Raw genomic sequence first — 72,089 nt, forward strand, 5'->3', positions numbered from 1 at the left:
AATCCTGTCTGTAAATCAATCAGCTATAATTTTCAGCCTCAATAGCGGTACAATGTGATAGATAAAATACGTTGCCAATACAATTTCTTGATCACAGCTGACTGTCTTGGACAATGCTGTGAGGCATAAGAAAACAAAGCATTCCTATTCCATAGTAATGCCATGGTTCTTTAATGACAGTGAAGATTGTTGCTGAGAATCCTCTTTATAACACTGACTTCATACAGCTCTATCTTAGGATATTTTTTTCAAGTGATAATTATCTAATCATGCATTCATTCAACATGAACTTTGTCTTCACACGAAGAGATACAACATCATACAGTTTAAAATAAAACATTGAACTGCAACCATGTATTTTACTTTTGCTTGCAATGGCAGAATATACAGTCATGCTAGCTTTTCAGAGGAAGCACAAATTAAAAATGCATATTATGAAATACATTTCATGTGAACAAATGAAATGTTTCATCACTTGACTAGGCTAAAGAATTAATTTAATGTATTAAAATGAAACTACATAAATTACAACAGAGAAAATATTGGCAGAGTACCAAATTCAGATTATTATTACCTGCTGTCCTACAGAGATTGTCTAAAAATGAAGGATTCTATATTCTTGTTTTCCTACTTCAACTCACCACCCACCCCACTCATGGTTAGAAATCACCTTTAGTTTAAGAAGGATATACTGGGGTGGCAGATAGAGTTCACACAAACCTACGGGTGAGCTGTAATGCAGAGTTTTTAAATCTGAGGAGCAACACTGCGCATTACAACCTCTGCATCACACAGCCCAGCGCCAAGACTGCAGGGATGCTGCAGGGTGAGAGCACACCAAAGGTACAGCCCTGTTTAAAAGCCCTTCCCAGTACTTCACTTATACAAATTACAGTCAGGAAGAAAAGAAAAAGATAACACAGATTACCCTGTGCCACATTAACAAAATTTCCTACAGCTGTGGTTTTCTTAAAAGGGTAAGCAGAATCTGAAATCTGTCGTGCTTTTAAAAGATGAGAAAGGGCTAAGGTATCTGCACACATTCAGCAGGTAGCTAATTTCAGTCCTTTTCTCTATATATATTTGGGAAAAACTAACATGAATATTAATAGCAGAATCCCCATTTTGGAAGCTTTTTCCACCAGAAGGCAGTGTGTAATAACACTACCTCATGGACACTAAATGCACATACGACGTGAAGAAGCAAGAGAAAATAGTAATTGGAAAGCACATCGAGTTTAGCAGTTGTTTTCCTGACCCTGGATCCCACTCAATCCACTAAGTAAGGGCATAAATAGTTAAATAATAGCACCTTCTGAAGCCTCAGGTGCTCAGGTTGCTCAGGGGTGACCCAGAACGAGCTATCTAGCCAATGGCCATTTACGCCTTCCTCCTGACCTGCTTACTGAAATGTTTTTCCCCACTGATAAAGGCAGTTAAGCACGATTTTCCATGCACCTGCTTTGGGGACTAGCACAGCTCTGTAACCAGCTCAGCTACACAGGGGGAAGGCTATAAGAAACTTGGGTTTCACTGTTTACATTTTTTAAGCATTCATTGGGGTCAGGTGAGATCAGATCTCACACTAGGAGAGAATAAGGCTGAACAATGGCAAGACTGAACAAGATATGAGTATTTAGGAAGAATAGACTTTGTCCTTACAAAGACAAAATGATAGAGACAGAAACTGCTTTCTGCTGGAAAAAAAAATGCACTGCATATGTAAAGCTGGAAGATGCCTAGGGGAAAAGACAAAGTTGATATCAGTGTGAGTGGCATCTTGGGGAAAACCCCAGCTGACAGAAGGAGGCTACATAGAGGGAAGAGTGCTGGGATCTACTAGACGACTGACTGGCACATATGTGCTTTCTGGTGATTAAAATAAGCCATTTAAAAACAGACCTGCCTGAAAAGCAAAAAAGTAAATTACATTATACTGGATGGAACAGCTACCAGATGGTCCAGTTACCAGCAGCTACTAGATTTTGGTTTTGTTTTTTTAAATACACACACACTCACACGAGCAAACGCTCATGGGCCAAACTGGACTGTAAAAGCCATCTGGCACTGCCTGTGTAAGTTTACAACACTGTGAAACCTCATTCTCTCTGACATTATTTGTGGTTAGAAGACTAATTCCAGTTTCAGCCAGGCAACTAGGCTGCAATCTGGAGCATGAGAATCAGAGGGCAACAGAAACAAAGAGGGAGCCATAGGGAGGATTTTCAGCTGTGAAGAAGCAACTTCCAGAAGGAAAATGAACTTCATTTTCTCAGTTCCTAAAATGAGTCATGGATGGTAAAGAGAAAATTTCCTCCATTCTTTGCTATAAATCAAATACTGTAAAACACACATGCACCCTTTTACACGTGGCAGAACTCCACAATCCTTTTCTAAATAGGATTTGTATTTTTTACAGTCACCTGCTGCTTTCTTCTGTCTTCTCCAACTCCTGTCCATTAGGACATCACAGTATTAGATGACTTTCTATTCTCTATTCACTCACCTATACTTCCAGTTCAATACCACCTCCCTGCTCTGGCACATTAAGGAGTCTGTGATCAACTCCAGGTGTATCCTAAAACTAAAGAAGTATCTGCCACCATCCACAAATGACATTTGATATGTCATCACAAAGCACTTATAAAGTATGCTTGTAGCACTCGTCATATTAACATCTCCTGTGCACCTTTTTCCTAACTTTTAAGGAAGGTGTTTAACAATGAGTATTCCTAAAGAATTTCATTCTGGTAGTAACTAGGAATTATTTTAAATAACAATTAAGGCAATAAAAAAAAGTTAAACACCTATCTATCATTGCACTAAAGACAATGTCCTTGCCCTGAGATCTAACCTGGCGAATAACTCAATACAGTCAGAATTCAGCTTAGTTTCATTAAATATTCTCCTTGGCTATAATCATTTTTTGTTGTAAAGAAGGAAAAAGAAATAAAATGCAAAGAACAAATTTCAGATCTACAAATATGCACCAACAATCAGTATGGAGCTAGGTTTCTACCATACTAAAACCTACATCTGCATCATATGTGTTAGAGGTACCTGTTCCTTCCCAGGTGAAGAGGAATACCAGTGCTTCAGTACTGGTGCTAGACCAACGTCCAGAGCCCAAACTGAGGTTTAACACATGGTACAAACACAGCCCAAAGTAAATGCTTGGCCCGTGTTTACCTTCCAGTCCCCAAAATTCACTCACAAAACTTTGAATCGTGTGAATATGAACCATCTCTGATCTTCAGAACATCCTGACAAAGCTTAAAGCACTGCAACCAATGGCCAAGCTACTAACATTGCCATACGGCCCACCTGTGAGGGCAGAGAGGCTCAGGTTTATTGAATTCATCTATATAGATCTGCCCTTGCTCTACTTCACAAAGAAAATTCAAGTAGCTTAAGTTGTGGCTGAGCACATTTACACAGGCACTGGATGTAGTTCAGTTTGTTTTCGATATTCTGAGATGGCAGTTTAGAACTCTGAATTAGGAAGTTATAAAATTTATGAGTCTTTAATCTAACAAGAAAAAAGCTTGTGAAGGAAATAGTGGAAGCTTCAGGCTCCCCCCGTAAGGCTACTAACTCTTTGCAACCAATTCAACCCAAATTGTTCCTAGGAGAATAGCAAGTCAGATAAAATGTTATAAAAGGCCAATTATCACTATATAACTAATTCTTAAATTAATTCAAGTTACAGATCATGCTCTGATCACAAAAGATGACACCTGCAATGCTTCTTAGCCATTTTCTCCACAGAAACACTCTAGAAAAGTAAAGCAAATAACTAATGTGAAAGCTAGGATAGCTCACTGGGATTTCCATAATCCCCTTTCCTCTCCTTCCCATCTTAAAACCATTGTTTTCATGCTTGAAAACATCAGCTGAGGAGGCTGATCCACAGAGCTTCAACCCAATTATCTCCAGAGGTCAAGGTGGGTTCAGTCCCACCTCTGATTATTGTCTCTATTTTAGAATCGAGATATCAGCTATATATTTTAGACTAACTTTAAAAAGCAGAAATATAAATATTTTTAATATAGTAATTTGATTATAATCAGGCTGTAGGTATTTCATTTTACAGTAGTGGAAATACTAAGCTTTCATTATGATAATTCTGGGGTATATAGAGAGAAAGATCCATTCCCCAAGGACCTGTGTATTTCTTCACCAAGTGTTAGAGCTGGCCTCTGAACTCTCAAACTTGAAACACACAAAGTCTTCACGTGTACTTATGATGCCTTTAATGGAATTTCACTGGTGGAGGATAGCTCTTCAACACTTCTTATTATAGGACCAGAAGATGACAAATGTATTTCTTTGCTTGAACTCCTGAGAAGCTGTATACAAAAATGTTCATGAGTCAGTCTGGAATTTCTCAGCCTTTCCCAGACCCACCACAAACAAAAAAATGGGCTGGAGGTCTCACTTCTTCAATTTGTAATAACCTTTCTAGTTGAAAATAGTTGCATTTAAAAAATACAATTTGCAGCAGATTTGGTGTATTTTAAGGATTTCTGATTTGTTTATGCTCATTTTCTGATCATACAAACCAAGGGATTCCTTTGGATTTTTAAGTTTTTGACAAAACTAATCCTTGGGGTGTACTGATAGATACTTATAACTGGTAAGCCCTACCAAAAAATGAAACCTGGGCACCTTTTCCCAAGGAGGACATAATCAGATGTGCCATAGCACAGAATGCTCTGTTCCTATGGTCCTGTAATCCCTGGTGACTCAATATGCGACCTCCTATTTACAAGCAAGTGCTCCCACTAAAAGAAAAAATATATATACATCCACAGTTACCCTACCCTTCTGCAGGCACCTGACTTGTTTTTTCTACTTGGAGTTACAGGCATTATCTGGAGGGAGAAGAAAGGGTTAAAAGAAAAATAGCCTAATCTCCACTCACACATTTGTCAACTTCCCCAAAATAGCTGCAGAATTTAAGCATAGTATGCCATTTTCCTCCCTGACAGGTTAATCCATTTATTATTCATCCATTTAATGAAAATACCATGTCTCCATGCTAAGAACAAAATAAAACCTCCAACAACACTGGTTCTCTTTAAATCATATTAATAATCTTGCACAATTTGATTTGTCTTTGAATTCAGCTTCATTTTTAACTCCAAGTTAGGAGCAGGAAACCTATTTCTTCAGATTTCATATTGATGCCTCTAGCCACATTTATGGAATGTTTTCTGCAAAATTATCAGCATTTCATTACCTGCTTCTGCAACAGCCATGTATCTACTGTGAAAAGGTCACCCAAAAGTTAATGAACCTCATGCTTAGCCAAGCTGCTCTTCTCCGGTGGGACAGAAATTTTCATGAAACTCTGCAGGGCTCATCTTGCAAAGTTTCCTGAATATGCTCTAAAAAAAGAATAGTTAGTAAGTCACGGAGCAAATCTGTCTCCTTTCCACAGGCAACTGTCTCCATTAAGCTTTCTGCAAAAACTTGGGTCTTGAGTTCTCAATGGCATTACTTTTAAAGGGAAACTACAGGAGCGTTTTGAACCAGTCATAGAACTATTTATGACCATGTAGCTATACAGAACAGCCATATTCCTTTTCAGGATTTAATTTTTCTGGAGGATTCCCTGTCTTCCCTGGAAGCACCTCTTTTAATACACAACATGTGGTTTCTTTACAGATTAATCATCTTAGAAAACTGGATTCATGATCTATTTAGGTAGTATGCCTAGATCTTTCTCTCCCTCAAGCATTTCCTCATGACAACTACTTCAGGTACAGTAGAATTGAACAGTATTTTATTTTGAGCTAATGAATGTCATCTCTTTTACTCCAGTCCTCATTTCCATCCTATATCCCAGCCTCTTCCTGTGTGAACAGTGTTGCCCAACCAGTATGGTTCCCTATGTTTCAAAGAAAGTATTAATGAAGGAAATAAATAGGAATGGCCCCATGAACAATATTTAATTTGATCTCTCTGGTACTTCTTTCTCCAGCACTGATGACTGTTACCATGATGTCTGCCTTCCAGTTCCTTCAGGTAGTCTCTACTCCAGCAGCTTTCACTTCAACACCATACCAAAAGTTTGCTTTTATCAAGGGGTGACATGCGAGAAGTCCAGCACAATCTATTCTTTGTGAGCCTCTTTTATTACACCTCACTGGTCTTACTTAGGTCCCAATACCAGAGAAAAACCTTTGGCCATTTTATTGCACATTTAGTTGGAGCTCACAACACTCTGAAACATCTCTGTGGCGCCTGACACTCTCAAAAGGGAAACACTGCTGTGACTTAAGATTTTGAATCTGATCTACTGCTTAGACAGAATTTGTGCCTGAACATGATGATAAGGATATGATGATGATGATAACTATTATTATTTTATTTAATTTTTTCAAGAAAATTTCTTGTACCAAGATGACATTTGAAAGGAAAATACAAAATAAAGGGAAAAAAAAGTGTAAAAGTCAAGAGCAGTTGTTTTAGGGTAGTTCTGCTTTGCATTACAGGCAAATTGTTCCAATAAGAGGGATGTTTTGTCTTTTTACCCTCAGAGGAAATGATTACAGCATAAAATGTCTGTAAGCAACTACAAAGAGAACAAGACTGAGTTTAACGATTGTTGATTCAACTGAATGCAAATTCTGCTAGACTCCGTGGAGTCTGGATTTCATTCACTGATAACCAGAGTTCCCAGCTCGAGTGAACTGTGATTTCCACCTGCATCAGCCACTCAGTTCAAACAATGTCATTTGCAAAAGAGACTATGTTGTCTAATGCTTCGGCTCATGATTAGGAGCTGGTGTTTCCCAACTAGATGAGGTTATGGAATTGAACAAAAGGTATGTTCTGATAAAAAGCCAGGTTAGCAACAACAGAAAAATGTAATAGGACTACACAGATAGATAGATAATTTTTTTTTTAAGCATGGAGGAGGGAGAAAGCCAAATAAATTTGTAAAAGATGTAAAAGCTTCTGGTAACCACTATAAAAAGACTAGGCAAACCCAGAATATCTGATGGTCAAAAATTCCATGGTGTGTCTCATTGGCCCAGAGATGGTAACCTTGTCTCATATATGTCCTGTCAGCGCACCTCCCAGTTATTGGTTATTCTTGGATCTGATTTAAAAAAAAAAAAGCCTTTCTTTATCTTTTCTTTGAAATGTCCAGATTTCAGCCTGGTACAAAGCAGGAAAGGAATTTGGACTGGAAAAATGGTTCCTTCTCCAGCTGCATTTCCAAATCTTGATCTCAGCCTTCATGGAGGCCTCCCTGGGGCTTCAGCCAGGGTCACCTATTTCATGGTTTCCCCAACAGTAATACGAGATAACAGCTCACAGAACGACTGAAGGTTAAGTGCTGTCTGAAGTACAACTTGGAAATGACTAGCACTTGCAGACGTCTTAGGGCCAGCACTTGTAGAGGCACAGCAAGGCTTGGCTGAGTTCAAGGCCGGAGGCACTGCAGAGGTCTATGTGCATGACCACAGCAACTCAGGCTGGAAGGGACCTCCAGCAGGCTCCAGGCCAAGCTCCTTATCAAAGCTGGGTCAGCTGTGAGATCAGACCAGGTTGCTTAGGAATTTAGCTACTTGGGCCTTGAAAACCTCTGAGGACGGAGACTGTAGAACCTCTCTAGCCAAAAATGTGTATTTAAAACATCTGTTGTTCAAGTGCTGCCTCAGAACAGCAGTTATGCCAGGGCTGAATATCCCACTGGTTTTAAGTCAGCAACCCTTCCTACTTATCTGTCTTGACAGGAGTCGTCACCATGGCATCCAAGCACCTGAAACAACTACCTAAGGAACAATATGGAAATTGCAAGGCAGCTCCCAGCACAGCTATGAGAACTCAAGGACAACACAATACCTGGTGCATTTTCAGGCTGCCAAGGGCTAACAGGATGCTCTTATTTCTCTCTAAACATGGGTGACCCTGCTCCTGCATGACACCTCCAGCTGCCTGCCTGCGGTGAAAGCCAGCAGCGCTTCCCAGGCTGCCAGTAGATGCTCGGTCATTGTCACAAGCAGCACAGAGATACACCCAAGTGTTGGTGGAGCACTGAGGCAGGTCATAAACAAAGCAGGTGAGGTTCTTATAAAAGCAACTCTCTTTGAGAAGTTACACTAGAAAATGTAATGACCTGCACTTTTTTCTTTATCTGCTGCTGTAACTACAAACTCCATAAAGCTCTCATCATAAGTCTTTAACTGAACAAAAATAAGGTTTCATACTCTGCTTCTGATCACCAGACAGAACAAATCTGTTCAGGTTCATTTGTTCGGGTGGACTGCCTGCATGCCCTCAGTATAATTTTTTAACTTAACTGTAACTTAATTTCCTAATAATCCTCATCAAATTTTCTCAAGCTGCCAGACTGTATTTAAATGGGAAATTCTAGGTATTAATAGTCCAGAGCAAATGGCAGTTAAACAATGAAAACCCTATTTTTTCTTGACACTGCCAGTAGACAAGCAATCATGGTATTCTAGCTTGCTTGTGTATCTCAGACAGAAAGGCTAAGATCAAAATAGCTGTTGTGAAAAGACTTATACATATGTCTCTCCCAATTTCAAAGAGAAATTCAAATATCCCACAAAGATTAGGCAAAAAAAAAAAAACCAAAAAAAAAACAGCATTCATTCATTTTCATACGAAACTATGACTTGCTGTACATTTTGGTATGCAAAGGAGGTCTCAGAATGGGGCAGGGAGAGGGAATGTCAGTAATGAAAGAACCTTAGATCTGCTTTGCAACACTCCACTTACACAGCAGAGAGCTCAAGGACTTGCTGACCTTGGGTACAGTTACTGGCCAATTGTTCCACAAGGAAAGGACATTAGATTGCTTGGACCTAATAAGTGAGGCAAACACTTAACAACAGACATGGAAAATACCTGGGTTTTTTTGTCATTCCATTACCTGTTTACAAGATTAATTTAAAATATTGATAAGTAACATTAAGTCTGGGTGTTTGAACATGAAGTTTATGAGGTCTGAGACCTGGCATATTAATTAATGTCTGCGGTTCACAGTAAAAGATATGATACACACAACTCGATTTATATGGCTGAGTTTTGAGTTGTGGGAGTTTCTGTCTGTAATTGAGAGCTGGGAATGGGAAAGGAACAACTATGACTTATAAAGCAATAGGCTTTCTAAGTTCTGCGTTTAGAAATACTTTGATGACTAAGTAAGCATTCAAATGTTAAGAGAGATTTGGAATGAGATCTCGACACGCTGCCAGTCAGAATACGCGACGCAGAGCAGACGCAGCTCTTTGAACACAGAATTGGTGCTGTGGGGGCACAACTTTCCCAAAGTTCGGACAGAAAGTAGAGATTGCCACCTCCTGGCCGAACCCAGGGCAGCGCCGAGGACTCGCAGAGACATCCAGGCTCGGTCGAAGTTATGCATGGGGACCTTATAAATGCCTCAACCACAGAAGCAGGCTTCAAACAAGAGCTCTTAAATACCAAAAATAATCACTGCTGGATAATCTGGAGGAAATCAAACTACATCAGAGCAGGGCCTCATGCTTTACCCGGGAGACCAGGCATCATTGTTTTATGCTGCTAATTCCTTTCCATACTGGCAAGAGAGAATAAATACTCAAGGAAATACTTGCTTTGCTTTCTTTCTGAAACACAACAGTCTATTCCAACAAGGCATGCATTGTACACACTACTAGAAACATGTGAAAATATAAAACCTGAAATATAAATTTTGGTATTCTCTTTTCTTTTTTACTTCCCCCCGCCCTCGATTTTGGATTTTTTCATTCAGAGTTAAATTGAAAGCAAAATGTCACATTTTTCCAGCCTGGAAACGCAGCGTGATGTGCTCAGCGGCAATTGCAAGAGGCCACTGGACACTAGAGCTGGGCCATATCAGTCTGCCTGGCTCCAAGAACACAGTCAAACCACACAAAGAAAGTTAGAGCACATCTAGAGAGAGATTACTTACGTATGGCCCCAAAAGACCTTGTGTGGACGATTACCATGTCATCAGCACCCAAGCTCTGCATTAAACCACGCTGTAGGAACTATGAGGAACTCCCAGCCCTCCTAAGGAATCCCTCCCTTTCTCCCACAACTCAGGAGCAGCTGGAGAGCAGCCCTGCAGGAAGGGTCAGGGGGTGCTGGCCAACAGCATCTCAATGTGAGCCAGCAGTGGCCATGGCAGCACCAAGGACAAACCCTGTCCTGGGGTGCACCAAACACAGCACAAGCAGCTGGTCAAAACAGGCGACTGTCCTGCTGTGCTCAGTGCTGGGGTGGCCTCACCTGGAGTGCTGCGTGCTGTGCTGGGCACCACTGCTCAAGAGGGGTGTTCGGGTCTCTGAATGCATCCAGAGGAGGGTAACAAAGCTGGTGAAAGGGCTGGAAGGAATGTCCTGGGAGGAGTGGCTGAGGACTCTGGGCTTGTCTAGTTTGGAGAAAAGGAGGCTGAGGGGCGACCTCGTTGCTCTCTGCTGCTTTCTGAGTATGATACCTTGAAGTGGCTACCTGAAAACAGAGGCTAGACAAGATTAAGAGAATAAAAGTAGGTATTTATTTGAAGGGCCTTCAAAGGTACAGCTCGGGAGCCAAAAGCCTCCACCCAAGACGGACCCTGGGTCACAGGATTTTCACACTTCTATAAGTTTGGTCCATTTGCATATCAGGGTTAATTCTCCAGTTATAATTTCAGTTAATGATGTAATTACCCCAAGCCTGCCCCTCCTCTCAAAAGCTTCAGTTTACATATATTGGGGCCTGGGACAACAAGGTGTCCTTGAAGTGCAAACCTAGAGAGGGTTTGTTATGTCTAACTAGCATGAGAGAACAGTAGCTAACAGGCCATATGAAATTTCAGAGTTACATGCTAGGCAGTACAGGATTTGAAAAATATAAAAGTTAAAACCTAAAGCATCAAGGAGGGGAGGTGGAGAGGGAGATGTTGATCTCTTTTCCCAGGTATCCAGTGACAGGACACATGGGAATGGCTCAAAGCTGTGCCAGGGGAGGTTCAGACCAGACATCAGCAAGCATTTCTTTACCAAGAGGGTGGCCAAACACTGGAACAGTCTTCCCAGAGTGGTGGTCAATGCCAGAAGCCTGTCAGGGTTTAAATGGCCTTTGGACAGTGCCCTAAACAACATACCTTAACTTTTGTTCAACCCTGAGCTAGTAAGAGAGAGGGTTTTTTGTTGGTCCCTTCCAACAGTGATATTTTATTCTATTCTATTCTATTCAAAGCTGTATGTTAAGCAAAACCAGGAGTTTGCAAATTATCAGAAAGTAATTTATTACTGTGAAAAAATTGTTGCTGCAATAATGCTTAAAGTGAAAAGAACTTTTCTGTGCTGCAGGCACAAGCATATATACTGAACCTGCTGGTCTCTCACTGCTAACTTGTATTCTTGACTTTTAAGCAAGTAACTTATTTTGTACAGGTACCTATTGGCCATTCACCCATCTACTCTCTTGTTTCCTCCTGCCCTCCCTCCTAGCCAACAGATTTATCACCCACTAAAGAAGCTGTTGATGTTTGTCTCAGAGCTGCCATTTTGCAGGAAGTCACACAAAAATCCCAAATTGGCTATTTTATGTGTTGTTGACAAGGGCCTAAGAATTCTGCCTGCTTCAGACTCTTGCCAAAATGTGTAAGTCACACACCACCGCACAGAGTGATTTGTTGTGAAGGTGAATTTGGGACTGAGGAAGGTTGGATGAGCTCAGTGGATTACTGCCTATATCTTCTTACACAGAATGTGGGAACACTTCCCTCAACAACAAATTGAAGTTTTCTGGATATTGGAGGGAAAGTGCCCCTTTGTATAAACACTGGAGAGCTTCTTTCACTAAAGACAAGGTTCAAATATACGTAGCTATTGAGTTCCAGAGGTGTCCTCAATGGAAGACTTCGATACAGCATCTTGAAGAAGACACAAGGAGAAAAACCATAAGAGAACTGTCATCCTGGGAAAAAATGTAGAAACCATTGTTAAGGACTGGAAGAAATGAAATTAAATGGTCCTTGTTTGGGAAATTAAGACACTAGATTGAAAAAAAAAAATCAACAGAACTAAGCCTATACATCAGCAGAAGAAATAAATATTGGGAATAAACAGACCTGCAAATACTTTTGGTACTGACAGTAGTATGCCTGAACTGTTTAAAGTTTGTTATTTTATGTCAAACTGCAGGAACAGTGAAAAGAGGGTTAAATGAGAAAGCACAAGGAAATAAACAATTGGAAAGTTTTAATGAGTTTTGCAGTCCTTTAAGAAACATGAAAGACCGCTGGAGATTTACAAACGAACAAAGGCAAGATAGAAAAGGAAATCAGGTGCATGGCAGCAGAGATAAGAGCAGCATGCAGCCAAATAGCAAATACTTAACAAAAATTTTCACCTCATTATGGTTAAACCTCGAAGAGAAACTTCGCTCTTTTACACAATCACAATATGAAGGCTAAAAGTAAAATTGTGCTTTGAGAATTTTAACAGATCATGATTCCCTGGCAATTTTAATTAGCATGCTTCTGTTTATACAAATGTGTCTTTGGGGAGCTGGTATGAAAAACAGAATAAGCCTAGATGAATATATGGAAGAATTTTGGTATCCATAACTTCAGTTTCCTTTGTCTGCCTGAGAGCAAAAGGACACAAAATTGCGTAAAATTAATATTTTTAAATTACCAAAATCCCTGTTCATTTAATACACTATTTGAATTTTCCTAGCTTGCTCATATGCTAGTGCAAATAGCCATCTTAGATAGCGTCACAAGTACACAGAGCAGTATCTCAACAGAATGTAATTGTGAGAAGCAAATTCTAACTGCAGTTAAACTTGAGTTTAAAAAGATATGGAGAGGGGGGAGAGAGAGAAAAAGGAGATGAGTGAGGGAGAAGGAAGGAAGGAAGGAAGGAAGGAAGGAAGGAAGGAAGGAAGGAAGGAAGGAAGGAAGGAAGGAAGGAAGGAAGGAAGGAAGGAAGGAAGGAAGGAAGGAAGGAAGGAAGGAAGGAAGGAAGGAAGGAAGGAAGGAAGGAAGGAAGGAAGGAAGGAAGGAAGGAAGGAAGGAAGGAAGGAAGGAAGGAAGGAAGGAAGGAAGGAAGGAAGGAAGGAAGGAAGGAAGGAAGGTTGGTTCATTGAAATTCTTAGCAGGTTCTCTTTGCTATTTTGTGACAGGATGAGAATCTGAGAATAGCTTTATACAGAAAAGAGACATTAGAGGCCCCCCCTTCCCTATTCACTCTGCCTGGCTTAAAAGCAGAGGAGTAATCTATAATATACAATCCTAGGAGAATCTAGAAATACTTTCACCTGTCCCACAGTTTTGGATTATTTGTCTAATAAGTTATTTTAATCCTTCCCTCAGGCAAAGAGAGAAATTTGGCATATGGTAACTCTGTCCTTCCCTCCTCTGCTATATAAGGGTAAAATCCCAGTCTGATTTACATGCAGTACTCTACCACCACAAGCAATGGAACTGTGTTAGGAAAAGACAAGGCATTATCTAGTGCTATAGATGTTTTTCAGGAATGGCAGACTTCACAAACTTTCACTATTACCAGTCTTATTGAGTTCTGAAAGTTCATGTATCTTTCTCCTGACTTCCTTTCTCTCTCAAGATACTTTATTGCAGGCTTGTAAAGAAAGTTCTGTTATGCTGCATAGGATTTTAGTTTATGGGCAGTGTGTGTACATCATATTTTTTATAAGCTTGTCTCTTCAGACTCTTTTCAACAAGCAGTAAATCACAAATTTGGCTGAAACAAGCAAGCACAGAAGGACATTTTAAATAGAAAAAAAAATAAAAATAAAAAAAATCCAAATCTTGCCAGGGAGACCTTTGTATTAGTTCTTTAATAAAACTGATATTAACAATCACTCAGAAATAAAAGTTGAAAAAAATACCTTCCAAGCTCAAGGAGAGGCACAAACCCAGGATATGGAGTTGTTCTACTCATATGAATAGGTAAACTGTGGGACAATCTAACAGACTGATTTGGAGGTAGCAGTCCTGAGAAGCTCCTTTCCTCTTTAGCATTCTCAGTAGCTACACAGCTTCATTTTCTCACTCCTTTTTACTTTAGAAGTCAAGAAAGGAAGACTAAAGTGTCCTTGTCTAATGTGGGCAATTGCTCATTCTGTCTCAGTGGAGGAAGAGTTGGAAGCTAGTGCTTTTTTCCTTAACGGACAGAAGTAAATACAATCAAAACTCTGGAAAATTTCAGACTCTGTTTTCTCACAAGAGAAATCAAACAGTCCTGGGAAAGGAATTCAGACTTATGGAGAGTCAAAGAAACAAATTTTCATCTTTTCTCAACATCCAGAATGAGAAAACTGTCACCACTTTACATCATTTCCTTTGATGCCAGCAGCCTTGGCAGGACTAGAGTATTTTGTTATCAGTGATAAACATTGCAGAACATCCCACTGTGTGTATCACCTGAGGGTAGCAGAGCAGTCTGAGGTCCAAGAAGAATTGTTCTCATTTCTCAGGTTAGACACCTCAGCTACTAACCTCCGAACCTGACACACATTTTCAGCAAGCCAAAAACCACCTTGTCCCCCTGCAGCATGCAGAAGCATTCCCTTCCCTCTACCAAAGCATCTGCATTTCTAACTACAGAATAAATCCACTGAAGTGCAATGCTGCTCTCTTAAGAATTTCTTTTATTAAACAAGCTGCATGACATTAACAAAGCCAGTCAGGTGATGATCACTAACACACAGCAACAAAGACGAAGAGATAAAATATAAAAAAAACCACATTTGTGATACCTGAGGTGCAGAAGAGGCTGCACACAGTGCAGTCCTGCACTCTCCTCTTAGAAGGGGCTGCACCCAAGCCGGCTGGATCCAGCAGCTCTGCACAGCAGTGCTGCTTCAGCCACCCATCCTCCTTCCAGCCAGCATACCCTTAAAACAGGAAAAAAAGGCTCTTCCAAAGTTGTCTTCCTCCTTTACAGCCTCACTAGCTCCTTTTTACTGAGCACAAATGTGTTTTTACTAATCCCATTGCTGATGCAAACATGACACTTCTCCATTTCAGGAAGGTTTCAAACTTTGCTAAAAGCAAATGAAAGCTAAAAACCCCAAGACATTCATGAGAATAAATTTTTAAAATCCTCTCTTCCTACTGTATGATCAAAATTGGGATGCTTGGATGTTGGGGCTTAGCACTGGTAATACTGTTAATTGTGGTGGTGCAAGTGGCTGCAGCCACCCTGACCCCAGATGAAACATCGGAAGCCAATCTTTGGTGGTCATGCACCAATGTCTAAGGACTGTCCTGTGGTTAGGGTGAGATCCCATCACCCCTTGGTGCAGTTATTTACATGTTCTATGTTGGTTGGTTCTTGTTCTCCCCGCCCTATTTTATGTATAAGTTTGTAAATATTCATTTCCTTAGTTAAATATGTATTAGTTCTAGAAGTTCCTGTCCTACTCGACACCCCATTGGCTACCCTCTGTAATCCCTCCTCTGAGTTATTCCCATTGGTCACCTCATTGTAAATCCTGCTTCCTTCACCTTATCCCATTGGCTGGATCCCTTATCCCTGTCTTTCCTGCCCGGAGTATAAAATCCCTGGACCCTCTTCAAAAATTGGCTCTTTGTTCCTAGTTCCTTCACCTGCAAATAAACCTGCTTGTGGAACCTATATGGAGCGTCCCTTCCTTCGTTCTTTGCCTCTGCCAGCACACACCAACAGCCTAGCCCAGGACAAGCTCCTTCTGGTGAGGAGCTCACGCTCTTCCTTGGAGCTGCGGACACAGAGGGTGCAGCCAGACCTCCGGGCTTCTTGTTACCTGGCTAGTGCGCCCTCAGTTAATACATCTCCTTGCCTTTCCATTCTCTTCTGGTTAAACAAATAAAATAGAAAACCTTGCACTTCTCACACTCCCCAGCATGAGTCTGGGATTGTTTCCCCTTGTGTGATTCCTACATCAGTTCCTATTCAGAAAGCAGCTGGTCTCTGAATAGCTTCAGAGCTGGTTATCTCCACCTACAATATATCATGGTCGATCCAGGCTTCAATTATTTTTTTTCCCCAGAAAACAATTATTTCACTATTTGTCAGCCCTTCTCCAACCCCTGCCCCATAACTTTTGAAACGGTTGGCCAATTTTAATGAAATCTGGCAAAAAGCACAAATCTTAAAGACATTAAATTCATATCATCTTTGTGCAAATCAATAGGTGAGGGGGAAAGATTTTGAGCAAGCATTATTATTTCTCCTGTTTCGCTGAAGATTTTTTTCCCTCACATTTTCCACATTCTTCAGAACAAGTTCCAAGGGCAGCCCTTGAAGTGCAATAGTCTGGGGGTACTCCTCTGGCTAGGCAGTAAATCTCAACTCCCATTCAGACACTCCATCTGAACTTACAGTGGGGCCAGCCTCCTGTGGGCAACACTCTCCTCTCTGCCCCCTCGACGGAAAGACAGGCGAGGATGCCAGGTATGCTGCTGGGGTGTCCAGTGGGATCTGCAGTAGACTGGGAATGGGTGCACCCTTGATTGCACCTGAGCTACTGCCTCAATTTGCAGCCAGACCCAGCAGGGCGGTGTTTCACCTACACCACCTTCACACCAGCTCCTTCCACACACCCCTACCTTACCATTGACTTTGGACAGCGTTCTCTTAATTGCACAGCAGTACCAGGAACCAAGCACAGAAGGTAGGTCAACGGCAACAAAATGACCCATCTCCTTTCCTCCCTCCACCCCACCTCTCCTAAATGAATGCTGTTGAAATGTGACTCAGCATTCCTATTCCTCCAGACCTTTCGCACCCCCAACACAAGAGAACAACACAAAAGCCCACATTATTTTTTTTTATTTTTGTTATTTTCCTAAATAACACCTTAAAAATTTTCCACAGAAAATACTATATTTGCGCTATATACAATAACTCTATTTTTTACTTGAGGATTACAACCAAGGTTGCAGAAATGATGGCATGAGCAATTTTGAGCACCCTATTATTTAGCAGCAAAGTCCTGCTTTGATCCATCTCCCTGCTGACTTCAATGGAACTACACTAGGTATAAATTAAAGCAAAATTCAGTCCATCAGCTCTACTTTAAGCTTCATGCATTCCATTTAAGCAATGCCTCCACCTTGATTTCACCTTGCTGTAGTCAGCAAAGAATGCTGATATAAAAGGTCTCATGCTTTTGTGTATCCACTCACTCTGCTTTCATGTTTAAGCTGTACCATTTTACCTTACCATTAAAATTACATTTAGGCAAAACTGAAAGAGTGTAGAAAGAGAGTATAATCTCTTGTGCTCTCTCTGGAGAACAAGCTTCCATTAAGTTTTTCTCTGTCTCCCTGTACACAAATAGCAAAAACATGTATTTTCCAGTCAAAAACAAACACTGAAGTAAAAACTCTATTAAAGGGAGCACAGTAACTCATTCTAACATTCTTCACCAGAATGGAGAAATAAAGTGGTATTTCTTCAGCATGAAAGAACCTACATTTCAAAAAAGAAAAAAAAAGGGCAAGGGAAAAAAAAGGGAAAAAAAAGATATGCTGAGATCATCAATCACATTAGCAGGAATTAGATGTCCAACTCTTTAGGTGCCAATAACAATCCCAACAGTATTACATCCATTAGTCATTGATTGCTTGTGAAGAGCTAAGGAAGCTGTAGTGTGCCTGTCCCTTCTCTCATCGCTATGAAAGGGAACAGCACAAGCATTGACCACCAGGCACAGCCGTGGCCACACGGATGGGCTTTCCTCTCACAGGCAGGTCAAGGCTCCATCTGCCCTTGAAGATTCCTTTCTTGGTTACAACAACAACAAAAAAACCCCAACAAATCAAGTAACTCTGTGTATTAAAGTTATTTGTGACAGTAATCTTTTTTGCTCTCAAATGTCATCCTCTAAACAGGCTCTATTCATCTCAAAAAACTTGAGACATCCAGAAACTCAATTTCTTGGCCTTGACAGAGACATAAAATAAACAAAGGGAGAAGAGGCATAGCTGTACCTTCAAAATAATGCACTTTAAAAAGCATTATGTGCAAATTTGGTGCCACATTGAAGTTCTGACATTGGAAAAAATAATCCTAACCTTTCAGATAAAGTTATACTCCGATCTGTAACTAAATGCTTCTACCATGTTAAGTTACATAAACAAAGATGAGTTAATTTCTCTGCACATCAATAAAAAAGTATTAAAAAAATGCAGGTTGATGAAAAGTGACTTATAAGACATCAAAAGTTTTTCTCAAACTTGAATCATACCATCTTCCCAGCAAATACAACCAGTAGTATTAGCTACTGAGCATGAAAACTTCAGTATTTTTACAAGTATTTTTCAGTCTATCTATTTGACTGGCCAATTTGAGGAGCCACCACATGTCTGTCTCTACTGAACTTAAGCATCACTGACAACAATCATCCTGCTCAGTTCCAGCAGGAGAATCAGGGTCTCATGGTAGTCTTAGTTCTGCTCAAGGAATCTCTTTAGAAGTGACCAAAAAGTTCTAGAGGTGTCAGTGCAAGGTCATGACAGCCTACTCCAAATAAAAGCTTTCCTTTCATCACTTTAAAACATGTTGTCTAGTCACTGTTTTCATTTCTGCACTTGCCAAAGGCTTGCCTGTGGAAAACACTTAGGACAGGCAGCTTGCCATTGAAGCAAAATACATTTTGCTGTTCTACAGATAATTCACTTAAACCAACAAGCTTCACATTTTACACAGGGCCTATTTGCCAGCCAAATAAAAAATATAAATACATGTATATACTTGTTTGAACAAATAAAAACGTGACTGACACCTGGAAAGAAACATGGTTGTGAAGCCATGTGGGCATAGGGCAGCGATATGGGATACACATCATAAAGTCACTCCAAGACATTGCCAGAAAGAGTACTTCAAGCACATGCTATTAAACAAGTTTATCCAAATGTTCTTATTTACATACCAAAAAAAAAAGGGTGATAGAATCATATCCTCCATTCATGGCAGTACAAGAACATTTTATCTACTGCAACTATTCCCACGTAAGGATATGGATATTGCTCCGATCACATCACAGCTGAAGGTACAGTCTGTGCCTTGGCTACATTTCAGTCTTGCAACTACAGCATTTCATGCTGCAACTTAGCTGAAGCCACATATGCTGTTATTGATGAAGCATAAAACCTCAGCAGTGCTGGCACCATTTCTCTGCTGCTCCAAAACAGAGTGGACTAGGTTGTGATTACTAGTGCTGCTCCTAGGCATAATAATTTTGCCCTTTTTAGAAAAATCCCGTAACAGTAAGCATCAGAAAATCTGAGGCTTTCTCTAACTAGAGACAACCATAAAAGTATATTGTTTATGCACAGGGAGAAGCAAAAATGAAATATGCATCAGGCAATGCACATTTATACAACAAATCAATTTAGCACCCACAGTTCTGGGGTTTATCGTGCCATAACAAACAACATACCAATAAGCTACATACTAAAATAAAATAAGCTTCAGAGAATGGAGCCACAGTGGTAACACAGATGGTGCAAGGCACAGACATATTACCACATATGTAGAGGAAGAAGTGAGCAATTCATCCAGGACAGATCTCTTGTTGGTGTTGGGCAGCTTTAGAGCTTTTACTATCCAAGAATCTGCTCAGGCATTTCAGTTATTCCTGGTGAAAAGTCTTTATTTTTATTAGAAAACTCAAAATGTTACTAAAGAACTCCACTTTCTGTGTACCCTTGTCTGTAAAAGACTACAGTGGTCAAAGAGGAACATCACCCTTGTAATCTCAATACTGACAGCAATACTTTTATCTTTGGAGAGCATAGAATTTTGCAACAGAGTTCATCACAGAGGAAGGGCATCTCCTATCACTACCAAACTTGTTCAGATTAATCCTTGACTCCCACACAAAGTGAAGGACTTTTACCTTCTTTTTTTATTTTCTTAATCCAGCTGTCACCTGCATTTCAGATACTTCATAAATTCAGATTCATTATCAGCATACGTAGCATGAACAAAGAAAGTGTTTCACTGAAACACAAAAACCAGAAAACATCAACTAACCCATCAAGTTCAGTTACTGCTTTTATCAATTGTGGTATGAACTGACTTCAAGAGAGTTTAATCTATGAACACTCATAGAATCAGCTGGGCATGTTGGCCACTCCAAATTTGATGCCTGTGGTAGGCATCCATAGAATAAGATTTCTGCAGCACTGTCTAGAAAGGGAAGAGTGAGCTGTTGCCAGTGGCTTATTTTTACTTACGCTACTAGCAGTAACAACATTTCCAAATTCATCATAGTGTTTTATTCCTATTAAGGAACAGAATTTCTGCTTCAGATGAGGCATAATCATGCCATTTATGTCCCCAGTTAATCAACTATAACCTGAGACAAAAATACATTAATCTGAAATCACAAGCTGTGTGGCTTGCTGACCTGACAGCAATGGCTGATGTGGGTCTGCCCAGCCTTAGAGTTGTCTCATATTCAGGGACAAAAAGCAAGCCTACAGCTAGAAAAAAAAACCTTCCCAGTCCCCAGTAGCCCACAGAGCAGGCGCCTTCTGGGCCACAAGCACCTTCGCTGAATTTTGTGACTTGTACTTTCATCTACTTGTCCAGCCTCCTCCTGCAGCCATGTAAACTTTTTGCTCCCACAGTATCATATACATCTCCTTTCTGTTTGTCTCATTTCTTAGTATTTCTTCAGACATTTAAATGTTGCCTGAAGTTTAGGAACTGCATCTGGAACTAAAAAATATGTGTTATCTACTTTATTTAGAAGATATTAAGAAACTTGCTGAGAGTTCTTATATTAAATACATGTGAAAAATATTGTAAAATTAGACTGTGCTAAAAGAGAATGCAAAAGCAACTGTAGTCATAACCAGTTTGTAAACACATATAGCAGGGCCTACAGGTTAAATTGTATCACACAGCACCAGATCCAGATGCCTCAAACAATTCCAGGGACGGTGACTCCACCACCTCGCGGGATAACCCACCCCAATTGCCTGCCCACCCGAATAGTGAAAAATATGCTTTCTAATATCTGATCTGAATCTTCCTTGCCTCAGCACATTGGACAGATGTGACCATAACACTGAGGCACATGAAAAAAAAAAAACGCCTAACAAGGTAACCAGGAAACAAGAGGTGGGCTGAAAGCATTTCTATTACAAGAGCACGTGAGAATGCGCTGATCTGTAAAGGTGGCAAGCTGAAATTCAAGTGTTTTAAGTATCATCTTCCATCACCGCCTCCTCCAGCGGTGCGGCGCCGGCGGCCCCTGAGGCAGGCCCGGGGGGCACGGGAGGTCCCGTTATCAGCCAGGAACAGCCCCCGGGCGTCCCAAGCAGCGTCCGCACGGCCCCGCCGCCCGTGACCCCGCGCCGGCCCCGCCCCGCGCCCGAGGGAGGAAGCGCGCGGCACCGCCCGCACCGCGATGGCGGCCGGCGCAGGAAGGGGCGGGCCGCGGGGCGGGGCCGCCGGTCGCCGCCGGTCGCGCTGCAGCGGCGCCGGGCGGTCGGGGCGGCTAGGGAGAGGGGCACGCCCGCGGTGTCCGCAGCGCCCAGCGGCGGCCGCGCCGCGCGGGGGGCCGTGGGTTCGGCGGGCGGGAGCCGAGCGCCGCCGCGGCCTCTTCTCTCCCCCCTCGGCCCGGCGGAGCGGGGCCGCACCGGCCCGGGGGCCCTGAGCGGCTCCGCCCCCCCGCCCCGTGCAGGGCCCGCGGCGGCTGCGCGCGGCCCCGCCAGTGCTCGTCCCGCGCCGATGGCGCCGCTCTCAGCGGCGGCGCCTCCGCCTCCCCCCGCGCCGCGCGCCGCTTCCTCCCGCCGTCCCCTTCCGCTTCCGGGGTCAGCGCCGCCGCTGCTCGCTGAGCAGCCCCGTCCCGGGGCCCGGCCGGCACCGCCGGCAGCAGCCGCCGCCCCGCCGCCCCCATGGCCACCAACCCCCAGCCTCCGCCGCCCCCGCCGCCGCCCCCTCAGCAGCCGCCGCCGCTGCCGGGGGCCGGGGCCGGCGCGGGGGGCGGCGCGGCCGAGCCCGAGCTGGTCTCCATGATCGTTAACCACCTCAAGAGCCAGGGGCTCTTCGACCAGTTCCGCCGCGACTGCTTGGCCGACGTGGACACCAAGGTGCGGGCGGACGGGTGGGAGCGGCGGCTCGGGGGGTCTCGGCGCCCCGGGCTCCGGCAGGTCGGGGACGGGCCCGGCCCGGGGCAGCGCGCTCCGCGCTCGGAGGTGCGGAGCGGCCGCTGGGCCCGCGCGGGGCTCCGGCTGCGCTCGCGGCCGCGGGGGCGAAGCCGGAGCCCCGTGTTCGGCGGGGAGCGTGGGCCGGCCGGCCGTGCACGCACGGTCACACACACCTGGTTCGCGCAGGGTCTGGCAGGGCAGCGTTTAACGCGCTGCCATCGCCGCAAGGCTGCGGGAGCGGCTGCGCCTGCAGAGCACCGAGGGGGTTCGACGGGGCTCCCAGCTGTACTAGCCTGGCCAACGGAAGGATAACCAACCACTTATACAATCCTTCCAGTCCAATCTCTGCTGTTGCTTTCTAGCCTGCCTACCAGAATTTGAGACAGCGCGTTGACAACTTTGTTTCCAATCATTTGGCAACTCATACCTGGAGTCCTCATCTCAACAAAAACCAGCTGAGAAATAACATTAGACAGCAGGTTCTCAAGTAAGTGACAGTTCTGGGGTTTCTCTGAACATGCTTGTGTACTGTGATAGGTGACAAAGGCTCTGGGTTAATGTAAAGTGGGCTGCTTTCTTCGAAGAAACATCTGAAAAAGCTTTTTTTTTTTTTTTTTTTCCCCTCTCAGTGTTTAAAATGCGGTATTACTTGAGGTAGTAACTCACCATCAGTATTAGTCAGAATTAGACTGGAGATGTTCTTTGATCTGATCCAAGTTTATGCGGGGGTGGAAACCTTGATTTTGGCTTGGAATATAACCCTCTAGCTAAAGGGTGCCTTTACTTTCTGTTTTAAAGAGGTATTAATAAAATTGCAATAATTATGTTTTAAGGAGAAGTATGTGACAAACTAAACTGCAGAATACAAAGCTAAAGTCACAAAACAGAAAAATTGTTTTAAATCTAGCTGGGCAGAGAAGAGGTTTTAAGAATTGCTTTTTTGTTAAAATTATGTCAGACAGTTTAGCTTGATATTACGTTATTTCATGGAGATTCCTCCAGTCTTTTCTCAAATGTTAGACTCATAACAAACATTAGGAAATTTCTTCAGAGCACTATGAGTTTGGTCATTAAATTGGATTAAGCCAAGGATTTGGGAACAAACTTACTCTGTCATGCTGTGGTGGTACCGTTGATAACTTGTACTGAGGACTGTTTGGTTTGTAGGGAGGGGAGCAGTTTTCCTTGTTAAAGAAGCAATGAGGACAAGAGGTAGCATACATCTCACATAAGACTACAGGAGTCTGTTCAGATAAGCTTTATAGCTGTGGGTTTTCTTTTCTATTTTATTTTACTGAAGATTAAGTGTATTCCATAAAGCTGCAGAACTTGCCACCTTATACTGGGCAGAAAGTAACTTAGGGTAGTGATGAGTGGTTTAGTAGTTATTTATACCTCATGCCTTCTATAATTCATCTCTTTATGCTGTGGAAATTGATACTATAGGGTTTCTTCTAAATTTCTTCCACAAATGGTTTTTGCAGTTAGCTAACACTTGTAGGTGTAACCAGTAATGATGTAACAACAGGCTGCTTATTGTGTTAATTCTGTGTGCTTGGACTGTTTTGTTTCTCTAGCACATTTTTTCTTATGGATAAGGCACAGGCTAAATTCATAGCTGTAGGGATGCTCAGAAAACATTGGTGCTTCATTGGAGGTTCTCATGAGTGTTTATGTCACATCTCAATGATCATATTTCATTACTACATTCTTGGAAACTTAATTTTTCATACTAATTTATGTAACTTTGTTCCAGGTCTGGAATGTTGGAATCGGGAATTGACAGAATTATTTCTCAGGTTGTGGACCCAAAGATCAACCACACATTCAGACCTCAGGTGGAAAAAGCTGTCCATGAATTTTTAGCCACATTGAATCACAAAGAGGAGGCAGGCCCCAGTACATCTCCAAGTGAGGAGAAAGCAGATGCTTCTGTTACAGTACAAGGTATTCTACCATTTCTCTGAGCAGTCTATTAACAAAAAAATGGGGTTTGAGAGAGCAGAATCATTGACTAGGTTTGCTACCACCATAACACTGTTAGTATCAATATTAGCAAGGTGAGCTCTAGGCACTGTGCCATAGCATTTGTCTCTTAGTCTATGTATAAAGGTAGAAAGCAATAGAGATGTCACCCTGTTATGACCACGTCACTCTGTCATGAGATTATGAGGGATCAGTTTACTGTGGGGAGAAAACTTGGTCTCAGTATTATAGGATCAGATAAGACATAGCTGTAAGAGAAGAATGATGCAACTTTCTTGTTCATTGGTAGACAGGGAAAAAATTACTTAATAGACAGTTACGTGTGCCGTTGCTGTGTGCCATAAAATTTGGATTGCTAAAGTCCTAATATTACCTGTATTGACTTCTAAACGCTCCTGCAGGTAATTGTCCATTCTTTCCTATTCTAAGAGACTCCACAGCCATCCATCTATTTGTAACCTTTATTTAAATCCCAGCCTTTTTCCTGTGAAGTGGGTTACTAAGCCAGCTGCAACTCTTAGTGCTAGTCCAGTTAACTCTTAGTCATTCATCTTCAGAACTGGTTCTGAGATGACAGAAAAGTGATAACATAGTTCTGATAGTCCTGTTGTTATATAGTCAGTATGCTGAGTCGATCTTCCGTGACATTTATGGAGATACTAGAGGTGTGAGCTACTGATTTCCTCCTGCATTGTGTGCATATATGTAGAATATTATTGTATATGTATATTTATTATCCAGAGTCATCATCCTACTTAGGATGTTGGTAAAGTTGAACAAGGACTGTGTTCAGAATGTCCTTGCCATTGACAATCCCCATGTTCTTTAGCACACCTCAGGAGCAGTGGTGTGTCACAGAGCAAAATGAATCTCTAGTAATCGCAGTGTTTGCCACAAGAATGCAACTTCTTGGGAGTTTTTTGTTTGGTTGTTTTTTTTAACCAAAATCTCTCAAGACAAAATTTGTCAAATATTTTAGTTAATTATAAATATTTTATAGAGAGTGCTTATTCTGTTTCTTTTCACTTGTTTAATGTTCTATCTCAACAGAATTACAGAAACTAGGGTGAAGTAAAACTCTGTTCTTTTTTACTATTCAAGGTGTCTCTGCTACAGCTCCAAGTGCTAATGTAGCTAGTGATGCAATGTCCATTTTGGAAACAATAACTTCTCTTAACCAAGAAGCAAGTGCTGCCAGGGCTTCAACAGAGACCTCAAATCCCAAGAACAATGACAAATTTGCAAAAAAACTCTCATCTCAGCAGAGTGTGGATGGTAGCACTGATAAAGAGAGAAATGCGGAGGACTTGCCAGACAGAGAGAAAGCAATTTGTGACCTTTCTGGAGAAGGGGCTGAAACACTTGCAAAGTGTGAAGATTTAAATGAGCTTCCCTGCCAAAGTGAAGAAATAAAAATAACAGCAAAGGATACTAATATTTTGACTTTTACAAGTAAGGATATTCAACAGGAAAGTGAAGAGGTAAAGAGTAAATTATTGGATAAATCTGACAAGAAACCAGACAGCAGTGAAAAAAGTGAAAGAAGAAAAGAAAAGAAGGAAAAGCTTGACAAGAAGTCTGATCATTCAAAGAAAAGTGATGATACTCCAAAGTCAAAAGAAGAAAAGCAAGCAAAAGAGTCGGAACCAGTGAAACAGTTAGTTCCAGAAAAAAATAGCAATAAACATAAAACAGCTGAAAGCACTAAAGAAGGTATGGTATGGGCAATGCTCTTCCTCAAAATGTGGATAGGGGGTAAGGTTTTTAAGTTTATTCAGGAGCTGAATTAGAATATTTGGAATCAGTATGTTTGGAATGTAAGTTTTCTGGTAGTTGTGGCAAACTTGTCTGCTAGTGACAATTGGACTCTTAGCTGAGGTACCTGAATTAGGAATCAGATGACCTTTGATTCCTCAGGTGTGTGATTGGTCATCTTAATCTGGCAAGTTCTCTCAATAATTTCAGTCCTCATTTAAAGTTCGTAGTTCTTCCTCAGAGTGATTTTTGTTTTGAGTAAACCAGAGTTAGCCTGGTTATTTTATTAAGGTGTTAAAATTTTGTTTTCTTATTTCTAACTCTTAACGTAGTTTTGTTCTTAGTGACAAAATTGATGTTTTGGTAAGAAAAGTTTCACAAACTCAGTGTGTTGCCTTAGAGCTCTTTGTTTTTACTTTTTCCTTTGCAAGAAAATGCGTTAATAGATTCAGATATGGATGTACTCAGTGACATCACGGTCAGCTCTGTCCATACCAGTGACCTTTCTTCCTTTGAAGAGGAGAGCGAAGAGGAGCCTGTAATTTCTGACAGTACTGAAGAGGGGGAGATCACATCAGGTGGTAAAATAATTACATTGTTAACTAGCAATAAGGAGTTTGTAATACTTTTGTTGAGTGTACCATATCATAAATTTGAGGGTTTGCAATGTTATACTTACCTGTAAGAGAGAATTTGAATGCGAACTGGATAGTGTTTGTGCAGTTGGAAAAGATGAGTAGTGGATTTACTTTTTGAATATTTTTATTCATATAATATCGTTTGGTATATTCTAAACATTCTAAATATTTTTTATGCTACAGTATTACATAGATGAGAATCACACGTAATGGTGAATGTCACTGTTCTGTGGGGTTTCTTTCTCTCCATTCTGCCATGAACTTGGTATAACACTGGAGTGCTTTGTGACCCCGAGGTAGTGGCTGTAGCTGACTCTGTACATCAGGTTGGGTTTAGAGCTTTAGTATTCCGGAAGTTGGCCACAGTAGAAAGAGCAGCAATGGATCTAGCTTTAAAAGTTCAGAAATACCAAGTTGCTTCACTGAGTGTGTTGCCTTTTTGTGTTCTCCCTATCTAGGACAGACTTCCAACTGATTTCTGCGGTTAATAACACTTTCCACTTTATAATGCAGAATGCCTTAGTACCTGAATGAGTTCTCTCTAGTATGCTCACAGGTTACCTTTTCTGCTCTCAAAATATAATTTAGAAGCACTGAATTACTTGTTCTCTGGCTTTGGTCTTACTTTGAAACTTGACAGATTATGTTCAGTTATGACTATTTATGAAACGAAAACAAACCTCAAGTATGTTTCAGGAATACAAATAATTAGTACAGTATTGCACTATTTCTAGTAATCTTGATAGAACTGAAATAGATTTATTTATATTTACTTGATTAATACTTATATCTGTGTAACCAACAGTGTGTTTCGTGTATGTATTTCAGTAGGCCAACTACTTTTTACGTACTCAAATACTGTACCGATATTTTTGGTGTGGGGAGAATTATAATTTAATACATAGCAGAAATTGTATTGACTTCTCATGCATAGCTAGCTACTAAGTACTGTATGTAAACGGGCAGTGGGATTACAGGCAAGAGGGTAAACCCAGTTGTTGTGTCCTGGTTTATTACCAGGTTTGTGTCATGCAATTTTTTGGCTGAATGATGCACACAAACACATGAGTGTACCTTTGATTTTTTTCATAATCTAGTGATATTTGGATGCTAAAAGGGTTTAATTTTTTTAACTGTTTATGGTTTTAGAGTAAATAATTGTTAATACATTCTGAGTAGCTTTGCCTCCTCAAAAGTTATGTTGGAAGCACTGCCCTAATTTATCAATATATCTCTACGCTCACTAACGTTTCTTTAGATGAAGAGGAGAAAAACAGTCAAAGTAAGACAAAGCCCCATGCTAACGAGCTGAGTGACGGGAAAGCCAAGCCCGTTCGCCATGCTTATGTTCGCAAGCCTTTCCTGTACTCCAAATACTTCAGTGATTCTGATGATGAACGAACTGTAGAACAGCGCCGTCAGTCCATTGTAAGTCTGCGGTTTTCTGCTGCTCACATTCTGGTCCTAAAACTTTTTAGGGCAGAAATTCCACTTCTGGTTTGGTGGTGGTTTGTGTGAGGGGGAGTCTTCTGTTTCTTCTCCTTTCAGGGATTTTTTTCCTCTTGTATTATAGCTGCCCTTTCTTCAGGTTTCCATCAGTATGGCACAGTCTGCTCTCCAGCACAGCACTCTGCTCTGCTGATTATAGTTTGAAGGCTTCTGGCAGTGAAAGCAATGACAGTGTGTTCTCTCTCTTTCCCCTCCCCCCAAAATAAAATATGGATGAAAAAAGTAACCCATATGTACCTGCAGCCTGCCTTCAGTGGGGTTTTTAGTAGATCGGGCTTGTGTTGAGTACTGGAGGCTACTTCATTACACCAGCTCTTTACATAGTCCTTGCTGACCATGAAATCAGTAGTTTGTAGCAAGTCTGCAGCCATTGGGAATGGAAACAGAGATTTAAGCACATGCACTCTGTTCTGTGGCAGAAGGGCCAGCACAGAGAAGAGGGAGCAGCAGTTCTTTTAGATTTTCTCCTTTGGCCGGGTACATATATTTATGTTACATGTATAATACATGTGTATAAAATATGTTGTGTATATATTGTATATACATACAAATAAAACATACATTCTTTGAGAAAGTCTCATAGCTTCAGTCTGCAGTCTTGATTGGCAGTGAAATTCTGGAACTCAACTAATTTCGCCTCACAAAAATATTAGAGTGTTCCATTAACTTTTGTATGATTTCTAAGGCGTATTTATGTTTTTGCTGGCCTTAAGCTGCAGTGTTTTGTTTTCTATGGGGTTTAGACTTATATTTATAGTCAAAGAACGTTCTTTGACCTAATGTTAAATTGTTCTCCATGGTTTTGTATCTCTAGGCCAAAGAAAAAGAAGAAAGACTCCTTAGAAGACGAATTAACAGAGAGAGACTCGAAGAAAAACGTAAACAGAAGGCTGCAGAAAAGACAAAATCCCTAAAAACTGGAAATCAGAATGCTAAAGGTATGAGAAGAAGAACTGTGAGTAGCCCACACCACCCTGCTCTCACTTATTCTCCATAGAATAAAACATTCAGCTTTGAATAATGGTCATACAAGTCTGTAGTCATTTCCTTCCCTTAGTAACCCAACATCTCAACAGTGATGTAACAGAAAAAATTATAATGCAAAATATGAATACGGAATTTCTTCTTCACTTTTTCATATATCCGTTACACTGCTTAGGCTCAATTAACACCTGTATAACTGCTATTCTCTGCTACATTTTAGTACTCTCTGTACTGTTTTGTCATATTTATAGCTGAAACACTAATAAATTATGTGTATGTATTTCACCATTTGTGTATTATTTTAGGAAAAAGTGGCTTGCACTTAGAAGAACCTTCATCAAAAAGTGTAGAGTCAAAAACTACTGGTACCAGCATTAAGGATGTGCTTAAAGAACAGAAATTTTTGGAAAAAAAAGTGGCCCTGAGCAGAAAAAGAAAAAGGGATTCAAGGTACTTATTATTTACTCAATAGGAGTTAAGGTTTTGAATATTCGTTTTTGCAGATTGGAAAGGTTCTTTTCAACTTTGTACTTAGCCTTATCCATTTTAACAGTTTTCTCTTAAAATATTTGCATAATTTTGTTACTAATAAACGTGGAATTCAGGCAGAAAAATTATAGCTGCTTAAATACATGGCATCTCAGACTGCAGTAGGAGTCTTTATGTGGCTTTTCACAGAATGGTATTAAAGGCATGAGAATGGAGACCTTTTACATGTTTGTGCATCTAGTAGGCGAGTCAAGTTGGCTTCATCTTTAGATTGATGTTTATGTAGATACGTACCTTTGTACATAACTGTCCTCATTCAGGTAAATATGGGGCAAGGAGAACTCTGACACATTTTACGGGACAACAGCAGTACAAATGTCATACTAATACTGCTTTAAAGCGCTTGTATTCTGGGTATTTTTGAAGTTGATATATAATTTTACAAGCAAAAAAAGCCTGGGCAAATTGGTTAGAAGTTTGGTGATCATGTTCTATTTCTGTATTTTTAGTGAGCATTTCTCTCTTGTGCTCAGCTCTTGTGAAAGCAGAAATTTTACAAAGTAATGTTAGACTGGTACTGATTGTTCTTTATTAAGTTGTCCAAATACCTATTTCAGGCATGCTGAAGATAGCTGCAGAAAGAAAAATGAGCCATCTGAAGAAGATTCTAAGGAAATGCAAAAGACAAATGAGGTAGGTGTCTCTTAAAAATAAACCTTACGATCTTCCTTTTAATTCTAATAGTACTCTTTCATATGTCTGCACCAAACTGCATACAATTGCATTTGTTCTCACTAGTAATTTTTTCCCTACCTGTTCCTTCAGTTGTATTAGTGATCTGACATCACTGTAGTAATGTTTTTTGAATTCCAATAGCCACTGAAATATGGTCTGTATATTCAGTGTTGATGCATGTCTAGTAGAACCTGAGATGCAGTTTGAGCCCTAATCTGTGAAGTATGCTGGGTTTTAAAGAAAGAGCAGTGTTTTTTATATGCAAAGACTTCAGCTTGATCTGTTTAAACTTCTCACTGGAAAGTTAAACTGACTGTGCTCCAAACACAAAAGGAAATAAAATTTTTATGGCAAGAATTCTATGAATAACACTGTTTAAATTAAAAAAGGTGGAAGTTCAAGTAGAAGTCTAGATTTATTTTTTTTAGGTCTTGTTGTGGTGTTTTGTTTTGAATTTTTAGTTACGGTTTTGTTCTACCAGACAGCATAATGGTTATTTGAAGGAACTTACAGAGTGCTTGAAATTGTGATTGTCTATTCAAAAATCAATTTAAGTCATTTTAGAAAAATTACCTTATGAAGAAAAGATAATAAAGTTCAGACAGGCTGCTTAAGGATAACTTCTTTTGCTTTGGATTTTTCCACAATAGTAGATAGTTGAAATGAAACTGGCAATTTTTGTTTTCTGACTGACTCTATTGTAGGTGAATTTTTATTACAACGTTAAGTGTATTCCCTAGCGTATTGTTTTTTTTGAGAGTTTGTGCTTGCCAGTTCTGTTCAGTCACATAAGTGAAGGAACTGTGTAATATGTACTTACATATATAAAAAAATCTCTTTTGTAGACTTGTGAAAAAAATTCTTCCAAAGAATTGAAGCACAATCATGGGAAAAACGAATTCTCTAAACAACTTAGAAGACTTTCAGAATGGGGGCATTCAACTGAGGAAAGCAAAAGTGATTCTAAGGCAGAAAAAGAACATAAAAGAAGAACCTCCACTTCTCTTCAGGCTGAAGGAACTCAGCAGGACAATGAAACAAGGGATCCAAAAAAACAACTGGATAAAGCAGAAGTCAATAGTGAAGAACCACAGAAGCAGAAATCCATATTTAAGAATGAAAAACACCCCAAAAAAGATACTGACACAGAAATTCAACATATGAGAAATTCTGCCAAAAAAGAAGCCAAGTCTTACAGAGATAAAAATGAGAAGGAAAGAACTGCTTTAGAAGATAAACTTTCTTTAAAGCACAAATATAAAGGAGATGGTATTCACAAGTCAGGTGAAGATGTTGAACTTCATTCATTTGAGAGAAGTTTGAAAGGAGAGGATGGTGGCCAGAAACATAATCAACAAATAAAGGTTTCCTCAGATGACAAATGTGAAAGAAAAAGTAAACACCGAAGTGAACGGAAAGTATCAGTAACAGGAAAGGATGGAAAAAACCCTTCTGAATCAACCTTAAAAGCTGAAGAATTACTGAGGAAAGAAAACAAAAAAGACAGACATCTCTCAAGGGCAGAATGCAAGACCAAAAGGTCCTTGAGTGATTCTAAGCCACAGAAGGATTCCCTAAGTGCCTCAAAGCAACCTGCTTCAGCATCACATAGAAGAAGCGAAAGCTACTCAGAAGATAAACATGAAATAGAATCAACTAACTCTGATAGTAATGTAAAACATGAAGATGGTGTTCATAAAGATAGACGAAGATCTAAGAGCCTTGCAGAAGACAAGATTTTGTTAAAGTCCAAGTCAAAGAGTCATAATAAACAGTTCAAAGCATCTGAAGCAGAATTACAGGAATTAACAAAACAAGACACTGGACAGAAACTAGACAAAGATAAGAGCCTGGAAGACAATGATTCAGATAAACAACACAAATCCAGAAATGAAGATAAAGGTTTGGAGGATAGTGGTGCTGAGTTTGAGCTTGGAAGTGGCCCACAGTCAACTCAGGGATCACAAAAAGACTTTAGTCACAGAGTTAAGTTACATTCTGGAGAAAAAGGCTCTGTAAAAGAGAAGTACAGAGGTGATAAAGATTTAAGTAATTCCAAACTAGAAAGAAGGTTCTCTGCTGAAGGTCATAAAAGCAGAAACTTAAAGCACAGCAACAAAGAAGTAAAGAAGAAGGACGAGAGCATCAAATTGGAAGATAAAGGTACTAAAGAAATGGACAGTGGGCATGAAAGATTGTCAAATGTCACAGTGGCAGTGGATAAGAAACAAAGCAAGAAAGTATCCTGTGAAAACAGAAAAGGCAGTTTATCAAACCAAGATTTACTTAAGGAGGAAAAGCAATCAGCTAGCACAACTGAAAGCAGCCAGGCTCCAGCCCCTCAAAAGGCAGCTATGAATCATGATGGCTTGCATTCTGGTCATGCGGAAGAGCTGATGGAACTTGATTTGAAAAAAACAAAAGCACAGGAAGCATCTAACATTGAAGGAAAAAACATTCAAAACTCTTTCCAAGCCAGAGATGCCAAGTGTGCAGTAAAACAAAAAATATCTCGTTCTGTTTCAAATAAGGAGTTAAAACACAGCTTGGCAGATCCTGAAGCCTGTGAATCGCAGTTTCTGCCTGCAGCTGAAAAAACTGTTGAACAAGAAGATACTTCTAATAAACAAGTTGGTGCCTTAGACACTTTGTCCAAAAAAGCTTCTATGGCTCAAGGACCCAGTAAACAAGGGGCTTCTAAAATGAGCATTGTGGATGAAACAAGTGGTAGAACCTTAAAGAATGTGGCCAGTAAAGATCAGGCTTCAAAAGATAGCAGAAGACCAAAGAATTTAAAAACTGTGATAAATTCTAATTCAGATGATGTTCCTTTAGCAATTAATTCTTCAAGGGAAGATGCTGCTGATGCAAAGTCCATGGATGTGGATATCTCGGATTTTACAGATTCTTTAGGTAGTTTGTCTAAAGAATGCCATAATTCAGATGGGGCTTCCTTATTGGAAGATGCTTTCCTTTTGAAGAATGATACAGCACAGGTTGTATACATGGAGCAAGATAGTGCAGGGCCAAGTTCTGTCATGAAAGATGATGGTGACACCACCATCATGGCAAACAGTATAGAAAAAGATAATGAGGTGTCCCGGTCTGGTGAACAGGCAGTGGAAGACGGTACAGCTGGGTTATGTAGTCAAGATTACAATGAAGCAGCAAAGTCGGAAAGCTCTCAAGATAGGGAGTTAAAAAGAAAAGAGGAAAACTTGTTGTCTAACATAACTGAAGATCGTGGAGATGTAACAACAAAAGAACTTACCCTAAGAATAAAAGAGGGAGAGTGCTTGAATACAGATCCCTCCACAAAGGGAGAAAGAAGCACAGTGGATAGTGTGGAAAAAAACAAGGTGCATGGCACTGATTATATGATCCAGTCTTCCTCTGTTTTAGTGCCTGAAGGAGTTCCTGAGGAAACTTTCAAAGGCTCTGTTATTGCCAGTGGGCAAGAAGGGACCAATGTGGTTGGCATGGAAGACAAAAATGAAAGTAATGCTGTAGGTACCAGTGCAGGAAGTAGTAAACCTAGTTCATTGTACAGCAGCCTACAAAAAACTCCAGCCACTGTGATAGGAACTAGCACAGAAAAGATCACTGAGAGCACTGCAATGGCAACTAGTACAGGAGGAGAAAGAGCTGAGGGTGCACCACATTCTGAAAAGGACAGTGATGCTACAACCACTTGCTCAGAAGAAGAAAGTGAGGTGACAGTAATCTGCACAAGCATAGAAGCTGATGAAGGTTTCACAACAGGCGTATGGGTAAAAAGTAGTGAGGGTTGCAGTTTCATCACAGGAGCGGATATTGGTGACTGTACTGTTGCAGCAGCTGAAGAAGGTGGTGGCAGTGTTGTCACTGAAGGATTAGCAGAAAGTGAAAGTTTCCTAACAAGTACAGAAGGAGAAGAAAATGGTGACTGTACCATGGTTGATGCAGAAGAGGGTGGTAAGGATTCAGTGAACCCAAGCAGAGTAGAAATTGAAGACAGTGTGAATAGTGCTGGGACAGAAGAAAAAGATGACGCTGTGACTAGTGCAGGCTCTGAAGAAAAGCGAAATACCTCAACTTGTGTAGATACAGGCAAATTTGAAAGTTCTGTGTCGTGCTTAGGTGAAATGGAGAGCGATGGAGCTGTAACTAGTGCGGGAACAGAAACAGGTGAAGGGTCCACCAGTGGTGATAATTCAGGTGAATTTAGGGGCAGTGTGATAGCTGGCCAAGTAAAAGAACACGAAGGTACTGTGACTTGCACAGGTGCAGAAGAAAGAGGTCATAACTTCATCATCTGCTCTGTGACTGGTACAGATACCCAAGGAGAAAGCGCTGTCACTGGTGAATGTATTGCAGTGGTCACAAACAACAGTGCCACGGCTGGAACTAGTGGTGACAAATCTGAAGATACTATAAATGGTGAAAGCACAGTGACCAGCACAGGCATAACCCCAGAAGATGATGCTGAAATTTCAGCCGTCTGCACGGGGCTAGAAGACAGCAATGAGGGATTTGTAGTTTGTTTAGAAGCTGAAAAATGTGAAAGTCTAATGGACAGTACAAGGGCAAAGGAAGAAGCCAGTATCACTACAGTCAGCGTTGGTCTGTGTGATGATGAAGGTTTTGTGACTAGTACAGGCTCAAAAGAAGAGGATGAAGAAGGTGAAGACATTGTGACCAGTACAGGAAGAGGAAATGAAGAAAATGAGCATGCTTCTACTTGTACAGGAATGGAAAGTGAAAATGCACTAATTTGTATAGGTGCAGAAGAAGGTGAAAGTTCCATTATCTGCATAGTTGCTGAACAAATGGAAGCTGAGTCAGGAGTGGCTGGCACAGATATAAATAAGCTTACTGTCGACAGCATGACAAGTGTAGAGGAAGAAGCTAATTGTGGCACAGACTGCAAAAATTACAAAGGCATTGTTGAAAGCAGCGTAACCAGTGCAAGTGCTGCAGATGAGGGTGCCTTAGCTGCACAGAAAGGAAAGCATGAAGGTACCTTGCTTCCCTCAGATGCTGAGGAGTGTGAGGGTCCCATGACTAGTGCTATGGCAGTGCAAGATAAGACTCAGTTTGGTGCTGAGGACAAACATGATAATGCCATGACTTCCTTTGACAGCAGAGAACTTGATGCCTCTATAAGTAGTGCAGTTCCAAAGGAAGATGAAACTTCTCGTACTCCTTCTGACAGAGAAGTAAAAGTGAAAGGTGATGTCATCTCTACCAGCACAGTGGAAGATGCTCCCTTACATTCAGCCATGGATGCAGAAGAAGGTCCACTTGCTGTTGCAGGAGTAAATGAAAGTGGGGAAAACTCTATGATCTTAATAGACACTGAAGACACAGTGCCTATGCCCAGCACAGCTACAGAGTTTAAAGAGTGTGTGAATACTTCTAGCAGTAAGCAGGAGAAAGATGAGTGCACTATGATTTCCACCAGTATAGTGGAGGAATTTGAGGCTCCTATGTCAAGTGCAGCTATTGAATATGATGGTCAGCTCCCCTCTGTGAAAACAGAAGAAATAAATGAGAATGCTATGGTTTCCATAGATATGGAAGTATATGAGGTTCCCATGCCTAGTGAATCCAGTACAGGAGGAGATGATAACAGTGGTGATGGGAGTCACCCAACTGCTAGTGGTAAGGAAGAAAAGGATGAGTGTGCTATGATTTCCACAAGTGTTGTGGAAGAACAAGTAATCCTAATGTCAGGTGAAGTCACAGAAGAGGCGATTCAACATACCTCAGACATGGAGTCAAAAAATGAAACATTAATGATCTCTACAAGTACAGCAGAATGTTTTGAAGCTCCTGTGTCTAGTGTAGCTATGCAAGATGAAAACAAACTCGGTGCTTCTGAAACAGAAGGAAGATATGAAGCTGCTATGATCACTACAAGCATGACAGAAGAATGTGAGATAGTCCTGATCAGTGCAGCACCACAAGCTGAAAGTCAGCTCATTGTAGCAGGAGATGAAGATGCTGTTCTCTCTCCAAATGCATCAGAGGAATGTAAAGGTGTGGAGACCACTGCAACTGTAGATGAGCAATTTGGACTAGCTGCTTTCAATGCAGATGGGAAAAGCAAAGGTTCTGTGATTTTTGTGGGAGAATGTGGAGCTCCTGTGCTAAGGGTTGCAACTAACAGTGAAGATCAACACACTGCTTCAAATATAGGAGATAAGGATGAGGGGGCAGTGATCACTCTGAGCGCAATGGAAGAATGTGATAGTCTCTTTACCTTTACAGTCATAGAAGAAAGTCAACTTGCTGCTGAGAGTACAGAAGTAAAAGACAAAAGTGAAGAAATTTTTAATACTGCTAACCAGATTGAATGCATCCTATCAACTACAGGCCCCGAAAAAAGTGAGAATTCTTTGCTTGCTATTGGGAGAGAGAACGAGACACGTGAGAGTGGGGCGAGGACAGAATCGGCAGCATCTCAGGCCACAGTAGACAGTGAAATCACAGAAACGGGTGAAAATGCAGTGAACCTCATGAGTGTGGATGAGGCCCTCTGCGTGGAGATTAGTACAGAGACTGCTGAGAGTCCTTCCCCAGAGGCAGGTGAGGACGATGAACAAGCTGAAGATGTTTTGCATGAGGATGTTACATCGGAGCTCTCTTGTACGATTTCAGAAGCAGTGATAGAGAGTGAAGCTGTTAAGAATGTAAGCTATAAATTAAACTCAAACGTGGTTTTAGAAAGTGACTTTTCTGAAATAAGGACTCCCCTGCCTAAGACACAGGCTCTTTCCTTAGTTTCTGCAAATGAAGTGACTGTAAACACCAACCACAGTGAAGTAACAATAGAAGCAGAATTAGGGAAAAAAGGGGACCTCCCTTTGTTGCATGTAGAAGAGCTATATGACAGTGATGACAAAACCAGCTTGGTCAAAACAGATGATACTGGCATTGAAGTTACTTTTCAGAAAAGCAATGCAACCTTTAATTCAGGTGAGGATTTCTTTTTTTTTTTTTTTTAATTTTTTAGTTTGTGAATTGTCATAAATAGATGCATTTTACCATCATTATAGTTAGAAATAACTTGTACTGTTCAAATATACCTCACTTCGTTAGTTGCAATATGGCTATTAATACATTTAAGAGTTGGTGACAAATAAGCATGTGATTTTGGGTGAATAGGACCACCTGAGTTGTGTTGGAAAACAAATATTAGAATGCAAAAAATTACTAAAATACATTGACATCAAGTTATGAGCTAATATATAAAGTGATTTGCAAGGAGTAATTATTGTGGAGCTACACATAGGTTTTGTTTTTAATGTGTTACAAAATTCAAAAAAGTGTTTTAGGAAAGAGGATGCATTTCATTTTGATGTATGTTCATCATTTTAGGAAGGTAACTTCATAGTAATTTTGAAGGTTAAGAGTGGACATCCTTACTCATAACTGCAGATTTTCTCTGGATGATTATTTAGTGGTCATGTTCAGATTCACTGTCTTACACTTAATTTTGTCCTGTGAATACATTTGGAATTGTTCTGCTTTGTGTTACAAAGGAATTAGACTGTCATCCTAAATAAGTATTTTAAGCAAGCAGTAGATGTATATTTTAAATAGAAAATAATAGTATATGACATTAAGTATATCACACACTATATCCAGATCCATTCTTCTAAGCTAACGTTTGAAATGAACTTGCATGGTTGCTGGTTCCTAAAAGACAGTGTAATGAACATCCTACTATTTTTGACCTTGCACCTCTTTGACCCTCCGAAGTAGCTGAAGCACCAATTTTTTTGAAAATTATGAATTCTGTAGACGCTATAATGAAGTCAAGATTATGACTTCATTATAAATTTTGGAGAAATTAAACTGTAGAAAAATTTGTTTATACCACAGGAAGTGGAATGATGCTAATCAAGTACTATTTTTAAAATCTTTTCCTTCTCATGTCTGTCCTTGGCATTATTTCAAAAAGCATTTTATAATGTGGGTTTCTCAAAGATTGGCTTTATTCTCTAGTTCTTTTGATATTTGAGTTGAGAAAGCACTCTCTGCAGATTCTGGGATTTTAGGAATTTGTCTAGGAAAGATTCTGATCTAGTAAACTTGAAAAATGTTATTTATTGTTTATACAAGAGACAAACATGAGCTGTGGAAGTGTAAAATGCTACACAGTAAAGTATTCCTATCTCGGTGCTTGCCTTAATCCTTGTTGTCCATTGATGTAGCTTTTGTAAGTACCAGTGGTAATGGTACTTATTCCGTGAACAGCAGCCGTAATTTAATCACTTCACATGCAGCATTGGTGAATTATCATGTTATAACTATTTGTTTAGGAAAAGCTGTCTAAACAGGTTTCTGAAATAGGTTTCCAAAAATGCTGTAGAAGTCGTGTGACAATGCTGTTGCCATGGCCTGTTTTTAAGATGTTGTAAGCATACAGTTTTTCCCCTGGGGAATGGAATGGGAAGGGGTTTTAAGGTATTTTGAAATCTTATTGATGCTAACAGGAGCTACTGAGTTTTCAGTTTCTGTAGAAATTGGACATTTTCAGTGATTGTGGTTCTAGAGCTGACAGATTTAGACCTAATTGTCACTTAAAACAAAATATATCCTTAGTATTAACTCTTAGCTCTGCATTCATTAATACAGAGGTAGTTTGCTGTTTCAAAATGGTCCAAATGGTCTAAAAAATCCGTTGGTGGTTTCTTTTTGGAAGAAAAGCAGGAAGAAAAAGCCAAAGTTAGAATTCATATGCAAGCAAGAAAAAAAGCCAAAGTCAGAATTCCTAAGTAAGCTGTGGTAAATCCTGATACCCCATATTTTCCAAGCCTTTTGTATTTAAGGAAAACACAGAAGTACTTGTGTTCCTGCAGATGCCAAGCTGGGGTTTTATTGAGCTGGTTTGCTGTAAACAGACTGGCGGTTGTTTCTGTTGTCCACAGGAAGGGTTTAAATTCATGTGCTGTATTCATGAGGTAGTACTGAGAAACAGCATTCTGCTATAGCATGAGATAAATGCATAATGTAATCTGATAATTTTAACATATTTGTATTCCATTAGGCAATGATGCAGCCTTACCAAAGTTGGCAGAAGAACTAGAAAGTACCTTGAAAACTGGCAAGGTATTTATGTTATTTGAAAATTTTTACTGTGCTGTTTCTTGCTTATTCATACATCTTGCTAGGGTTTCTTACTGTACCTTTTGATTTTTGTGCAGCAAAAGTAGCATTTAAACTGGAGAACTTTGAAATATTTTTGAGATTATTCAGCTGTAGTTTTCTAAGCAGCTGGCATTTAAATTGTGGTCTATCCATGTTATTCTGTGTTAGGAATAATTCCCTCCTTCAGCCAAACTTCTTCTGTGACCGTGACATCCAAGTTTGGTTTTTTAAAAATTGGTTATACTGTGTACATGTTGCTTGTGATAGTGCTTGTAAAATAGCCATCCACACCCCAGCTCTTAGAGCTGGCAGATGTTGGTTTAGTTCTTTGAACCAGTAAACAAACCTACACTGCTGTTCATTGCATTGCATCACTTCCTGGCCACTCTTGAGACTCTCACATCTGCGGTGTGTTCGAGCAACACTTGCTGCTGTTCTGTTCTGATAACTGCAGCCCTGTCACAGAACAGTGAGGCACCCTGGAAAATGCAGGGTGTTTGGGCTCATGGTCACCTATAGCTTGTGTAAGACCAAAGCTGAATCTGTCTGTGTGTTTGGGCTGTGATCCATAGTAGGCAGGATTCCACATGGGTTAATTCCTTTTTCAGATGCAGGAGTGCATCCACATATTTTGCCAAGCTCTGAGAATAAGTTATCGAGGGATAAAGTGGTTCAGAATCTCCCAAGCATCTGTGAAAGGGTGGACTTCAGGAAAGCTTAAATCAGCTTCAGTCTGGTGGGATTTATTGATAAGAGTTGAATTCCACTTGAAAACAGCTGTACTGTTTACCAGCATAACAGAGTTGTAGAGTCAGTATAGCCATAATGTGGAACTGTATCTGCGTTTACAATGTTTGGATCAGACTTAGGTACACTTAGCTCCATGTAGCATTATTTATGCAATAGTAACTTTGAGCTGATCTGCAACTTCTTTTTTTTATTTTTAAATCGCAAGCAAACCTAAAAAATCCACCCAAAACACAAGTTGAAGGGAGGTCATTGTACTTCATTATACATTGCAGACCCCTTTTTTCCCTGTATAGGTGAACATTTCTACACTATTGCTTGTGTTTGGAACTCAGAGTAGGTGTTGCACCTTGAATGCCTGGAATCTGCTTTTTTAAGCTAACCTCTGGTACTAATATTAACTCCAAGGTCAAATCTAAGTTCTGTACTATTGAACTTAGCTCTGACTATTCCTTCTTAATATATGTACTATCTTAATAAGAAAGCTTTTGAAGACTTCTATAGTTTGTGATAAGACGATGTTCATCATGATACGAAGGAGCAGAGTGAGACATACTTGTTCTGAATATCTGCAATATTTGTTTCTTTTGATTTTGTATTTAGTCACAACAGCCTGAAAGTGCAAGAAGTGAAGAGGGATGTGTGGATCTTCAAACTAAAGAATTGCAAAAAGGTGATTTTTATGCTGATAGCAACTTAATTTCATGCTTAAGGGACTATTACTTATGACGGGATGGTTGCAGATTTGTTATATGTGACATATAAAGGAATTGAAGAAAGCCTTCAGAAATCTTTAAATGTTTCTAGTACTTCAAGGGGGGCTTGAATTTGGTTTGTGGGAAAGGAGGGTCAGAATTTTCTTCCAACATGATATGCTGAAAGTAGGAAAGGATTTTATAATTTAGGATTTTTTAAAAAGTAGACTGCTAATATTCTGTTTAAAATCAATAAATACAGAAGAACATTTGTCCAGGAAAGATACAGAAACTTCCCCAAGGAATGGCTTTCTTTCTTACAGATTTAGAATATCCTGGTTTTAGGGTGTTGTGACAGGCCTTGTGAGGATATAAAAATAGTAAGTACTGTATGACAAGTCACAGAGACTTTACAGAAAATTTCTGTTGTTTTTTTTTCTTTCTTGCTCTCCAAAAGATTAAAATATTTGTGGCCATCCACTCAAATTTGAAGAGCAGTTATAAGTAGGTAATCATCAACTTAGGAACCTCAATTAGTCAGCTTGGATCTGTGCTCAGTAATTCCTTTTCCATGTACTTTAACTAATCTTCAGTGGGACCAAAACTAAAAAAGAATCCATTCTTTCCAAAACCAAATTATGCGTTGCAATTGTTTGGCTTTCCTGTTAAAACAGAAACAAATGCCTGCTTTGTGCCCATCAAATGGGATGGATTTTGTGCTCCAGATGCATTACAAAGATGTTTACAACACTACCAGATGAGAGCTAATCCTCAGTTATTGAAATAACAAGCAGAACTAAAATGAATCCCAAGAGGTACCAGCGTTACTGCTGCTTATATTGTCTGGGGAGGTTAAAGATGCATTTCCTCTTACAGAAATGAAAGCTCTTACAGAAATGCAGCTGAAAGCCTACATGCTATGAAAGGACACACTGTTAAGCTCACTTCTAAATTTTTAGACATACCAAATAGGCATACCAAAATAGTAATTTACCAAATGAAAAACAAAAATAGCAGTAAGGTGAAATATGAGCATTGGTATAAAACTTTGTAATTCTTGTTTTTACTCTCAGGGTAGCTCAGATTCATATTCTTGTTTATAGGGTGGTGTGTATTCAGCTGAGTGGTAAGAGGCATGCTCTGCTCACAAGAAAGCAGATGTAAACCCTGAGAACTGGTCAGAAGAATGTAGACTTCAGGACAGCAGATCTAAAATTCAGAAAGGTTTTTCTGTATTGTGAGGTTTCTTTGAAGTGCCTTTAAAACTCTGCTACTTCCCATCACTCATTCACCCAGATAGACAGTACTTAAAATGTGCAGATTGAGCTAGCTGAGATTAATCTTGTTTCTTGTAAAATGTTTAACAAAAATCCATTTGTTGCGTAAATTATGTTGGGTATGACACGTTCTGAAGACTAATGCCTTGTAGGTCTTGGTAGAGAGGTTTTTTTCTCCTCTGCAATAATCTCTCATATATGTATATATGCATGCTTATATACATACAGCTCAACATACGTAAAAGGAAGTTGTTTTAAAAGACAAATGTGTGTCCTGTCATGAATATGAACAGCAGACACAGTAGTTTAGTAGTCCAAGATTCTTTGGAATGTAAACAAATCATTGCTGTTTGAGTGGGTAGGAGCTAGCTCTTCATTTGACACTGCTTTAAAAATTGAAAGATGTGCAACTCAGCAGTGTAGCTGTGGAAGAATTGTTGCTAAAACATGTAGATTTAAGAAATGAGCTACAAAATATATAAAACTATGTAAAAAAGAGTGGGTTTATTGGATTTTAGGTTTATGTTCTTACTGTAACTAAAAGGAAAGTTGCTTGGAATGTTTCAGCAACTTTTAAAAATTAAGATATTAATTCATCGCTTTTATGAATCAGATATTAAGAACACCTGATAGAGCAGCTTTATAATTCTCTTTATGTACTGGAAGTTACGGAATTCTTTCAAAACTTCAGACCACTCATCAACTCTCATAATTATTTTCCCTGTGTTTGTGATATGGAAGACTGAGGCTGTAGTTCATCAGAGTATAGTAGAGTGTAGCAATTGGACAATTTCCTTACATGCATTCTATCAGATACAGATCTCACTAGTACAATTATGCAAACTTCAGTTCTCTGAAAGCATAATCTTACAGCATAGCTCAATCACATTTTACTTCATCCCATGATCCAGTATCTAAGACTGTGATGGATGAAATTCTGATTCAAATGGTAGAACTGTATTTGAAATGTCAAAGTCACCATAAATTTCAAAGATGACAGCCCCTTCATTGCCTGTATTTCAACCATAAAGTGATTCTTAGTTATCCTATGCTCAGAAATTCATATTCTTGTTTTGTTTTGTGAGTATATTGTTAAAGAGAAGATTGGCTGTCTCTTATTTCCAACATTGAAAGTAAGTTTTACATAGTTTCAGGTTCTCTAGAATCCTTTCAGGGAGGTGAAGTAGAGGATACTGTGATACTTTGCTGTTGTTTAGCTTTTCTGATTGTGTTGTAATTATTTTTAATAGATATGCTGCAGAGAAATACTCCTTTAGAAAGAGAAACTTCTCATGTAAGTTCTTAGTTTTTAAATTTATTCTCTAAATCTGTGCTGCTTTTCTCATACTTGAATTTACTTCTATTTACATTAAATATTCTCTAAAGGGAAATATTATTTTTGTATATGCAGAGCCTATGTATACTGAGTCTCTGCAGCTGTGTAGGTTGATGTCTAATTATTCTTTATAATCTGCCAGTAAATAAATCTTGTATTGTTGTTCCATAGTCTGTGACTATTTCAAGACTTAACTGGCAGAAAAGATAAGCTTGATTGATCTCCATGACAGTAGAGGAAAAAAAATAGGGATTATTCTTGGAGGTTTTGATCACAATTAGAAACCTATTTTAATGCAGTCTGAGGTCTTTCAGAAGAACTTAGACTTAAGAGGGATAACTGGGAAACTTGCAAATGTAAAATGTATCTTACGGAGCAGAAATGATATTAAATACGGGTAGCAAGCTGACATTGTTTGTTGTTGCTTACACTTGAGTAGTAAATTTATTTATTACTGTATTGAAATGCTGGTTGGCGACATTTCTATTGTTCTTGCATGTAGGAAAATGTCCTTTAAATCCAGAAATATTTTGTGTGATTTACTGCAATGAACTATTTTTAAAATGTGTAGTAGGGTGCTTAATTCTGAGACTTTTTCAGTAAAAATATCAGTCAGAAATTCTGAAAATACCACAATACTGAAAATATGATACTTTGTGCTGTTCTGTAGTAGTAATGTTACTTGAGTTCTAGGAATAAATTCCTTTTGTAAACTGCTGCTTTCCATTTTTAATGTATGTTGTACTTGAAAGTAGCAAGTCGAGAAAAGTTTCTCCCTTCTGTGTTTATAAACTTCATGGAAAAAAAGAAGTTATCTTTCTTTGTGTTTTGTGTGTAGGTGGAAAACTTGGCTACCCAGGTAACTGAAGAACATAGATCTAGAGGAATACAATGTGAATCTTCAGAAACAATGGAGAAAGAAAAATGTAAGTGATACAGAAGTACACAAATTTGTGCAAAGCTTTTCTGTGGCAAAACCAAGTTCTACTGTGGTTAGGCCATAAAATGGTATTTTTGAGAAAAGAATGGTATATAGGAAATTCCGAACTCCAAAGCAATTTATATTCCCAAAACAACTTCTAATATTACAGTTAATATATTTGATAAAAATATTATAACAAATTTAATTACTGCACAGAGCATTACAGTAGTTTTTTCAATCTTAAGTGAAGAAACATTTTTGTTTAGAAAAATTACTAGTTTTATCCTTTTAAAGATAAGGAGCTGATCATTGGAGGAAAATCTAAACATTCAATAGACTTTGTGGGGCTGGATGCTTCCTTTTCTTAGGTTGGAAAGAACTACATTTTAGTGTAGCCTTTTATTTGTCTGGAAGCAAAAGGTGAGAAGAAATTCAGTCCATTGAATGGCATAACATTTTTAAATTAAATTTAGACAAAGTTAACATAGAAATAAGTTGGGCATTTTGTTGATATAGTAATTACAAGACTGACAGTGTAAAATCTCTTCAAGCTCTGGATTCAACTTCTTTTGTCTTTTCAGCATCAGAACAATTTAGAAAAAGAGTTAGTATAATTAATAATAGCATTTTTTTAACAGCTTATTCTTCTTCTAAGAATTTTGATTTGATGAAGTGAGTAATTAGAAGTCATGTATTCATTAGTGTCCCACAAAGCATTAACCGCTTTCCCTGTCTCTGGGTGAGTTGAAGTTAAGGTTGATGTTCTATTTCTTGATGTGGTCCCACCAAATTTCAATTTTGGCCTTGTCTTTAAAAACAAACAAACAAAACAAACCACACCTGTAACATACAAGAAACATGTAATTCTCTTTTGTTATTGTGTTGTCTTCCCTTTTCAAAGAGTGGTTAGAATAACGATCTGTTCATCTGTAAGTAAGATGCTGCTTTTCAGACTTTTGAATCTCAGTAATAGTGAGCTGGTATAAAAGTGGCATGAAAAGATGACAAATGCAGAAGACACTTTTTTAACATTTCAGTTGTCACTTGGTTTTACAGGCAACCAGCTGATTGCTCAGGATGTGCTAAAAGATGATGAACAAAGTCAGTGTTCCAAAATGAAACCTGATAACATTAAGGTATTTTCCGAGAACTTCTTTATGTTCTGCAATTGTAAATAAGATTAAAATCTAAGTCATTATTTCTCCAGCAATTTATTTTGGGAGGTGTTTCCATAAATAAGCTGCTTTTGCATTGTCTTGAATATAAAAGAACTGACTAGAGAATGATATGTTTCAGTGGGGGAGACAATATAAAAACAAAAAGCGGGGGTCTGTGTTGAATCTCTTTGAGGTATGGAAGGCTGAGAGGACAGAGTTGAACAATAGGTAGGAGCTTGGGATCTCATGGAGCATTTTTGGATCCCAGCTGTCCGGTCAGTTCAGCATCAACATGGACATACTGATCTGAGATCTTCAAGAGGGTATTGCACTTCACTCAAGTTCTGACTTTGTACTGATTCCTGCTAGATCAAAACAAGAATTAAGGCAAAATAGATCTTCTTTTTAGGAGTACATGCAGTATATTTGGGACTGTCTCACCCATTAATTTGTGATGAAGCTTCTCAGCATCAAAGTTTTTAAGATGCAGTACAAAATCTTGATGAGTAAAATAACTACTCATGTATCAGGGTGGGGTGTTTTTTTAGTGTAACTGGCAATGATCTTCAATGTGTGGTAAGACATCTTTTCTCTCTTGTTTCAAAATAATGTAGGAAGTTATTTCAGGTGATGCAGCAGAAGTGTCCAAAGAAATTGATGTAACACAAACACCTCCTAGAAGTACTGTGGAAGAAAAAGGTAATTAAACTGCCCATTATGGCAGATTTTCTGAACACGTACTGAATGCTCATTTCATTTGAGTGATTTTTGAGAGAAATTGGGAACTTGATCCCAGCAAATATACTTGCATGTATTCTTTAGTTGATTTCTGCTCTATTACTGCTATCAAATAATGCATTAGTCTTAGTTTCTTTAATGGTGAAAGAAGTTTTGATGTTTCTGCTGTATTACCACCCATTTGCTCCATTACTGCTTCAGTATGTATCTTGGGTAGGAAAGCTAATGGGAAATAAACAGGTAGGCAGGCAAATAGCACAATCAGCATTATATGATAAGAACATCTCCTAACTCTGACCACAAGCAGGAGCTGTCCTGTGTAAAAATCCATGACATAACCATCAAATGAGTTTTGTTTGTTTCTGTAGAGAAACCAACCAGAAAAGAGTGCAAATTGCACTGTTGTAATTGACTTCATTGCACTAAAATAAATAATAAAAGATGGCATATCCACATTATTAATATCTGTTTTAATGTTACTTCAGTCTGTCTTTCTGGGAACAGTGTGAGATCTTCCCTGATGTTAGTTTAACCTATTAATAGCTTTGTTTCTCATGTGAGCAAGATGACAAGTATGAGTCTGTTCTGCAATGTGCTTGTATCCTCAGCTTCCTGTTTCATGGAACATGTGAGAAAATGGAATAGGGGCTTGTATTTGTTGTACCATTTTATAGTATGCCACAATAGTGAGCTTTTGATTTTACCTTAAAATAGGAGACCTTCTTAACTCATCTGGTGTTAGGGAAGCATTTTGGCAGACCAATACACTGTTGCTACAAGGCAAACAGTGTTGATTTCTGATGGGTGTTTTTAGGGAATTTTGGGCTAAGGAATGAAATAACGTTTTCAGTGTGGAGGTTGTGGCTTGTACTACATTTCCTTTGCCTAATAAAACAAAGGTATACAATTTCCTTTCTTTATTTATTTTATTTTGTATGTGTGAAGATGAATTTAAGATTGAACAGGAAATGTCTGAAAAGAAAAAGCGCAGTCTAGAATCAAATGAAAATTCTCCAGAGGTGAGTGGTCTTACTCATGATAACTCACTGAGATAGTGCAGATTCACAGTACTCTATCTTTGCAGTGGATAAGTACTTTGTATTTTGTTGACAGCAATATTAAAACTTGGCCTTCACCTACTAAGAAATAGTTGTGAAAATTTGTTTGGTACTGTAAAGTACCAAGGACTTATGTAGCTCTGTCACAAAGTATAAACTCACAGACCATAAGACATCAATGTCTGATTACCAAAGTAGGACTAACTCCCTTGCTATGCTTAGTAGTGCTTACAAAATGTCTAGGAAGCAATTACATGGAGTTGTATTATATAGAAATCATGTTTTCTGAAAACTTTCTAATTGATATGGACAGTTTACTCATTAACAAATATGACTTGGCTTTAAAAAATACTATTTTTGAACAATTTTTAAAGTCTTTATATTATCTCCTAGGCACATACTTGTGATATTCTACAGTATGGGTTGTAAAAAAATGTCTGAACCCTAGAGGTTAAAATTGATGCTGGCCTCTAGAAATAGACACTGATCTCAGAAAGGTGTTGGCTTTCATCATTTTCTTTCTTTGCCTCAAATTTGGAAGTGAAAGAAAATTTAAGGAATACATTTTTATGTTTGTTCACTTGAGGTTTGAGTCTCTTAGAACCATTCTGGGGGAGATACTGCTAAACTTCGGTAAATGCTGAATGAAGCATTTAATCTTCTCTTGTATATAAGAGAAAATCTATTATTGGGGATTTCACAGTCTGAGCATCTGACTGTATTTATTATTTAAAAGTTGTCTTTCAAAGCTTAAAACTTCAAAGGAAGGGGCCTTTTTTTGCTAAAGATCCTGTTTATATAGAGAATATCAGCAATCTGTTTATCACAATAATTAGGTTATTAGCTGTTTGAAGCACTTGCTCAACTTACAGGATGTATACTGAGCTATATGGCACTAGGAAAACGTGCTCATGGGATGTAAAGTCTGGAGTTCTTTTATGGGGTAAGCCAGCAGCATTGGTGAGACCAAGTGGTAGAGATTTTGGGGCTAAGGGAGCAGGAGGCACTGCATTCTCAGACATGCTTTGTGCCTGAGTCAAGCCACAGAGTGTTTTGTGTAATTGGGAGTTGTCTTGTTTCTTTTCACCTATATTAGTTGATTCATAACAGGCAGTGTCTCTTCCTCTGAAACTTGCCTCATCTATTTTTTAACTGAAAATCACTACTTCTGCCACTGTCACATTATGAATTCAATTAGCAGTCTTTGTATTGTATTGCTCAAATGCCAGTTACAGTAGCTAAAATATTTTTGTCTTTTATTTTTAATAGGAAAATCAGCCTGTAGTAGTGAAACGCAAAAGGGGACGGCCTCGTAAATACCCTCTTGAAGCAGTACAACCTGGTGGTAAGTAGTTCATAATACCTGTGTGAAAAAACAAGGATAATAGTGACATTCAAGTTCTGAACTCATATTTCTTCCCTCAGGTGGGGAGTCAAAAGCTGATATGAGCACTGGGAATGTAAGTGCCTTTATTTTGTTTGGGTGCATTTAAACACAGTATTTCAAGAGCCATTTACCTGTTTAACAGTTTACAGCATCTCAGAAACATCTTATGGGAAACTTGATAATTGAGTTCAGTCTAAGCAAACAAAAACGGTTAATAGTCTCTCTTTATATTTTGATTAAAAAGTTCATCTATATTGTGTTAAGTCAGAACATAGCAAGTTACCTATCAGCTTCATGCTTAGTTCACTTAATACAAATTTAAGTGTTGTGCGGGATAGCAATATATGCTTGTGTGCAGGGTGAAATTTTGGTGGTGTGCATGTGTGTCTTTTAGTTCGTGCTGAGAGTAATTTTGGCCTGAAGAGCAAGGGCGACTTTATTTCAAAAACGAATTTTTTTTCCCCTCTGCTGAATGTGTCATAATAGTAGCACATAGTATCTCTTCATAGCTGTAAAATAAAATAGTATGTATATTGCAACATTACAGTTCATGCAAGAGGTAGACACATAGTGGTGTGTAACCTAGGAGCTCATGAAACATACCTCTGTCTTTTAAAGCTCAGTGGTAGTTTTATTTCCTAACTCCTGTGAAGGACATTGACAGCTAAGAAAGTGTTCTGTTGGCATTGTTTCTGCAATCCAATTGGATTACAGCACAGGGCAATAATGGGTCAGGCATGTTTGTGGAGTACAACCAGGTGGATTTATTCCCGTTGAAGGCTTCTCTCCAGGGAATTCCTCTATTTCAAAATCAATGTTATTGCATAGAAAAGGGGTTATTTTAAAGTTATGTTGAAACACATGTTTTCTTCCTGCTTGCCTGGTGAGGCATCAGCTGGCATGGCTGTTGGAGATCTTGGGAATTTACCTAGTTTATGGATAACAGGAATTATTGTCTCTGCTTGTTCTGTCCTTGTATTTCAGGCAGCCCTTTGAGTCCTGTCCCTTCTTACAGGTTGGCTGGAATTCTGTTTCAGAATTCCTAGTCTTTCCTAATTGATTTTTTTTTTTCAATATTAATTTAATGAAATGTAATTTGATCTGGTGTGTGTTTTGGTATTTGGTTTTGGTGTTGTGGGTTGGTTTTTGTTTGGTTGTTATGGGGGGGGAGGGTTTGTCCAGTTAAGGATTAAAACAAATTTTAAAATCACCCTCAAAAATAGGTGTACCTTGGCACTGTACTCAGTGCCAGTACTGGAACAGAATCATCTTGTTCTGGTTCAAGTATTTAAAGGTCTTGTACCTCTTAGTGATGAGTGAGTGATTGGTGTCAGCTGCAGGCTGGCTCAGGGAGGAGTGATACCTGCCCTCCATCTGAGACAGGGGTTCTCTAAGGTGAGATACCTTTACATGACAGTTTCCCCAGGGCTGCTTTGGGAACATGTTGCTACTTCAGAGGAATCATAGGCATCCTACTGCAGTCATTTGGTGGTGAAAGCACTGAAGTTTTTGGACAGTCATCACAGGACATTGTGTAATTATACGTAGCTTTTTCTGCATTCTGAGTAAATAAAAAATTTGTGGTGGTTTGTAGTTCTGTAAATCTGTATGTAGGATTACATAAAGTGACTGTACAAAACTTCTTTGTTGATAACTAAATACTCAGAAATGTGTTTGACTGAAACTGCTTTTATCTTTTGTGTCTTTTATTGCAATTATTTTATTGTCAGGTTACTGAAAGCGCTATGATTGGTTTATGGGCTGATTTGACTTGTTTCAGTTCTTTATCAAAACAGAAAAATGGATCCTATTGTTAAACTCAGTACAAACTTTGTGTGCTCATTAGAATGTTCACATGTTCTAGATCTACAGATTCATTCTGCAATGAATCTGAGCAAGCTTCTGTGATTATGTAATACAATGCTGAATTTTTCTGATTTTCTTTAAATTAAGTAACCCACTTTTTTTTTCATTTCAGCTGCAGTCTCCTACCTTTGCAAGCAGAGGGAAAACACCTCCAACAGGTAAGAAAATTATATCTGCCTCAACATATAAAACAAAAAATGGAAGAAGTAAAGAGGGTTTTCACAAAAATCACGTGTGAATCACTTTCTTCATCCTGATATCATCTCTGGCAGTCAGTGTTATTCATGAATGAAAATGTCTGAAGTAAGAGATGAAGTGAAGACTTGTCCCAAATTGCTACCAAGTTTTTCTTTTCAAAAAAGAGCAGCTTGATAAGAACTTAGTTGAAAGATGCAGCAGCACTACTCAGTGCTGAATAATGCATTGCAGAATATACCAAATGACTGAGTGGGCTAAGTACATGGCAAAGCTTCAGAGGAAGGTAGGTACCCCTATCATACTGGCTCTTAGTGACTGTTTTTCATTTCTGCGTGTTTTCTTTCATACAGTGACTATCAATCACTCTTACTACATTAAATTTCAAATTTTGTTCAGTTAATTGGTTTATCTGTTGATATCTATCTAAAGAGCTTAGAGGTATCTTGGGATGTTTCTTCTTCCGTTTTCACAACTGCTGTAAGATCTGTGGAAGATGGTTGCTTAGCTTGACTCAAAGATGTTCTCTTAGTGCTTCAAACTAAAATACAATTAAGTGAAATACCTTTCTGTTTCTCTTTCCTAATTTTTCTTGTGTATAGAGTCTGAACTGCATTGGTTGTTTAAATGTGTCTTTTTAATTATGGCCATTCATAAAACAAACTTTAAAAACCTATTTCAGGAAGCAGGTGAACCTGAAAAGTAGGTTAAAAATTGTTTGTAAACAAATGCAAACGAACATGTAACAAATCTGAGAAAACAAATTTTCTGGAGTGTCCAAAAGCTTAGGTTTCTACAGAGATACTAATTTGGCTGCACTGCACATATGGACTGTTTCCTATTTTCTCCACATTTGTTAAGATGTCAGCTTTAATCCATATGCTTCAGAATTGTCTCTGAAGGGTTAGCTCATTGTGTGGTACTTGACTTCTGTGAACTGCAAAGAGAACAGACAAGAATGTGAGAATGAAATAAAAGTGCATTCTACTTTGTTTTTTATCCAAGAGGACAGACACCTCACCGTGTACTTAGTTTGAGTGTGTTATGTAACATTCCATTTTCCAGGTACAAGGCTGTTGATACCACTGCAATGCTAAGAGAAGTGTATAAAGTGGAAGAATGCACTATTAAACTTTTCATCCTATATTAGTATTCACATGCATAAAGGGCTTGAAAACCCTTGAAATTGCAATGAGAAGGAAGCCAAGTTGAATCCCTCTGTGCAGTTCACTTATTCTGGTAATTTCTGGGTGTTCTGCATAAGGATTTGAAATAGGGACACAGCCACATGTGGAGTGGGATGCAGAGATTTATTTTTGGTCACTACAGCACATGCAGTTAAGAGGTATATGTTTTATGAAGGCATCATCCTCCCATAACACTGACACTGAACTTGAAACTAATTACTTAGCACTAATCAGCAGTTGCTGCTCTAAAATTAGTAAGATTTTTAGATACCATGTCTTATTATTTTTATACTTACCTTTAGGCAAAAGTATTACATTTTCGTATCTTACAGAGGGTTGTCTGTTAAAGGCATGTCATGGATCTAGATGGGATTATTCTTGAGTCAAAAACCCCTTTGCCACAAATTTGCCAAAATGGACCAGAATTTTGAAGTATCTCTTTTGAACAAAACAGAACTAATACATGCTGCTTGTATTATGTATGTACTTACGTTGTGTGAAGAACTTAATACAGTGGACAGTCCTATGTTTTATTTCACTTACTTTTTTAATACTTAAATATATTTGTGTTGTACTTCATTTGCTTTTTTATAAAGTTTTTCCCCATAACCTTACAAAGGAGTTCCAAAATGCTTGCGTGTGAGTTTTAGAATATGTTTCTGCTCTTTGAGATCTATTTTAGATCCGTCGCATTGATGTTCTTTTGTTTGTTCTGTCAGTCTAATTGGTGAGGGTTTTAGCGTTTGTGTCCTCTTTCATATAGCTTTCAGAAATTAGACAGGAATTTTATGGCAGGGGAAAAAAAGATACAAAAACTTGCTTTTATTTAGGTTGCTTCTCTTTTCTATTGCTAAGGATTTTTATCCTTGCGGTGTTGAGATAATTCTGCTTGACAGAGTTCAAAAGCTTTGTAAAATAATCTCTCTCATCACAGAGTTAGGGTAGAAGTGGTAACCATGGAGAGAAGCCAAGTTGAGACATGGGATGTTGAGTTAAAAATCTGTTTTAACATGTATAGGCTAGCCTGTAAAAATTACTGAATTGCAAGTAAGAAGTATTTCAGCAGAGGAAGTCATGTAATTTGCATACCAGGTACTAGAAAGGTTTTAAATAGTGTCTTCTTGAGCTTCATCTTGGTCATCTTGGTGCTTCAGCATGGGCACAGTTAAGCACTAGAACAGATTTACTGGAGGGACCATGTTCTTGGAGACTTTAAAAATTGGACTGAACAAGGTCTTGCCCAGTATGATCAGATCAGTTAATTTAGCCAAGCTTTGAACAGGAGATTGGACTAGGTGACCTCTAGAGGCTCCTTCTAAGCCAAATTTTTCTGTGATTCTGTAATTGGTTGACAGTAGTTAAAAGGGGCAAGTAACTTTGCTTTTCCATTAAAACAAAACAGCATATACAACAAAGCAATAAATACTGTCAGTCATATAAAGCCTTAGTACTTAAAAAAAAAATTTAATCGTTATCCCAGTTTCTGTATATAACAAAGTATAACAAAGTTATTTTCTAAATTAGAAAAAGACTTTAAATGTTTTCTGAGCTACTATGATGTTTATGCAAAGTTGAGAGAGTATGAAAGAACTCCCTTTTAAATTGACTGGTGAAAGATTTGAAGTTCAGGATTAAGTTTTGTTCTTTCTTTTTAGGTACAGACATATCTAATAAGAAAGAAACAACAAACGTAAGTGCAATTTGTAAATTTACAAGCAGTATGTAATGAAAAATGTCTGTCTTCTATGTAAAGTAGATAGTTCTTGACTTACTTGGTTCCATTTTGTTTTTTCAGGAAGATGAAACTGAGAAAGCAGAAATGGTTGTGCGTAAAAGGGGAAGAAAGCCCAGGCGTTCTCTGGTTCAATCAGAGGAAACTGGTAAAAGCTATGCTACTCCTAACAGAATAAGAAAATACTGCTGTGCCTTTCTGTTTACTAATAGCAACAAGATAAGCTTTATTCAATTTTCCTTTCTTGAGGAAAAATCATTGAATTACAGCTAGTGTAAATATTATGTAAATATGTGTAAATTGCTGTAATCTCATGTCAGAATTGCTACATCCCAGATGATTCTGTAAAGCCTCATGAATTTTCTATGAATTCTGGCTATGAGCTGTGTAAGTAAACTGTGGTGAATGCGTTAGCAAGATTTAGTCAAACAAGTGTGAATTAAAAATGTTGAAATATAAAGGAAATGGAAAATTACTTACTGAAAATGGGATTTGTGACTAGAATACCTTTTCTAAATTAAGTGTTCATGTCCTTTTGGAGGGCTTTTGGAAAATTATAGCATATGTGTAAAATTTTACATGGACAGAAACACTGGAGCCAGAGAAGAAACGTCGGAAATTAACATCTTCTGAAGATGAACTAAAAGAGCAAGAGGAAGGTGAGGAAGAGGACGGTGAGGAAGATGATGATGCACATTCTGGGGCCACAACTAGATCAGCCACAAGATTAGAGGCTCAGAGGTAACGTAGAGACTCCAATAACAAGCTTTTTTCTACATTGTTCTCGGTTGTGTTACGCAGAAGAGGTTGTTACTTCCTCTTTTTGACTTTTTCTGTTTGTTTGCTTTAAATTGATAAGAGCTTCCCAAGTAATTTTGATTTTAATTCTAGTAGCACTTTTCTAGGAATGAAGAGACAAAAGTGAGGTGGGGGTAACTGTTAGGGTCTCAAAAAGCATACTTGAATATGTAACAAGGTAAGAATTGATCCTGTTGGCACTTTTCATCCTAGTGATGACTCACTAAAATTTGAGTCTAAGGATGCTTGGTTCTGATGGGTAGAATGGGACATCTGTGTTGACTGTACAATTCACCACTGGATATTTGGTGTTGGAACAAGGTGAAAGTATAATTACTCCTGTTGGTGTCTTTAAGTACTGTCCCAGTTAAATTCATGAATCTGCAGTAGTGGATGATTGAATTTCTAGTACGGTGATTTGCAATCTTGCTGCAAAAGATGTGTAGTAGCAAGAGTTCTGTTCTCAGGAAGCCGTTCTTCATCTGCTTTAGCACAGGTCTGCCTTTTTGTGGGCAAACTGAATTCTAGCAGAGCTCATCCTCTTGATCTTATTGTGGAAACAATGAAAGATAGCAGCTTTGGGAAGTTTTGATTTATGTTGCTGTCTTTCAGAAGAGAATTGGAGTCCGAGGGTTTTTTATGTTAGTGGTGAGATTACTTTCAATTGACCATATTTACTTCACTCCCGGATATTATATGTTATATTGTGTATATTATATGTTTGCCTTTGGGCAAACACATAGTGCTCTTGAACTGATAATTTCAGAACTGAGTCTGAAAGTAGTTACATGATTCTTGATTTACATAAAAACTGTGAAGGTTTACCACTACCACAGGTAGAAGGTTTACCATTACCACAGTTTTGTTTTGGTGAAGGCAAAGGGACTTCCTTTAGTCTCACGTAATTGTTAACTCTAAAGTTGTAATAAAGATTTAGATACTTGTGGGTTTATTCTGTTTGCTTGTGGAAACATCTGTTTTTTATAGATTTGGGTTGTGTCTCAGATTTCCAATGCTACCTTTCTAGCTCTGATTGCAACAAAGCATCTTTACCTTAAGGTGCTGCTTACGGTCTGCATTTTATAAGTAGCATTTGGAAATAATTTTGTGGAAGGGGATGCTTCTTCATTTTCAGGATTGCTGGATTTCTCTGACTTAAGTCACCTGTTTTCTAAACTATTAAATTAATTGCCAATAACCAGTTTTTCATGTTTTTGAACTTGTGGGTACTGAAGCTCATATGAGTGAGTTCATACTACAAGATATTCTTTTAAACATGGACACTTATGTACAAAATTTATTGCAGATTTGGAATGGGTTTTTTGGGTTTTTTTGTGAAATACCAAATATTGTCAGTAAAGTAGCCTTTTGATTCTCCATTTGATATGAAAATGCACAGCTTGGCATTGCAGTATGTCTTGAAGTAGGCAAATACGTTTTTTTCACTGTTTCTTTTGGCAACTTTGATTTACTTGTTGCAAATACTATGTATCCTTAATTATCTTCACTTGGAATGCAAGAAGAAAGTGACTTGGTAAAAGTATTTTCTTATATATAAATTCATCATTCTTTTGTATTACAGAAAACAGCCCAGCAAGCCAACCACACGTGCAACTTCTAAAGGCAGCAGTCCAAGTTCAGTTTCTCCTAGAAAACGACAGAAACTAGCAGCAAAAAAAAGATCTTCAAGCGATACAAAAATTAATAAATCTCCTCCATTGACACAGTAAGTATTAAAGTTGAATCTGCTTTGAGTATTTGTTTTGGAAGCCCCTACAGTGATCCTTTCCTTATATGTAACATACTGTTTCAAAATCTGAACAGCAGACTAGTTTTGTTCTGTTCTTTTGTGATATATAAAAGCTTTTAAAGGATTTTCTTCTGTTTACATTTTTTCTTTTTCTTCCTTTATTTGACATTTGGAAGGCTAGATTTTTTTCTTTATATCCTTGGAAACCTCTTGGGAGAATCTGAAAATGCTGTTTATGTAGTATTTTAACTTGAGCTGTGATTCTTTCCTGGGTGAGAGGGTAAGAGCATCGGTAGTTCAGGTTAAAGCTAGATATGATTATGTGATTCTAATGCTTCAAAGATCTAAGATCAGCTGATAAAAAGAGGAGAAACTCTGAGAGCCCTTAGACCGAGTTTTGAATATATTTCCCTTTCCCTCCTTTCCTGGCATTCTCTTTAATTTGTAAAGCTGAGATCACAGTGCAGAATCCCAAGGGAATAAGTAACAAATGTGACGGACAGTTGCTCTGCATCTTGTAGATTACCTGTAAAATGCATTGCATGCCAAACACGTGTTGCTGTTGTCCTCTCTGAAATGTGCCAGTGTCTTCAGGCTGAACCTGGGGAACGTGTGCATTGTGTGCTGATGGCTGTCGCAGTTCACCTCAGCTCCATTATTTTGTGTGGTTATGAATGACCAAGAGTTTAAGCCCACTTACAATTAGTTGCAGCTGGAATATGGTGAGCATATATAGATGGGGTGTGTGAGTTCACGGGGTAAGGGTATGTGATGTCTGCCCTCTACTCCCCCTTGTGTGTGCAGGGCTTGAGGCACTATTGCTGCTATTCTGTCTTTGTGAGACAGGGTACAGGGTAATGAAGGCCATTATGTTCTGTTATAAATCCACAAACCTTTCCAGAAAAAGAGAAGGAAGAAGGGGAATTCTAGCCCCAGATTCTACGTATGGAGCACTCTCCAGCATACTGAAATAATACCCCATAACCTGTTAAGAAGTGTGTTTTAGTAGTAAGCTTTTATATAATATATATCCTTGTAGTTCAGCAGAGATGGACAATTTATCTCTGCCCTCTGAACAGAATTGTGCCTGACTGCTCTTTGTTTTACAGGTTCTACCATTGTGAAAATAATTATTAATATGCTTTTCAGGTTAAAGGTGCAGTCTGCCAAGCGTAAAAGGGAGGACAGCCCAACAGTGGTACGGAGAAAAGGCCAGCAGAAAACAGAGGAGATGCCAGTAAAGAAAGCAAAACGATAATCTTTACCAGCCAGTACTGTTCTTGGAAGAGTCAAAAGGAAAACAAACATCTGTGCTTCTATTTTTTTTAAAGCAAAGGGATTTGCACGTGCTTGTTTCAGAGCTCTAAGTTAAACAATGCAGTACTTTTAAGTTACATTTTAAACAGCTTTATAAACTATTGTTTATACAGAATATTATGTACATTTATTTCAGATGAAAAATAAGTTTACTTTGTATCTGAATGAAAAACAAAGTAGTTATATATTTTATCACTGACTTGGAAAGTTGGAGTTTCCCAATGTGACGTGCTAATGCAGATGCTTCCAACCCATAAGGCACCCGTGTGCCTAGTAATACACTTTGTACATAAACTTGTAAAAATAGGTTGTATTTTACTCTGTGTATGAATCTAATCAATGATGGACATTTTATTTATTATATGGAAAGCATTGGTCTGTAAACTTTAGTATATACCTTAGGGTTTTTTAATTATATATTTTACATTCTATGCAGATGTCAGTAGGAAACTTCCCCTCCACTCCCCCAGGGCTGTCTAAAATCTGAAGTTCTCTAAAATATGCTCAGACAGTTGGTAAAGTATTTTTCTCGCATGCGTTAAAGTAGTTTAGCATAGTGAAAGGGACTTGGCTCCTTTCTGTTCACATTTGTGACAAAGTATGACATTTAAAATGTAATCTTACTAGATTATATTTTCTCTTGTAAATTTACTACCAACTTCAAGAAATAAATAGTAATAGGTTAGATTTATTCAAAGTCAACCAATACCAACCTAAAATGGAACAGTTTTATTTTGCAACTAAGCACCTGTTCTTTCAGTATTTATCTTTTTCAACAGAGGGACCCATTGAAATCAAACATCACTTCTCCTAACTATAGAGCTTCAGCATTTTGTGTTACATTTTATACACAGGTATTAAAAATAGAAGCTGGTATTATTGCCAGAATCTTTTTTTAATGTATATTAACTCTGGTAAGAGCAAATGTTCAAGTGAAGTTGTATATAAAGTTGAACTTTTCTTATGATCAAATGTGTCTCTTGTTATGATGTGATGAATTGCCAAACAATCTGAGATTATTTTAAGTGTTTTGTTGATATTCTGGTTTATAATGAAAAACTATTTTGGGGGTTGGAATTTTACTTTTTTTTTTCTTTATTTCTCTTTTTTTTGTGAGTTTTTTTTTTCAACTTGTTGTAAGGCAGATGTTTCCGTCAGATATTCTGCTAGGTTTCTTACTGAGATTTTTATATAAAAAATATAAAATGTTTGCCAAAAATCTGAGTTGCCTTATTTTATTTTCCTTTAATTGTTTGACTGTGGAACTTGTCTTTACAAATGTGTCTGGTTGGAGTCATGTCTATAAGCTTTACCTGGTTAGAGCCTTTAAAAAATGTTCACAAGTGCTTATATTGTAGGTATGTAAACAGTGGGGAAAGTGTGTAACTGTTCACCTGCCTTAGTACACTATAAAAGCAAGTGCACACATAATGCTTTTCTAAGTGAATTAGTCTGAAAGATGAAAATATCTTTGCTCTGAAAATTAACTCCTTTTACTTTATACAGTAACTCTGCTGCCATATTAGTACATACCTAGCTAACATACTGTTTGATATATTCCTATATATTGCTAATACTGATGTTTATACACAGTTGTAGGATAAGTTGAACCTTTCCTGTTTTCTGGTTGTTTTTTCCCTTTGCCCCCTGCAGTCTGCACAGACCAAAGTTGTAGATTTTGTCTCAGCCTTTGTTCTATAAGGCTAAACAGGCTGAAATGCTTGTTTTTCCATGAGTGCTTTCCAGACTTTAGGTGGAGTCCTCCCCTGCACCTGTTTGTTTCCTTCACATGAATTCAGTAATGAGATTGCTCAGGAGGTTCCTAAGGAAGCCTCCCCACTGCGCTGTACATTATTATCATTTACTCTCTCTGCTGGTAGTGCCTGTCCTGCCCCAGGACAGCTCATACTTGCCTGTTTCACAGGCACAGCTCTTCTGATGGATTATAGTGATTGACAAAGCTCCAGCTTGTGTCAGATCCTTTTGACTGGCTCTTGTCTGATCTCAGTAGAAAAACAGCTCTGAAGATCGGTGTCAGTCTCTCAAAGCTAAGCTCCTAGGAGGTGGTCTACTGTCCTTCCCCCTAGTGATGGATAACATTTAGGAATAATAATTGGGAACATCTTCTTGTCTATGCAATGTATCTTTGATCACTGATTAAATTATTCTGTGATATGAAGGCATTAAAGGAATTATCTTTCTGCAGGACAGCCACTAAAAGGGAGGATAAAAACTGCCAGTTCCACAAACTTTCAGCTGATGGACATTTCACTTGCTGACAGCTTCTTTCTTGTCAACAAAATAGATGTTTCTGCTGGGCCACATCACTGTCAATCCATACTGGGAATTTTCTTCATTTTTTTGCTTAGTTATTTCAAAGTATCATCTAAATTAGTTTTATGCTTTACAGGGACAGTACTGGTTTGCTGTAGTTAAGCAAAACTTGAGAGGTTCAAGCTGGACATAAGGGAGAGTTTCTTCAGTGAAAGGGTGGTTAAGCATTGGAACAGGCTGCCCAGGGAGGTGGTGGAGTCACCATCCCTGGAACTGTTGCAGGAATGACTGGACATGGCACGAAGTGCTGTGGTTGAGTTCACATGGCAGTGTTTGATCAAGGGTTAGACTCTATGATCTTGGAGATCTTTTCCAACCTTCACCATTCTACTGAATTGATTGTTTACAGTTTCCAATTCTTTTGTACCTTCTGTCTCTCAGAGCCCTTCTGAGTACAAGACATGGAGGGGAAGAAGAATCATTTTTCCTTGGCTGCAGCAGGAGTCACAGTGTGGCAGAGTAGAAGAGAGAAAACTCAGGCACGAGAAGTCTCACACTGATTATGTGGATGATGATGACTGGATTTACTGCTGATACAGTGTCTAAATATTGCCAATGTAAGACAATCAGGTCTAAAGTGTTAGATATGAGCAGGAAGAGCTAGAAGTATTTACGCTCTTTGGCCTTGCAGAATGCACAGTTACAAAACCATAAAGCACCTCTGGAGCTACTTTAGGATTTTATCTCCTTATGTGACAGTTTGTCCTGCAATTCCCACCTGGTTTTCATCTTGGGTATTGTGGGGTATGTCCAGCCCCTGCCATGGAGAGAGGTCTGCTGAGCTAAGGAGATTGCTTAACTGCCCAGCAGGACTCTCCCTGGAAAGGCAACCACTTTGCAGTTACGGTGAGAAGAAGACAGACCCAGAATCCTCTGGGAGACCCTATGCAGATCCTTTGTAACCCATTGGCTTTTACCCTGACACCCACCCCGTGTATCCCTGTAAGATCTAGCCCTCTGCCCCTGTGAGCAAAGAGCTCGTCACTGGCCTCCCCTTCGCTGGGTACGGACTAATAAAGCTGCCCCATGTGGAACAGCTACACGGGTCCCTCATCTCTCTCCTCCTGGTCTGGCCTGGAGATTGCCCAGCAGAGCTGAGCTGAAATCATGAGCTGACAATCACTAGAGAGCTGACAGCCTCTGCACGGGCACTCTGGCTACGGCTGAGGGAGGACACCGGGCCCTGGGAAGACGATCCTCCACGGGACCATCTCTGTGGACCGGTCACAGCTTCATGGGCCAGAGCTACTGACCCCACACCAGCCACATTAGGGTATCATTGCCCATCAAAGACAGTTGCGAAAGTGAGGGAGGGAGGAAGTGAAGAAAACTCTCTTTTGCCACAGACACACCCATCTTGCTCAGAAGTTAGGCTTGTACTCCACCCTGAATCTTGACATATGTATAAAGCAATGATACTTTCCTAGTCCATGCAAAGTTAGAGAGGTCAGGAGAAAAATACTGTCCTGCACTGTGATGAAACAGAATGTCCTGAAAGTGTTTTGTGGAGATACTTGCTCAGGGCCGTTTGGTGCAATAACATGGCTAGGCTGCAGTCCCAGTAAATTTCTAAACCACTTGGCTGGTTTTTATGTTTTAGTGGCTGTTTTTTCTTCCAGTTCCTTCTCTTGGAACAACTTCATTTCTCTGAATATTAAAATACTGAGTGAACCAGAGCTGTGCTGCTGGAAGATGGAGTTCAACTCCTCCTGCTGCATTTTACAGAACAGGACCTTGAGTCCTGCTTTCCGTACTTCGGCTGCCTGTGTTCCCAGCTGGCTGTTGGCTAGCTCTCAGGATCTCTTCATATTTCTAGTGCATTCTACTTAAAGGCTATTTACACCTCTTAACTGTCTTCAACTTGAAATACTGTGGGGTTATGTACGACACAGATTTTAAATCACACAAATGGATTTTATTCAGTTGTTTTTCTTTGTGGTGGGTTTTTTTAAAACCAGCTAGAGAGTCCCCAGCTACAAGTTTGCAGTTTTCATTTTGAGATGGGGTCTGGCAAGCTTGTAAGTCTTACAGCTGGTGAAATTTCCCTCTAGAGCCTGATCCGAATTCAGTAGGTGCACTCAGCAGCTGGGGCAAGGTTTTTGCTGATGCTGGCAGATCTCTGAGTGCCTCTGTTTTCTATTCCAACAGTTTCTCTAGTAACACATTACTTCTCTCTTGAGGAAGGCAGTGGTTAATCTGTGACATCCATCCCAAATATACATCTACTGTTTCTTCTCTCTCAACCTGTGTTCCAAGACCATCCTGTACAGAACAACCTCTGGCCCCAATCCCTCAGAGCCTGTATAAGGTCCTGAGCTGCTTTAATCTCTCTAGAAACTCAGTAAAATTTGTCCCATAAAACTTGGCAACCAAGAGCAGCAGGTGCTCCTGGTTGGAGTGACAATCAGCAGATGTCCACTGTGATGCAAGTCCAACACCAGGCTGGGTGTCTACAGTAAAAGTGGCCAAAGTCTGATACCTGTATCAAGTTGTGCATTAGGAAAAGATCATTTGCCACCACAGACATTTGGTACTCCTTGCTTTTGGAAGAGGTAGTGGCACCTCTGTGATGCTGAGCATCACTGGTCTGAAGAGAGAAAGTTGCTGGCCTGAATCTGGGATGCACTGAGTGATATTACAGACCATTCCAAAGCAGTGTTTGCTTTCCTTGAAGCTGTACCTGTTTATATTGAAAAGAGGGAAAGCAACAGGTATACTTTCGTTCTCTTCCCATTAAAATTTTCTGGTTTAAGATTTAATGGGGCCATCTTGACAAAGGTGACTGCACATTCATACAGTATACACCTACTCCAAATTCTTGGTAACCCCAGTATCCTTATAATTGCCTGCTCATCCATTTTGTATGCAGCTCAGAAGACTCATACCTTCGATCTCAACAACGTTCCATCTATTTCATTTGCTTGTAGCTTCAGTTCAGAGGAAATTGCCCATGGCAGCCTTCTGCAGGTCTTGGCAACTTCTTAAAGATACTGTGCTCGCTTCTTCCAGTATATTCCTTGTCCCAGCTGTGTATGTCACACTCCATTACTTCCATCAGCTTCTCAAAAATCTGAGGTCTGTTTCAAACAGGGTGGGATTTTTTCTACTAAAACATGGAAGTTTAAATAGCAAGGAAATTCTATCTCCATTCAGGTCTCTGTTTCAAGATGTTTCACCAAAAATTCCTTGAAAGGGTATTTCTCATTTAAACCCCTTTCCTCTTTCAAATCTCAGCTTTTTAGTTAGCCTTGCTGGCTTTGTGAATAAAGTCCAAAAGAAAAACATAATAAAAACAAATGTCTTGCTGGAAGTCCCTAGATAGCTGTATTTAAAGCTAGGAACATAACAGTCTTGCCAAGGAATCGGGGAAGAAAAATATGATTTGAGATGGCCGTAACTTAGTAGGGCAGGAATAGATTTTTTGGCACTGATTGTGCAATTAATTAGCCAGGGGTGGGGTTGCATGGTCAGGCTGTGACTGCAAGGCACTTTTCACCTTCCCTTTTCTGCCCCTCAGCCAGTGCCTTCCTCCATGCCAGTGTTGTACAGTCACAGACTGCTGGGTCAGGGAGCTTGAAACTACCTCTACAAAACAAAACTGCAGATGAGTTTTTAATGTGATCAGTTTACTACACCAGCTGCTGATGGAACTGGGCAAATACTGCTGCCTGCACAAAGGAGATGTCCATGTGGCAGAGAGGGACTGTGAAATCACCTTGCCATTGTACCATGGATTTGAGTGCCCTTATGTTGGTCATCCAGGTGCACCATTAGCTCTCCCACGCATTTATGATACCCCTGTATCAATAATTGATGTTTAAGTGAACAGTGAGGTAATTTGTGGAGTTTATCTTCCCTAGTGACAAAACAAAGCGGCTTCTTGCAAGGATGGATTATCCAACTGTTCAGGGATCCTTGCTGCCTACCATGTATCAGGAAGAGATCATGCAGTTTTTGAAAGCTGAAGCCAGACTAATTTAGACTAGCTGCAATATGCTGTGCCACTTCTCAGCAGTGCGGGTAGTTTAACAGAGAAATGGCTTGAAGGGGTGTGACAGGTTCTCCCCTAGAGAGGTACTTTAAATTCTGCCACAGGACAAGATTTTCCAGGGTTCTTTAGCTACTGGAGCCCCATTTCTAAAACTGACGTAAATGTTGAGGCTGTGCTTAAAGGTTCAACTGTACTTACTGTTGAAACATCTGAATTTAGGCCAGCTGGCTCCCTGAAGAAGTTAGGAATCCAAATGAAGCATCGGAGATTCCTGTAGCGTTAGACTTAGCTCCTCAGATGCAATCCACAAAGCTGAAGAAGCTGTCCTGACAGCTGACAGCACTGGCCTGTAGCTCCTCAAGGACAAGTGTGTGGAACTTAAACCCACACGTCTCAGCCAGACAAGGCTGTAGGGTATCCAACAATGGGTGCTACTTTCTCTCCTGTTTGGATATTTCATATTCCATGGCATGCCCTCCTTGCTGAAGCAGCAGCTAAGGGAGCAGGGCTCACTGTCCACATTGCAGCTGACTGTTCCACTCCATGGAATATTGAGGAAAAGGATGTTAAGGGCATATGTGTACCACCATCTCATTCAATGCTTGTCAAAAATAAATGTTTAGGCCTTTAATTTCAAGGTAGACTTCCTGCCTGTGGCCCTTGAACAAGAAGAGGCATCCCCTTCCACCCAAGTTAGGTGTTAAACAGACTTTGGAGACTTGTTTGTCCAACATCTCACCAGACACCTGGTTGGGCTGGCTGCTTCCCCAAGCACCATGAAGGATTCCTGCTGAGGTGGTGTGACACACAATGCATATCTACCTCCAAGGAACATACCACAATAGTAATTATTATTAATATAAATCCTTTTATTATCACAGGCCTCTGGTTTTTCTGTGGCCTCTGCATTGTGGAAATTCTTCTTTTGCTGCTTTCTAGAAATACAGTGTAGGCCAGGCCAGCTCAGTTTTCATAGAATCAAGGAACCACAGTTTGGGTTGGAAGGGACATTTAGAGGTTACCTAGTTCAACCCCCTGCAATGAGCAGGGGCAACTTCAACTAGATCAGGTGGGAAACAGCTGAAGTGAAGGTTATTAAAAATAAAACATTTCTAGAAAAGAAAATGCATCACCAAGAATGAGGTTTTATTTTTTATTTTGTGTATTTGTTTAGGGTTGACAACAAGTTATACTGGCAATTGAAAGGCATGCATCTCTGCCCTCACCATCAACATCTCATATCAGCAAGCTGAGGTCCCCTGAAATGCAGAAAAGCTGTCTCAGAGCCCTGGTCCCTAATGTCACCAAATACACTGAAAATAACTGCTTTCCACTGGGGAAACATAAGCCTTTCTGTCAGTTCAGTTTGGAGATCAAGTACCTGCTGCAGTCCTGGTAATCATTTGGGGCTTTTCCTTGTGGAAGGACAATGCTTACACGTGGCTCCAGCTAAGCCATACACAAAAAGTAGCTCTTATCCAGCTTAACTAGCTGGTGGGAATATACCTAAAGTAGAAAAAGCTCTGTAACATATTTCAGAATAATTTGGACCCTTGCAAACCACATGAATAGCCAAAATTGAGCCGTATTTTTAAACACAGCTCCTTTGCTGATCACACAGCCAGATAGCACAGGCACTGGCTGTACCTCTGTACATGTACTGAGGATGTAACTGAGAATGAACAACAGAAGAGTATCAAAGCTATCAGTCCTACTGTCAACAGTACAACTCAGCCCTCCAGTGATGTTCTTTTCTTTTCTAGATTTCATTGTAACATGTTACACATGCTGTGCAATGATTTATATAAGTTAACATACATTAAAATGAATGAATAAAGAGGAATACATGAAATAAAAGTGCTCTGTGATCACATTCATGATACTCCAGCATCAGTTCCAGTATATAAACTTGAAAATGTTAAAATTAAATAGTTATTCCCGCTTTGGTGCCCAAAGCAAGCAGAGATCTGGAATGCGACTTTCCTTTCAGACAATGATAGGTTCACTCTGCTCTTTTTATATAAACAAGAGCTAAGAATTGCTCAGTAATATAGTGCTTATTTAACTCTATTTATTCAGGATTTTTCAGGCTAAGTAAATAGGCAATATAAGGCCAAATAAAAAAAAGTAAAACTTATGATAAAACTTCTTTCAACTAATTTTGAACTTAGAACTCTATGTGGCCCTCAATCACAGGAAATACTCTCTTGGGGAAGATCTAATCAAAGTAAAATGGTACTCATTTACTCCCAGTGAGATGCCACCTCCTTTTCTGAATCAGAGGAGGGCCCGGGGACAGAAACTAGTGTGAAAGTGGAAAAGAGGAGCCAGCAGATATAAGCATGAAGGGCCGCTGAGCCCAGGGAGGCCCTGGAGGCTGGGCCCTTTCCACACCCTGCTGCCTGCAGTGCTGGGTGGAATGGGACCACCAGAGAGGGGCTGGCGGCTGTGAGAAGTTGGTTCATTTCTTTATGCAGGTTTGGCACCAACACCTCTGGAAGTCAGCCACAGGATAGCCACTCTCATGGGGGGAGGAAAAGACTGACTGATCCACTGGGCAGGTTGCTCCAGGTTGTTCCAAGCATGTGATGTCTAACCAGATCCTACAGATTCCCAGTGATGGCAAAACACACACACACCACTCCTGTGTCACCCAACTCTTGTTGCTGATTAGATTTAAAGAATTTTTTCTAACGTGAAATTCTCTGTTGCAATTTGTGCCTTTTATTCCCTGTATGACCATATCTCGTTATAGCAGGGTCCTACTCCCTTAAGACTTGCATTTTGCTTGATCTAGTTTTGTTACTTTTCTGTTTTCAAAGATCGAAGCTGTTTTTGTTCTCAACTTTCAGTGGCTCATATATTTTCCTTCCTTCTTTCCCACTGAAAAAAAAAAAAGGCATGTCTTGGGGTGATTTTATGATAATACTGTGTTCCCCTATTGTCTGCTTTATGCCCAGAAACGGGTTCCGCAGCTTTAAGCTAGGTCTGAGGCAAGGCGGGGGAAGCCAGGCGAATTCTTCAGCACAGTTTGTGTTCAAGGACTCACACACTCCCCCGCGTCCTCACCGCTGCAGAGCCGAGGGAGCACCTTCCTGCTTTTAGCCAGCCTGGTAGCTGAGGCAAGAAATTTTCCCATACCAGCACACCAAAATCCTCCAGAACTTCTTCCTCTACTTCTGGAACTGTTCGGCCTACTGTGATCCGAGAATCAGATCATCGGACCCCATGGACCGCCAGGGAGGCTGCGGGGACGCCGCATCCCAACCTTGGACCTCGGGAGGGGCCGAGCCAGCTGCAGAGGGAACTCCAAATCCACCAGCTTTCTCTGCAGAGAGGAGGTTTAATATATAACGTTATTCATTTTTTCCTGTGCATTGTGGGCACTTTGTTTGTTAAATAAATAGTTTTTTTCACTTTCATCCAAGAAATTCCTTTTGCATTGGTGGGGGAGGGGAGTGCCAAAACCCTGACTTTGGGGGAGACATTCATTCCAGAGCATTTTCCTCCTAAACTTGTCTTAAACTGAGACAAGGCAGGACAGCATGAAGTCCTTAATTTAGGCAAAAGCATAAAGCAAAGTTTTCTTCTGTTTTCAAATAAACATATAAAGGACAGAGTTCTGCATTAAAAAAAAAAAAAAAAAAAAAGGTTGGGGGTTCTTTTCATTATAAAACATCTATGGTGGGGAGATTTTTTTGGTACAGCAGCTTCAGATTTTTGCCCTGCAGCCATGCTTTGCAGGTATATATTGGTTTGCCTTAGCCTGGAGACACAAGGATCCTCTTCAAGTGCATCCAAGAAAGAAGAAAGGCAGCTGTGCCATGTAACACATTGTTTTGGGATGACTTTATGATGTTGCATCCCCTATTGCCTGCTCTATGCCCAGACAAGAATCCTGTGCCTTTCTGTACCTTTGAGAGAGGGTGGGGGAAGCTGGTGGGATTCTTTTGGCAGCTTGCATTCAAAACCACAGATAACTTGCTGCAGCAGAGTGGAGAAAAGGACTTTCCTGCTTTTTCCCAACTTTCATCTCTGTTTCTCAGGAGAGAGACAGAGAGCTAAAATTCTTTGCTTTTTTAGCTAGCCTGCTAGCTAAGGCAAGAAAGTTTGTCCCTGGGACTTTGGCTTCTTCTTCTTTTCTTCTGGACTGTTCAGCAACACCAGAACATCACCAGGAAGCCTGACACCTCGGCCCAGGGCACCCCAACTCCAGAGAGAGCAAAGCTACCTCTACAGAAAGGACTCAGGTTTTCTCTACGTGAGAGGTTTTATTATTTAACATTATTCATTCTTTTTTTTTTTTTTTTGGTGCCTGCATGCACCCTGCTTGTTAAATAAATAGTTTTTTTCACTTTCCTCTGAGGAATTTCTTTCTGAACCTGGTGGGGGAGGGGCTGCTGAAATCTGCCTTCTATTAGAGGATACATACATTTCAGATGTTTTCCTCTGAATTTGTCTCAAACCAGGACACACATGCACAAAGCTTTGCTGGTACAGACATATTGTGAGCTCCATTTTTCTTGCACGAACAAAATACAGTCCAGTTACTTCTACGACCTCATGATGGATGTTCATACAGTTCTGTTGTATTTTCAGAACTGGGGAAGTTTTTCTTCTGAAAACAAAATTATGCTCAGTGTGCAAGTGATAAGTACTTAGAGTACAATTGGACATTATTTGCTGTGATGATTGTATACCACAGTGGCAATAACCCAAAATTGAACAATCCATCACGAGTGAACACAAAGACAAGGAGATGCTACCACAGTAAAGGATGTGGGGGTGTTCTGTATTGAGGCACTCTATGAGACAGGGAAGGAAAATTCTTCCATTCCTTCATGGTGGTCTCCCTTTCAAGAGAGTAATATAATGGGGACAGTAGGTACTCCACTTTTCCAAATTCTCCTAATTCTTAAGATTCTTCCACTTGATTTCTTGAGATAATGGGATTGTTCAAAGACACCAGTCAATAGTGGGAGTGCTTCACAGATCTCATTCCTTCACTCCTCTCCCTCTTTTCTCACCTTTCTCAAATTTTCTCAGCATTTATCATGTCTTTTCTTCAGGGAAAAAATGGAAAGTGACTGGCAGCTCTCTGAAAGGAAAAGGAATCAAATTACTTTTTTTTCACTCAAGGGCATCAGTCTTAAACTGTCCATCTGCACCATGTCTTCAATTCTCAGGGACCAGGGGAAAGGAATGGTCTGGAGCCAATGCAACATACCCATTGGACCAATATTTGCTCTGTGCTTGCCCAACAGCTAGAGTATTTTGTCTTGGTCTGGTTGGGATCTAGCAAGGGAGAAAATACTAAAATATAATGATGAAAAACTTCCAGCCTATTCCAATAATCTGGCCAGAATCAAAAGTGAGAAGTGAAGATCCCACTTCTGCTGAGCTCCCATTTGCCAGTAAGGGAGCCAGCCCAGCAGGGCTGATGTCGCACTCGGCTGCTTTTGGGACTTTCCCAGCCTTCTCCTTCTGTAAAATGCACACCTAGAAGGCAGGTGAATAACCTGTCTAATTGCAAAGCAAGGCCAAACTCTGGGTGCTACAGAGAGGGGCGCCCACTCTTCGCTCCCAGCGTCAGACCCTGTGCTTCTGAGCGAGTCACTCAAGAGCCTCTGGGGGCAAATCGTGCAAATCTTCTCTAGAAAAGCAGTTGCTGGGTTGCAATTTGGTTGGAAAAAACTGTTTTCCAGGCACAGAGAGTCCTACAATAGCCACTAGATGGCAACTGGTGCCTGCCAGGTAGCTCAGCAGGCACGGTGCACACAGGCAGGCACAGGCAGGATCCCTTTCCTTTGGCTGGAGCGCCCAGAGCCTGGGGCAGGTTAGGCAAGACCCTCAAGTGCTCGAGAGAGGAACAAGGAGGGCTCGCGTGCGATGGTCCTGGGGCCACCACTCCTGGGTATCCTGAACCACCCATCCACCAGCTCCTCCTGAGCTTCCCGCTCTGCACAGCACAGGCAGGATTCACCACTTTCAGCAGAAATACCTTTCTTCAACTCCGTATCCATGAGAATGCTGTGTAGCATACCATGCATAAGTCCAAATCCACCCAGAGTTTTGTTTCCAGATGCAATATTAAATTCCATATAACATGGGTCTATCTTTATAGGCACATCGAACTTATTCAGGAACAGTGCATTTAACATTTTTTTTCTCAAGTGTAATGAGTTGGATTTGGTGGTTTAATACAAGCTATTCATTCCATTCCATTCCATTCCACTCTGCTTCCTTGCTTAGGTCCTTCTCATTTCTCTCATTTTTCAGCCCCCTCTTCCTAACACTTTTCCAGTCTAATTCCCACCATCCTCACTTCTCATCCAACCTGTCTTTCACTGCTCAATGTCCATTTGTTCCCATCCATGCAGTTCAGTTCTCTCACAGGATCCCTCAGACCTCAGTTCCCCCTTACCCTTGTCCTTATCCTTTCCCTTGTCCTTTCCCTTTCCCTCATCAGTTTGTTGCATACTCTTGAATCACATATATATGTGATCTCTTCCTTTGCCCTTATCCTCCTTTTAGTTCTTAAAAAGTCCTTTCTTCAGCTCCATTCTTCTCTCCTCTCAGTCTTTTTGCCATGACCAAGAACTTTTGTGGATGAAAAAAGTACATGGATGTACTGACATTGAACCAGGTTAGACTTTACCTAGGGGGCCTTTACCTTATTTGTACTAACCTGTGAGAGTTAATATGATGAGAGAAGTTGTGAAAATATCAAGTAAAGCAGTCATAATTCCCTTTTCCTTAGCCATCCTTATTCCTCATTTCTTTCGGTCAACTCTGATGTGACTAGAGTCACCATTCACGCTTCCAGGATGCAGCAAGAACTGGGACAGACTCAACATCAAAAAGCAGCTGAGCCAGCAGGTGGGAAAATAAAACCTGTTCTTCAAGGAAATTATTGAACACTCTCTGCCTCTTGGAGAAAATGCACAGGGGATTTTTCAATGTTGGCTGGGGCCCAGATGCTTGGTCATATGACAAAGGATATGTGTCTAAGTGAGCTACAGCCAGCAGCAACCCAATATATTCATAAACTGGTCTTATCATGAGTCTCAGAATCAACACATTTTGAAAAGTTTATTAAATACAAGAGTATGGCGCTGTGATGCTCACAAGTATCACTACCACATGTCCAAAGGGCTGGGGCTATTCGAACAAAACAATGCACAGATCCCTGTCATGACATTGACTTGTCTTTTCAGTTCCTCTGCTGCTAGACTTGCCTCCTCCTCACTGAAAGGATCTCACTGTTTCATTATCCAGGTGTTCTGACATTTAATATATTCTCTGTAAAAGCAGCTGTTACCTTATCCCAAAGCAGGTACCTGAGCTGCCCAGGCCTGCTTCTGAAGTCACCATGTATTAGAAAGTAGCCCCAGGAGCTGTAGTGGTGCACCTGGCTGTATGCAGTGCAAAGAGCAAGGCATTTGGGGTTGGAAGGTGGAAGTTCTTCCCTATCCTCCACAGACAGCAGGATGTCCACTCTTCCCTCCAGTACGCTGCTGCTCTTCCAGAGCTGCTGACAACTCACAGGGATTCAGGGTCAACATGCTTATGCTTGCAGAGGTTTGTTACAGTTCGCTGTCGAGGTCATACTAAAATAGATAAATTAAACCCTATGTAAGAAATATTATTGTACACGAAGGTCCTTTGCCTTTGGGAGATCTTTGTCCCCTGCATAATAACTATGGGTAAAGTCAGAGATATGGATATCCATGACTGATCCATAGACATATATACCATCCATGTTTGGAATTTCTGGTCAGCCAGACCAAATCATCAACAGTACAAAGATCTTGGACTACAACAGCTTTGTTGCTTCTTTTGCAGAAGACTATACTGCAGACATCTTTTTGGAGCTATGAAGCATAACACTTCATTTTATTGAGTTATATTTCCTGATGGGGGAGCATATCTGGTGCAAAACAATCTTTGACAGAGAGGTGTTGCACAAAGTGTACGGTGTGTGAAAGAAATACAGACAAATCTGAAGTCCTCCGGAGATATGAGAGTTGAGAACAACAAAGACTGTGTTTTAATGCTTCCTACAGGCGGCAGTTTACTATGCTCCTGTACAGGGTTGGAATGCTAGGAGTACAGGGATAAAAGCATGGCGTTCTTAATCAGCTCTCACAAAATACAGATGATACTATAAAGCACCAAAAGGTCACACCACAGACTACCTACCTTCCAA

The 72,089-nt window shown here is 39.7% G+C and overlaps 1 protein-coding gene across 3 annotated transcripts; it reads left to right on the plus strand.

Annotated features, from left to right (window-relative positions):
• The first annotated feature begins 21,907 nt into the window (after positions 1 to 21,907).
• On the plus strand, positions 21,908 to 58,776 carry BOD1L1 (biorientation of chromosomes in cell division 1 like 1). 3 transcript variants are annotated; one of them, XM_039550521.1, is made up of 25 exons: positions 21,908 to 22,102; positions 22,522 to 22,646; positions 23,916 to 24,106; positions 25,247 to 25,858; positions 26,332 to 26,478; positions 27,797 to 27,966; positions 28,862 to 28,985; positions 29,337 to 29,481; positions 30,138 to 30,213; positions 31,101 to 37,215; positions 39,293 to 39,354; positions 40,744 to 40,813; positions 43,363 to 43,406; positions 44,287 to 44,374; positions 45,427 to 45,506; positions 46,142 to 46,226; positions 47,211 to 47,284; positions 48,593 to 48,668; positions 48,749 to 48,783; positions 50,689 to 50,734; positions 53,614 to 53,648; positions 53,754 to 53,838; positions 54,278 to 54,431; positions 56,071 to 56,214; positions 57,388 to 58,776. In XM_039550521.1, the coding sequence occupies exons 1-25, from the start codon at positions 21,908 to 21,910 to the stop codon at positions 57,494 to 57,496; spliced, it is 9,087 nt and encodes a 3,028-aa protein (XP_039406455.1). In that variant the 3' UTR covers positions 57,497 to 58,776. The 3 variants fall into 3 exon arrangements, 1 of the variants encoding a protein (XP_039406455.1); XR_005601702.1 differs by having other exon boundaries at positions 31,101 to 36,825; positions 50,689 to 53,648; XR_005601701.1 differs by lacking the exon at positions 48,749 to 48,783 and having other exon boundaries at positions 50,689 to 53,648.
• The last annotated feature ends 13,313 nt before the right edge of the window (positions 58,777 to 72,089 follow it).

Source organism: Corvus cornix, chromosome 4 (assembly GCF_000738735.6).
Source record: "Corvus cornix cornix isolate S_Up_H32 chromosome 4, ASM73873v5, whole genome shotgun sequence".
NCBI classification, from domain to species: domain Eukaryota; kingdom Metazoa; phylum Chordata; class Aves; order Passeriformes; family Corvidae; genus Corvus; species Corvus cornix.

Bases quoted from the DNA above. Each gene is read 5' to 3' on its own strand.
- BOD1L1 (XM_039550521.1), top strand. From the start codon at position 21,908: ATGGCCACCAACCCCCAGCCTCCGCCGCCCCCGCCGCCGCCCCCTCAG. The intron at 43,407-44,286 runs GTAAGTTCTTAG...TTTTGTGTGTAG, and splicing joins TAGAAAGAGAAACTTCTCAT to GTGGAAAACTTGGCTACCCA. The intron at 56,215-57,387 runs GTAAGTATTAAA...TATGCTTTTCAG, and splicing joins AAATCTCCTCCATTGACACA to GTTAAAGGTGCAGTCTGCCA.